The sequence below is a fragment of the Cynocephalus volans genome, chromosome 4 (genome assembly GCF_027409185.1).
Source record: "Cynocephalus volans isolate mCynVol1 chromosome 4, mCynVol1.pri, whole genome shotgun sequence".
NCBI lineage: Eukaryota > Metazoa > Chordata > Mammalia > Dermoptera > Cynocephalidae > Cynocephalus > Cynocephalus volans.
Window position 1 is genome coordinate 76,218,568 of NC_084463.1, and position 72,089 is coordinate 76,290,656.

At 34.8% G+C, this 72,089-nt stretch overlaps 1 long non-coding RNA gene across 1 annotated transcript; it reads right to left on the reverse strand.

Annotated features, from left to right (window-relative positions):
* Positions 1-16,063: 16,063 nt before the first annotated feature.
* LOC134374630 (uncharacterized) lies at positions 16,064-43,959 on the reverse strand. Its single transcript, XR_010023333.1, has 4 exons — positions 43,896-43,959; positions 24,987-25,107; positions 22,305-22,366; positions 16,064-16,337 (listed from the first exon to the last, which is right to left on the reverse strand). It is a non-coding gene; the product is annotated as an uncharacterized LOC134374630 (long non-coding RNA).
* Positions 43,960-72,089: the final 28,130 nt, after the last annotated feature.

Genomic DNA, 72,089 nt, shown 5'->3' on the forward strand with positions numbered 1-72,089 from the left:
TGATTTTCACAACAATGTTTATGGAAAATTGGAGCTCTTAGAGTTATTGTATTTCCTCTTTAGCCAAGCAAACTTGACATCTCCAACTGACTGGGAAACAGTGATTAGGAAGTTGCATTTTAAAGAATTAGAGAAGAAATTAAGATGTAAGCAAGGAAAAGTATAGTATCTGCTAGAAAGAATTTCTCTAGGAAGCACAAATTAAATCAACAAAGGATATTGTGTGAAGATAGAATAACTTAAAATATATTTTAAAATGTGAACATGACCTTTGGTTTAAAATCTCCATTTTATCCCTGATTGTATAAATGTGAATTTGAATTATGTTTAGAAATTAATAAACAAGGTAAGATCAGCAGAAGATCAAAAAATCTTGAAGAGTTCCAACTGTAAGAGTATAATTTACCACAAGAAGTCATGCCCGCCAGGAAGAGTGAAGGCCACTAGTACCCTTGAGAATATCTATTAATGACAGTCTGAAAATTTTTCAAATGTGTAGCAAGTGTTTTACCCTCTTTACTGGATAGACCAATTGAGATCTTTCTACAGATTGCTTGTCCCCAATACCACGGCACACATTTTTCTAGGCCCAAGAATGATATTAGGACTCTGTATTCTCTATGTGGGTGGATTGTGCATGCTTAAAAAGGTAATGTGATATGTTCTCTGAAAATAGATCCACCATACTGCATTAGTGAGAGATAAAGGTACAGCTTCTATTTTAACTTCTATGATAAAGTGAACTCTAATCAATAATCAAAATGCAACATGGCAATATATACCTTTTTGTAATGAACGAAAATAAGAATATTAGAATTCAATTACTTTGCAACAGTGTGGTGTTCTAGAAGCAAGTGATATAGGTTTGAGATCAAGTGATAATTTTCAAGGATGTGCAGCTACGGAGATTTGTTTCTCAGCCAATGATATAGTTACTAAAACTTTAGGAAGTATCTCTGTTAGTTTTTGTTATTTTTAGCTTTAAAGATTTTCTTCAGTATATTTTATTCTAAGAGAAAGCAAGGCAGACAAATGAAAGAAGCTGTTGTAATTCTTAGAGACCTTGACAGAAAAAGTAATAGTAGTAATGGCAGCCTCAGCAGCAATAGCAGTAGCAGGTACAGGAGTGTTTTTCTTTCTCTTTTTTTGATATTATAATAGATGATAGGTTATCAGGACCAGATATGTTCATCTGCAGGTAAATGTGTTTACTTCATTACATCTAGAAGTCTCCAGGGAGACAGAATATTGGAGTGTCTCTGCAATCTGACTGATAGAATTTCAAAATTTCATGTCTATCACCTAATAGTTTGGTATTTGTTTTTGTTTTTGTCTTGTAAACTTGGTCCTTTCACTTTTCTAAGTTTTCCTACCCATATAACAAAGGAAGAAATAATACAAACTGACTCATGAGGGTGCTATGAGAACTGAATTAGAAAATACATTTACAGTACTAAGAACATGCTGACACATATAAATCACAGGAAAAAAGTTAACTTTTATTATCTCTTCTTTTATGGTTAAGAAAACGAAAACTTAGAATGTTTTAATAATGTTTTGTATCATGTAACTAACAAGGTCCAAAGCCAGAATTTACTTCAAGTTCTCTATGATTGTAGAACGCAAAATGTAACTCATTTAGTCTGTTAATTGTAGGTATGAGAATTATGAACCATTTAAGATTCATCCAGTTTATCTATTGTTTTATAATCTGATTTAAATTAATAATTTTGGGCAATATTGAAAATGGAAATAAAGAAATTAAGAAAGTATTACTGGACCCAATATGGAATAAGAATAATGTAGCATTCACTAAGCAGTTAACTTAAACACAAGTGCACACACACACTCACAATAAGTTACAAGAATTATTCAGTATGATGCTGGCGTGAACTTAAATGACTCAGAACTCGGGCAATAGCCCACTTCAAATCAATCAGAACAAACAACTTTGGCTATCTGGATCTGTGTTAACTTTCAATCTTTTCATTTACAATTTCTCCATATAGGATCTTTTTTTAAAAAATTAAATTACGTTCTTTAGAGTTTTTAAGAGTCTATAAAAATATGTATAATATTCCTGAAAATTAATAATATGCCTGAGGCCACACAGTGAGAAATTGAAAAGTATCGTTCTTAAACCTGGGAATTTTGACTCCAAGCCCAGTACTTTTTAACTAAACTATCGTCTCTAATGGAATTATCTTTCAAAAGCCAAATTACTGACGTTGGGGAAATCAAGGATTTAACTGAGTTGGATATTGTATACAATGCACTATTTTGGCACATTTGACCTTCCCAATAAATATGTAAATAGCTGTCTTTCAATTAGCAGAACTCTGAAAATGGTTGAGATAACTTCCCAGTTGTTACTTTACATATCTTAGCTGGGCACCCCAGATCTTGCTAGCATGTTTGAGAATTAGCTACAATTTCTATGTGCTCAAGACCAGGTTTCTGTGTATGTGTGTTGTCATACTGACAAGCAATAGTGGTAAATGGGCATTTGTGAAAGATTGTGAGCTCAGCAGTGAAGAGGTATAGAGATGCGGACAGGAGGAATGAATTGATACATTATTTCATAATTATCAGTATCTGAGTCTTTAGAACTTATTTTTTTTTAAACATTAACTTCTTATATCAGTGCTTGTATTGTTTTTTTCTCAAAATTATTATTTTGAAAATAACTTATTATATATAAATTTAGAATTGGAAAAGGAGGAGAAGGTAGGCACAGAGTTGCAGGAATTTCTTTCACTATCTTTACCAGTATGGAGACCACTGACAATCTTTAGAATTCTTAAAAAAGAATTTCTTTTTTGTTTTTAATCTACCACTTTCCCCCAAAGAAACAAAAACAAAAGCGGATTGATCATGTAGAAAATGTTTCAAAGTTTCTTTTCATGCATTCACTCACTCATTCATTCATCCAGAAGACATTGTAAAAATACCACTATGTTGGTATTTTATGATAAAATTATGTAAGCAACAATGAATTGGATGAATCTGTCCTGAAGGAACTCACGGTTTGTGGTGGAGAAAAGAAAGAGTTAGACAGTTACAATAGAGTTTGTGGTAAGTGCTAAGGTTAGAACAGAGTGCTTGGGGACCACTTTAGAGGGAACTTAGATTTTGGCAAACATCACATAAACAATGTTAGGAAAAATTTACATCATAAGTAAGGCATTGTTTTTCATTCTGCTTAAGATATCTGCTATGGTTTAAATGTTTTGACCCCCCCAAACCCCAAAATGTATATATTGAAACCCTAATCCCCATATTGATGGTATTAAAAGATGGGGCTTCTGCCCCTGGGATCCCAAAAGGGTGGGAGGGTGCAGAGAGCCTCAGCCACAGTCCTCCACCCCCTACAACCAGGCCAGTGAAAGAACTGGCAGTGGGCAAGCCCTGCCCCACCCCAACCCCACCTGGGTCTCCCTACCTCTTTCCCACTCTTCCTCCCACTTCTCTGCAACAACATCTTAGAATGTCAAAATAAATAAATAAATAAATAAATAAAGATGGGACTTCTGTGAGGCAGTGGGTAATGAGGGCACAGCCTTTTAAAAGAGGACCCAGAGAGACCTTCAGCCTCTTCCACCATGTGAAGACACAGTGAGAGGTGCTACCTCTGAAACAAAATGTGGGTTCTCATCAGACAACAAATACGCTAGCACCTTGATCTTTGATTTCCCACCCTCCAGTACTCTGAGAAATAAATTTCTGCTGTCTGCCCTATTTTATTTTAGCAGCCTGAACAGAATAAGACAATACCAAATTTTCATTCTCATGCACTTAAAACAGTTTTATCAAAAATTTTCTTCCATATTTAACAGGCTAGTGCCAAAACTCAGAAGGCCTCATGTAAACAGGAAATCTAACTAATTCATGGTTCAAACTCACTGACAGTTTGAATAATTCAAATGTCCTTAGGCACAGCATCTTCTGAATCTCACTCTTCTTCTACTTGGTATTAGAAAGATTTGCAAAATTATTTAATCATTTTCAGTATTTTCTCATCTGCCAGTCACTATGCTAAAAATTTTAAATGTATTATTTCATTTTTATCTTCACAACAACACTCAGCATCAGATGTAATTGTTATTCTTGTTTTAAGTGAAGAAAATGAAGCACTGAAAAATGGAGTAACTTGCTGAATTTCACTGTTGGTAGCTAATGAAGTCAGGATTAAAATCCAGATAGGCCGACTTCTGAGCCTTTGGTCTTAAACTACTGTATAGTATTTCATTAATCATGACAGCATACCACTTTTCTTTGTACTAACATAATACTGGCCAGATTTTATCCTGTGTTCTGAAAATGCACTTGGAATGAAGTAATAGATTATTAAAGATTAACACTGTCCATTTTAATTTTTTATCCTGGCTTAATGAGGTTTAGAAGACAAAGCACCTAGTAAGCCTTAACCATTAGAAAAATCAATAAACATAGTTATAATAGTCACAATAATGGGAGACCACAACCATCATTTTTATTTAAATCTAATATTTATGTCTTACTGATGAATCTAAAGCACTGTTTATATTTATTACTTAGACTTATGAAATAATAATCTTTAAATAGTAAAAGAATTCTATCTACCCAAATATTTTCTTGCTTAAGTTTATATATTCAGCTTAAGAAATATTCTTTGCTTTATAAGTTTGTGTTGAAAGGTTTAAAGTTGACTGTAAAAGTCTTAAGAAGGAATTATTTTACGAATGAAAATGATATAACTGGCCAGTAGCCAATGTAAAGCTTATACCGTAGCTCTGTTTCTGTTAATGATCATTTGGCTCCCAAATGTGGTTAGGCTGCATTGAATCATCTATACTTTAACAGAAATGTATGTCTAAAATGCCCAGTTACATATTAGTATGTCCTGATCATCTGACAGAGATCAGATTCAAGGAGGCTGTGGCAGCTTGGATTTGTGGAGCGGAGAAATAGAGAGAAGGAAAATACACAGATAAAGAGATCCAGAAATCTGAAAAGAAGACCTTTGAGTCTGTTGGTAAATACGAAGGCATGCATGCACAGGGTGAAATTCCATAAGGCTGGGAGAGAAAGATCTGGGAGCTGTACATTGAATAATACCCACACAGGATTTGGAGTCATTCAAGTTCTAACCAGCCAGTGTGGAAAGACCTCATCAACACCAAGGACATTCAGAAGAGATACTGGAAGAGCTGTGTCTTAGTAATACGGCTAAGCTAGTTCTAAAATAAAAGCAACTCTGCCCTCAACAAAAGTTGAAAACAAGTCAAAAAAGTGTCAAGGTGATCTGCAAATAGATGAACTTCCTGCCAGAGCAAAGCCCAACGCTCATTAAAGGAAAACAACAAAATATAGCATTTAAAAATGTAGAAAACACAAACAGCTTCTGATTAAAAAATTACCAGACCTATCAAATATCAAAAAACGTGATCCACAACCAGGAGAAAAACAAGTAATCAGAAGGAGATCCAATACTAATGAGATTATGAGATTAGAAGACAAGATCTCAAAAACAGTTATTTAAATATGCTCAAAGACTCAAAGGAAAACATGAGGTGAGTAAGGAAAAAAATTTGAGACATAAAACAAAACTAAGTGAAACTTCCAGAGATGAGCATACATTGTTCTGAGAAATTCACTAGCTGGGATTAATTGCAGATTAAATATTGCAGAAGAAACTATTAATGACCTTGAAGACATAATAAAAGTACCTATTTAAACTAAAGCAGAGAGAGGAAAAATATTGAAAAAAAAAAATCAGTTGATCTCCAGTGGCCTGTGAGACAACATAAGTGGTCTAACATTCATGAATTGAAGTCACAAAATGAGAAGTGAGAACTCAGAGACAGAAAAAAGATTTGTTGAAGTCATTTCTAAAATTTTCCAAATTTGATAAGCTACAAGAAAAAAATAACCAAGCATATAGTCACCTTGAAATATTTTAACACAGTTCCCTCAGTAACTGATAGATCATCAAGATAAAATGCAAGGCTATGCAACTTCTGCCTGCTTCTCATGGGGCACTTGCTCTGGTGGAGGCCAGTCCCCATGGAAGAACTTAAACTGTCTTGAGACTGCCAACAGGAGAGTCCATGTGTAAGTATTCGCAAGCCTCAGAAGAGCTCCCAGCAGACAACCTGCGTCAACTCACATCTATATGAGTGAAACATTAGAGGTCAGCCCAATTAAATCTTCAGGTAGCTGTAACACCAGATAATATTGGGATTTTATCTATAAGTAAACTCAATGAAGTGTCAGCTAAGCTCTTCCCAAATTTCTGATCCACAAAATAAAATCATTGCATGGAGCTGCTAAATTCTGAAATATATTCTTATGCAGAAATTGATCACTGAAAACTTTCACACACATGTACACACATACATACACTTTCACAACCTCTAAGCTGAGATGGCTTCAATGGTAAATTCCACCAACATATTTGAAAAAAAAAAAAAAAATGCAAACACTTCCAGAAATCAAAATAAAGGGGTCAATTTAAATCTTATTCAATGATGTTGGCCTAACTTTGTTATAAAAGCTTGATAAAGAAATGACATGAAATTAAAAAAAATAAATAGAGATTAATCCTACTTTCGACCATGGTTGCAAAAATCCTAATCAATATGCTAACAAACTATATTCAGTGATTGATAGATAGCTAGATATCCAGATAGATAGATAAATAGATAGATAGGCAGATGGTACAAAGATAGATGTTAGATACATAGATACACCATGAGCAAACTGTTTTTTCTCCAGGAATAAAGCATTGTTTTGACATTTATAAACCAATCAGTGTCACTCGTATATTAACAGAATAAAGGATACAATATTTGATTATCACAATAGATTTTTAAAAACACATAATGAAATTTATCATTCATTGATGATAATGTTTTAGCAAAGTAATTTTCTTATACGTAATTAGTGTAGGAGTGTAATTAGATATTAGATGTAGCTACTGAGGAAAACTATTTTGACATTGTCAGATTTGCACATATGCCTACACGATGGCCTAAAATTTTTACTCCTAGTTTTACACTCAATATAAATGCACATAGGCTATAAATACATATATAAAATTTTATGATTCACCACTTAAAATAATTTCAAATTGGAAGCAATCCAAATGCTCACTAATATTTGAATAAATAAGTTGTGCTTTATTCATATAATGAAATACTAAATAATGATAAAAATAAACACATACCAGTAAGAACATGGAATAACATCACAAGCAAAATGTTGAATGAATAAAAGCCAGACACAAAAAAATATACACCAAATGGTACCATTATTTTCAAAGTTTCCAAATTGGCAAACTAATCTATAATTTTAAAATACAAGAGAGTGTTTACATTTGGGGAGGAAGGAGGTAGAAAAGATATAGAGGTGGCAGTGGGATGTGCTGATAATGAAAAATTTTTGACCTGTATTTATAATTTCTTAAGTATATTCACTTAATGACAACTGATGGTAGACGATAAAATGTCCTTCCACCCCACTGCCCCAAAGATATCCCTGGGTCCTGTGAATATGTCAGGTTACATGGTAAAAGGGAATTAAGGTTGCAGAAGGAATTAAAGTTGATAATCAGCCAACTTTGAGATGCAAAGATTACCCTGGATTATCTGGATAGGGTGGGGTGAGAGATCATAGTCCTCCTAAGTGGAAGAGCGAGGGAGAAGAGGGAAAACCAACAGCATGAAAAGAATTTGGCCCCACATTGCTGCCTTTGAATAGGGAGGAAGGGCGACCTGAACCATAGAATGTGGGTGGTTTCTAGAAGCTGGGAAAGGCAAGGGAACAGATTCTTCCTTAGACAATTCAGAACAAATACAACCTACCGACACTTTGGTTTCAGCACAGTGAGACCCATTTCTGACTTCTCACCTCTCACAAGGTAATAAACTTGTTGTGTTTTAGAGATTGTGGTAATTTGTTACAACAATAGAGAAACTAATATATAAGTCATCAAGTTATGTATTATTGGTAAGCTTTTTGTAATTATTGAACATTTTCAATAAAGATATTATACAGACGCACATACACTAAGATACTTCAAAAAGTTCATGGAAAAATAGAATTAAAAGATAATACGAATCTTTCTGTGAACTTTTTGAAGAACTCGTGTGTGTGTGTGTGTGTATGTGTGTGTTTGTATTACATATTACTTGAGAAAATTCAACTACAATTTGCATGGAAGTTCCTAGAAACCTATGTTCAACAGTAAAATGGAGTTAATATTTTTTTGAATACTCTGAATGGGAAAGATTACCAGTATCAGTGAGAAGACATCTTGCCTGGTGAATTTCCAAACTCCATGTGGAAGGCCTAATAATAATTCCCCAAAAGATATTCATATCTTAATTCCCAGAACCTGTGCATATTTTACTTTGCATGGTAAAAGAGACTTTGCAGATGTGACTAATTTAAGTATCTTGAAGTAGGGAGATTATCCTGGTTTATCCAGGTGGGTTCAATTTAACAACAAGAATCTTACATGAATGAGTCAGGTGGGTCAGAGTGGAGAGAAGAATATGTAACAATGGAAACAGCGGTCAGAGTGTTGTGAGCTCATGATCTAAGGACTGCGAGCAGCCTCCAGAAGCTGGAAAAGCCATGGAAATATAATGCATATAGCAACCAGAAGGAACACAGCTGTAGGAACACACGTTTTAGATTTAAGAATACCAGAAGTGGAAGATGATAATTTCATGTTGTTTTAAGACAAAATTTGTAGTAATTTGTTACAGCAACAGTAGAAAGTATATATATACCCACCCCTAGAATTAGGAAAAATGCCCTGTGCCAAATTAATTGCTTCATTGGAGGTGTCTTCTAATTGAGTTTAAGTCTATAGATGATGGTTTCTCTCCAAAAGTGGCTTGAAATAATTAGACTTTTTAGTCAGTTGGCGATGAGATTTTCTCCACCTACCATCCTGACCTCAGATGTTATTAAGTTTCTGCTAGGATATTTGTATAATTCAGAGTAGTGAGCATTGAAAACTCAAAGTTGTCTGGTACAACTCTATCTCCTGGGTATAAAATTGGTAGGTTAAGGCATATACATTTACACTTTTTAAAATTCTTTAGAGCTTTTTTGTGGGGGGAGTATAAGTTAGTAGAGAACTTCATAAAGGACATGTTGTTGAGCTAATGCAACTTTTGAGATATTGAAAAAATTACAGTGTTTTTAAGAAGCAGTTGATGAAAGAACTCTTGCTCTATCTAGGACATGAGGGTGGTTTATCTCTGAGACTGAGTAGAATAATAAAGTTGAGGGGGATTTTTTTAAAATTTATTTTTTTAAGTTAAGACTTCTAATTTAGGAGGACAAAAATATTTCTTTGGCTTTCAAATTCTGTGCTTGAATCTCCGTGGACTCTTACTTGCAAGATTTCTAAGAATATGATAATGTAAAAGTGCTGATATTTAAATTTCCGCATTTCTCTGAATTATTGACATTAAGCTATGTACTTAGGCACATATCATTGGAGTCATTTGTTGAACTACTTACTGATGTACTATGCTATGCAACATGGCTGAGCAAAAATGAAATGAGAAATCAAATAAAGAATTAATTTTCAGATCTGAATACAAATTGTTCTTGGAACTTATTCAAGTAACATATCAATTTGGCTCATTTCAAGGTTTTTTCTGTCTAAAATCCATTATACCTATCTGCGGTCCCCACAGAAAACTCAAAGGAACATCAATTACAGTTGAGGAAAGACTCTTGAAGATGGGAAGAGATCTGCCCCCATAGACTGCTCATCTTTTTCCAAAGGGGCCATCTATACCCAGACTAACAATGAATCATATGGTTAAACTCAACATAATAAAAGGAAAAAATGCTCAGATATATATTCGTAGAAAATGTTTTTTTCCCTCTCCTGATTTATCTTTCTGTATAGGTGGAATCCCATTAGTCATACTTCTGACCTCTCTCCAGCTCCTTTTTTATTTCTCAGATGAAATGATTTATTGGATTGATATATTTTGGAACAAGCACTAGACGTGTATAAACCTATCCTTCTTCTTCTTAGGAGCAAGCTTCCTTCAGAGACCAAGTACTTAACACTGCTGTTTCTAGGGGACAGCCTCTTGTACAGCTCTGCCTGGTGGATATCAGCAAGCCCACCTGACAAAATGAGGAAAGGTCACATTCTATCTTGGCCCTTATTATTCATGAAAGAGATGTGTACTTCCCATGAGTCATTCTTTAAAATCTTCCTCAATTTGTTCTGAAATCAGGTGGGGAAAATCGAATTTTAATAATTCCCCCAATTCCCAAAATTCCCTGCACTATGTATTGACAAGGCAAAGGAGACAAAGGAACTCTCATGAACTGCTAATGGAAAGTAAACATTACAGCAATTCTGAAAGCAACCTGAAAACACTAGCACACTTATATTTTGTCACCTAGGAACTCAAATAATGAGAATAATCTAAAGAAACTTTCATGTGTCCATAAATGGACATGTATGAAGATATTTATCACAGCATTGTTTGCATTAGTTAGTTGCTGGGTGATTTAGGTGTCTATTGCCAGGAAAATGTGCTCACATTTCCTGGTGCAATGCTCTTCAGAAGCCAGAAGCAATGAATTAGATATTTATACAGCAACATAGATAGACATAAACACAATGTTAAATGAGAATAGTAAGAAATATAACATCCATACTACCATCTCATTTATTTATATTAAAATCATATATGTACAATGACAATATGTAGCTTTTAAAGATATACCAGTATCTGTACAGGGGTTTATTTTAAACACATTAGAGTAGGCATATATGGAGAGTAGGTACATGGAAAAGTGTTAGTTTACCACAAGATCTTTGGGCCTCAAACTAGAGATTCATAGTCAGTACACTGAGACTGTAACCTAGAAATTTGCATTTTTATAAAACCCATTTCAGTAATTTCATGATTTCTAAGACTAAAAATAGTGGATAAGGAAATTGTCTTATTAATAAACTGCCTTTTTCAAATTATTCAGGATTTTCAAGCTACAACTTAATATGCCTTTCAATACTACTCACCTTCTAATATATCTTTTTCAATTTAAATATTACCCATTCTTCAAAATGAAGCTCAAAGACTGCCTTCTCCATAAATTTTCATCAGTTTCCCCAATTTGAAAGTGGTATCTCCCACTTTTCAATTCCTACTACAGTGTTAGAAAGTTATCTTATGACACACTTAAGATTTTAAATGAATTGCAATAATTGTGCTCTATATTTTCTCATTTTCTTGATAGGAAGCTTATTAAAAGGAGAAACGGTGCTTCAAATATTTATCTCCCACCATCCCTCAAACATTTCAGTTGTTCAATAAAATGTTTATTGAGCAGATCAATAATTGAATGAATTTACTCATACCTACATGTGGCATCCGCATGTATTGCCTTGGTATTTTAATCCTCTGTAGAAAATTAGTGATGGTTAGAAAGTAATTTTTTTATTTGTGTGTGTGTGTGTGTGTGTGTGTGTGTGCGTGTGTGTTTGCTAATAAGTATGTTATACTGAAAATACTTGTTTTAACTATGCATATTTTAAAATAAAATTGCTTGTTTTCAACTAAATATTGATCTAAATAGCTTTATGTATAAAACTTATTTATAATGTTTCTTGTATAGCTGTCTTAAATACGTATGAGCTGAAAAGCAAATCTGATTGTGACTAATAACAAGAAAACTTTGACATGATGAAGTAAATGGAGTACAAAAAATTAAAGTGTACATATTTCACAATCAGAATTTTGCAAGGTTAATGAAATTTGTTAGGTGGACTTATGCAGTGACAGCTAGGTGTTCTGGGATCCATATCCACTTTTCCAAGTCTTGAATCCCAGCTGCAGTTTGGTACTATCTTATGGCTGTTGACTGCTTTGGCTGTCAACATGGATGGGGAAGATTCTGTATTTAGTATCTACCTGGAACTTCCAGGAAAGTGGCAGCTATTCCAACAATCTTCCTGTTACTGGCCACCTATTTCTTCAGTGCAGTCTTGAAAGAATCAGCTCAAAGTATACTGGGAACATTGATATTCATCTTCTACCTTCCATTTCCCCAGGATGAGTTTGCTTCCCCAACCTGCATTATCTTCTCCATATAATTTCTTTCTTCTGAGATTATATAAACTTCAGCTGCCACTTTTGATAATGGAGTCCTGTTAAGGAATGGCAGTCAATCAATAATAGCTATTTGTTCATATTCACGTTACTGTGGGAATAAATTAGACAGTAAACTGGGACCTGGTGTTTATTTATTTATTTATTTATTTTTGAGGTGAGTTTTTAAAATTGCTTATGAATATTCATGAGATAATCAGGGACCTCGTGTTTATTTGTTTATTTATTTATTGAAGGTGAGTTTTTTTATTGCTTATGAATATTCATGAGACAAAGCTGATCTTTACCCCTCGTGCCCAATGTAATGTATCCATTACCACAAATTGTGTTTATACCCCATGTGGAACCTCTTGTTTAAATGATACCCTTATTAAAAACCTAACCTGACATCATGGTATAAAACAAAAAGCATGGATAAAAAAAAGACTGGTGTCCACTCCCACTTCTTACTAGCTAGCATTGTGAAATTGAGAATGACATTTAAAATCTATGTACTTTAATCTCCTTATTTGTAATAAAGGATCAAAATAAGAAAATCTCCAAGGCATTTTTAAGCACTAAAATCTTATCATTTATAATACTACTGTTATAACATTACAGATCTCCATTTCATTTTTTGCCTTAATTGCATAAGACTGCTAGATGAATTTTTTGGCGAGGTCAAATAAACAAATTTATATTTAATTTTTCTCTCTTTAGATAATCTTAAAATCCGCACTCTTGCTATTTCACACTATTTGCAATGATTTATTATTTTTTAATTGCTTTCAATAAAATAACTGTAGACCAGTCTGCCAACTTTCAAGCATCTTGGAAAAGAAAATTCAACAGTGATAGAAGTTGCATTCAAAATATCACTTTTAATTATTCCAGGACTTTTTAACATTTTTTTCCTCTGGATATTAAACTTACCAAATTTTACTCTGTCATATCACCGCCCAGAAAGAGTGATTTCCCTAGTATTTCTAACAGCTAGATATGGCCAGTGAAAGAAAAAACAAAAAATCATACAGACAACTTCTAAGAGGTTGATAAGTCTTTGATGTTACTGAAGTGTGTCCTTTTCCTCTCCTTCACCAGCTCTGCTGTATGAAACACAGAAATTCATTGGAGTTACTTAGGTCACAGGGATGAGAGTGACTCTCTAGAATAGTTGGGAAACAAAACAAATGAAGGCTGGTCTATAATGAATTAACAGAATTTCCATATTATTCTTGGGCTTACTATGTGTGAGAGAATAAAACTTAGTGTTCTAATGTCAATTGTGGTTTAAACAGCTTTTATTTATCAGGCACTGTGATTAACTCATGAGTATGGTATAATTGGAGCAAGTTAGAGATTGCATGTGACAAGTGCTGTAGGGAATTAACAAGGTGATATGATCCACAGTAAATAGAGGTGAAGGTGATGTTTAGGAATGGGGGATGGCAGCTGCCTCAATGGAGATTGTCTTACAAGGGTAGTTAGAAAATGTCAACTTTCCTTGGAGCAAATCTGACAAGGAATGTCTGTAATACAATTTTTTGTAAGTTTTTAAAAAGGATCTTTATTAGTAATAGCATTAAAACTTTCTTTAAAAAACATTTAAATAATTCCATGCTTATCCAGTTACAGGCTTTATCTTCTTGTGCATCCATTCTTTATGAGTGGAAGATTGTTTTCCCAGTTTCTGATAAATAATTAAATACTTCATTACAATGAAGCCTTACTTTAAAAATCCAGATCACTTGGTCCTCTCTTCATTCCTAGCCAGTAATAATATTTTTCCCTCAGAACAAAACATAGTTCTCACATTTTCAGTTTCTGTGTGAAATTATAATCAATTAGCATTCTTCCTTAGACGACAGGTAAATCATTTCTCTTAATTCAAGCACTGTTTTATAAAAAAGACCACATTTGACATGTCTAACCCAATGTACATGATTCCTCTGATATCATTCTTGGCTGAGAGAATGTTCTCACTACTGCACATCTTTTAATATTGAAAATCGCTTTGTCACCCATCACAGAAGCCCACCTGAGATCTCCATTTGGTTTAATCCTTCTTCCTAGGGTCATTTCAAAATACTGTTGTGGCACACCTATAACACTGCTGTTTTACATGCATATTTTGTGACAATGCTAGCAAGAGCTATATATCAGAGTTCCCTGAAGTGAAGACTGGGTGTTGTGTTTCCATGTTTCTCAGCCCCTGATGTAGAACCTGCCAACTTAAATATAAAAAATATTATTTGCTGAATGAAAGATTCTATGTCGTAGAAGATTGTTTTCCTATGTTATACTAGAAATAATATAATGTTCTTGATCTAAAGCTCTTTTCTTCTTGACATTATGATCCCAAATGTTATCCTAGTCCTGGGGCAGAGGAAAGGTCTTTTTTTCTTCGCTAAAAATTAAGACTTTGGTTGAAACTTACATTCTATTTTTCTTACACTGAAAATGCATGTATGTCAATAATACTTCTTTTCAAATTTACTAGTTTACCTTTTTTTGTAAGAAAGCATGTTTAAAACTTGAAATGTAAAAATAAATAAATAAGAAAATACATTAATTTTTAATGACAAGCCGCAAAGTACCATCATTTGTTCTCCCACATCTTAAATTAAAACACTTCTTAAATTAATTGGTGCTGAATTAATTAATTAATGTGCTGAAAAATTAATTCTTTACTCATACTATCTACTTTTTCCTTAACTACCTAAATTTTTATTTTCTTCCTACTGTTTATTCCCCCCCAAAATATACCATTAATATTCTTGTTTATCATACTTTCTTGATTCATTTCTTACTCATAAAGAATGTGTTAAGTGGCTAACATATGCCAGACACTGGAAAGGTTTGAGTACACAGTGGTACACAAACTTAAGCACTTTTTTTTTTCTTGCCTTCATGATGCTTACAGACTAGTAGCGGAAGGAACAAGGAGACATTATTAGGAAGGAACACTTTTTCCCTACCCTTCCTGTTTCCATAGAGTTGAGGTTCTTTTTCCATTCTTTATGTGCTTGTTGAATTTAGGAAAAGACCTGAGTCTGTTTGACTTGGTCCCTTTCTCTCTTCTTTCTAAGATTTTATTCCCTAAAACAACCTCAGAATTTCTGCTTCTACTTGTAGTCAGTTTCTAAGGGTAGATCCTCACTGGAGAATTCCATAATAGTCTAGTGTGGCCTATGTCTACATGAGTAGTTCTATCTAACTTAGGAACAAAATGTTAGCATGCCCTCTTGTCCATGGACCAAACTTGCTATCTCTATCTAGCATTTATCAGCTGACATTTTTATATTCATCTCTCTGTCTTCTGCACTTATCTCTCAATTGGTTCTATACTGGAAAGAGAAAAAGTTGCATCAATTATTTGTGTATTTCAACTACACATCTTCTATTGTATAAACTATGAATTTTAAGAAATATTCAAGAAGTAAAGCTTGTGGAAAAAAATAAATAGACAAGTTTGGATAGCATTGGTCATTAGGTTTTCAAAAGCAGGTGAATCATATGTGGCCTTTATAACATGAGCCTACATAGAACTTTAGTAAGAAGACAGTTGCCATTGGACTTCAAAATATGCACAGAGGTGACAAGGATTAGATAAATCCTCAATAAAGGCTCACCTTGAACCAAGTAGAACTCCAGTAATAATTTTTTTCACTCTTTTTCAGCCAGTGCTACAAACCAGCCCAGGATTTAAAAAAATTTTAAAGACAGCTGTCTTCTCTATGTGATCCAAATGCCTGGTAAGTGACTAGTTTTTAATTGTTAAAGCTTAATATGGGGTATGCAGTACAACAGCAGTGTCTTCAGAGTCTACTTTGAATGGCAGTGCCTACTCTGCTCAACTAGAAGCAGCGATTTTGTTTTTAAATTGACAAGTAAACTTACAAAGCACAGTAGGCTGCATCAGTGTCAACTTTATTTACCATCAATATAAGAAACAGGGCAGGAAACACACAATATGCATGGTGAAAGCAGAGTGAAGGTCAGAGAGCAACTTCTGAATACCCCAAGTCACTCCACATTTGGAATGTGTGTTACCAGAAAGCAGGGTGAGTGAGCATGCACCAATATCAATTCCAAGGTCTCTTTAGCTTTTATACTTTGCTAGTCATGTAGTCTCCTCAAGGGTCTCTCCCAAATTCCAGAACAGCTACATCTCACCAATTATATTTCTCATCAAAAGCAGGTTATCTGTAAACAATACTGACAAGAAACACATCTTCATTTCAAAACACAGCATTTAACTTGAATACAGTATATTTCTATAAATTTTTTGAGTTATGGTTGCAAGAAGGCTTTGAACTGAAGTTTATTAATACATAATATTTAAATATGACCTAAGATTTCAAAAATCAAAATTGTGGTTCACTGACAAATGAATTGTAGATATTTACTATTATTTGAATGAGAACAGCTGTTATAAAAATAATATGCCATCAAAGAGGCACAAATTAAAAACAAAACAACAACATCAAAAAATACTCAATGAATTATTAAATCCAAAGGGGGTGGAAGAGACAGTAATATGCTTGTGACTAGATCACTATATTTCTGGGTAACAAGTATTTTGTTGTTGTTTTTCATGGAAAAAAGAACTAGTAACTTGAAAGCGTGCTTTAGTATTACTATCAAATGAAAAGCATTGACAATATAAAAACAAAATAAAGGATGACAGTGTAGTTAAGTTGAATAAAGAAAGAGATTTCCCCAGGGGGAAGATTCAGATCTTGTAGGACAGGCTAAATATACTTGAAGGAGAAATGAAATCTAAAAACCAGATAAAGTAGATTTTTTAAAAAGTATAAAGAAATGTACCAAGTCTAATTATTCTTAAAACAGGCCTTAAAAAAGGTGGAGACACTTTAGTTATTAGATCACAGTGATGACTAACCCATATCTGACAGGGCAGATGAAGATCATAGAAAGAAAACTGGAAAGACCCTCAGAGGAAGCCAATATTCTGGAAACTTTTGAGAAATGACCTTTTAAAGCTGTGGACAGAGTCCATTCAAAGAGCAATTGAGGAGCCACTTCAGAAAGATTAAAAGAGCTATTCTAAGATGTTAATGTATAAAGTACAAACTACTCCCAAAAAGGTCTGAATAAGTTTAAAGGTGACATCGTTATTACAGACAGGGGAATATGTTCTTTGACAGAACATATCTCAAAATGTATGGATTTGAGGGTCTAATTAAAGGCAAAGCAAAGAGGAAATGAATGAAAGGGAAGATGTACAAAAGGCAATCAGATGGAAAACAAAACTGGATTTGAAGATTAATTAATGGGAAATATTGTCCAAGTGGGATTATTCAACTCCAAATGCTAAAGGTGTGAAATTTTTAAAATTTTTGAGACATACAGAATTTATTCATTTGCTAGCTCTAATTATGGGAAAAACAAGAAGACAAAAGCTAGAGATCATGTTAAAAAGGCAAATGTTTGGGTCAGAAAGCAAATAAAAACTAAAATGGAAACAAAATATACTCAATTCGAACAAATACACTAACAAACATGTTACAAAAGGAAAGTTAATTTAACTTTTAAAAGGTTGTTAAGCTATTACAAATATAACAGAACCTTCCTTAAAAAAAAAAAAGTGAAAAAAAAAACAAAACAATAATTACTAGAGTCTTATCTTATTCCACTACTGCTGTAAAAGGATGAAAGAAATTTTACTCCAACCCTACAAATTCGAAAATAAAGATGATGCCTTCAGGAGCGTTTGGTAGAACAGTTGGTCCAAAACAGAATTGAGATGTACAGGATTCAGAAACAGAACAGTAGCTCTAGTTTCCTTGAAATAAAGGTGGGGCTTCAGAGGTTGAAGAGATTTACCCTGGAGGCAACTTCATTGGTTTAAGTAATTTCATAACAAAAGGCAAAATTCCAAAGCAGCAGCTACTATGGTATAGAATTTTAAAATGTTCATTTGAGAGAGAGAGTATATAACACTAGATAGAGTCCAAACTCAAAATACCACCAAGGCACCAAAAACATAAGGTTCAAAGGGGAATGAAAATTGTAAAATTTAACTTATGATGGATGAGAAAGAAGATATTGGGCTTACCACCATTGCCTGTTCTTTGTTACCAGAGAAAACCTCATTAAAGTAACAGTTACTCTCTAAGACAAGGGGCAATACTTCTAGATGGTCCCTGTCTCTATGTGGGGAAACTGACAACATTAACCTCTTTTGGGGGCATTTCTTCCAATTTAGGTTGTGAAAGCTGGACAATTAGCAGCGACCTAACTGGTGAACTAAACAAGTACAATTTTTTTTTTCATCTAGCCTTGTCTTAGAAACCTTTGAGTTTCTGTTATATTTTCAGCAATGCTAAATATTGACTACTGATAACCATAATTTTCATTAGAGGAGACTTTTAGAGACTGGGGATTGACTTTTTTATTAATTTGTTAAATCTAAGCCTAGTGCTATGGGCATCCGGTGAGGCTCATGCACTGTTCTGAATTTTGAAAAGTAAAGCACAGTAGACTTTGTATGTGCAGATTTAACGCTCTAGCAGAAGACAGCACAGCTCTTGCAACTACTCTTATTCCTCCCAAGCATTGAGATTATCTATCACTAAAAACAAACAACAAGAAATTGGAATTTAATGTATGTAGAATCCTTTTATTTCATACTTTAGTTTATTTGGACTAGTCAAATTTTAATGTCTCCACAAGATATTAATAACAGGTATCATTTATAGTCAATTTGGGACCATCTCTGTAATAATTTTATTGGGACTTTTTGATGTTGCTATTTAATCTCATTACAAAACCTTCACTAAATCATTTTGGACAATGCATCAGGGTATAATTTGGGACTGAATGTGGACTAAGAAATGGATTTTTAGATTAAAATACTAAAACTGTGCCCCTAATAATTATTTAGGTACTGGTTGCTAACCAGTGAGAGAAATTTCGTCAGTCAGAAACAACATTGGGGGCCGAGCCCGTGGCGCACTCGGGAGAGTGTGGCGCTGGGAGCACAGCGACGCTCCTGCCGTGGGTTCGGATCCTATATAGGAATGGCCGGTGTGCTCACTGGCTGAGTGCCGGTCACGAAAAAGACAAAAAAGAAAAAAAAAAAAAAAGAAAAGAAACAACATTGGAACCACTCAAATCATACTCTATAAGTTGTCTTACACCCCAGCGAACCCCTCCTTCTAAGATGCCTTTCATTACCCTTCCCTGGTTTGTGGTGCATTTTCTCCCAGTACCTCTAATTTACATTCCTTATAAATGTTTTACATTGCAGCTGTGGGCCTAAGTTTGTTGTTTCAGAATAAAGCACATGTGAGAGGTGGATTGACTTTAAAGGTAATCATATTTTAAAATATGTTTAGGAAGAAAAGATGGAACTGAAAACAACAACTCAGGTTATTATATTATTTTCATTTTAGTTATATTCATAGAGTAAAATACATCATGACAGTATGCTGTTAACATAGTAAATAATGAAGGCATTTTATAGTAATCACCAAATTATGTGGCAGTTGTCAAAAACTCTTATAATAATTTGTTAAGCTAAGAAATTTAACTTGTTTAATCTTTTTAATCATATATTTAAGCTGTTTGGCATAATTTCTGAATTTACTCATTTTCAGAGTAGATAATTTGAAAGGTCAAAATTAAAAGGATGATATCTAATTTGTTTAAGCCACACTTACATTTTAAGTAGGTCATTTGTGTAGAGCCTTGACTATAGAAAGCATTTTCAAACAAATGTCATTAATCTCATGTATCCTTGTAAAATGGTTGGATATTTTTACCTTTTTGAAAAAAAATGAGCACATTGAGAGCCAGTGAATTTAAGGAACTTGCCAAGCCCTCCTTGTTAATCAATGGTGAAGCCAATATTAGGAATCTAATCTTATGATTTCAAAAAGCAGATTTACAGTTAGGTAAATGTGTGTGTAAGTGTCTAGTTTCTTCTTTTTATAATATTTAAGTTGTTATTGATAACGGATCATATGTATATTTGAGGTTTACATTATGTCACGGGATACACATAGATAATAAAATTGATTACTATAATGAAGTATATTAATATATCTATCATCTCACATAGTCACATTTTTGGTGACAAGAGCAGCTAAAATCTGCTTAATTTTATAAGTGATAATAAAAAATCATTAATGATATCATCTATGGGAAGATTTGAAACATAAGTTTAGGTATTTACCATGTTAGTAACTAGATATTCACACTCCAGAGACAATGACCTTCCAAAATGTGAAAGATGTTAAAGGTCAATCACCTTAAACACTCACAACAAAAATCCCTCAATAACACACCCTTTTGCTTAGAATAAAATTTAAGCCCCTTAATAATACCTCTAGAACTCTTTATTTTCAGACCTCTATTTACCTGTATGATTTAGACTTAGCTTTAGCATATAAAACAGAAAATCTCATACCAGCAGTGTCTTAACAAAAGAGAAAGTATTAATCTCTCACTTAAATATTCAGAGTGGACATGACAGACGTGAACTTATCAGCAACTCCTGCTTCTCCTAGCACACCCCTTGACATTTCTTGTCAGTGACCCTCAGCCTGAAAGAGTTGGCTGTGAGAGCTTCTTATTTTCACAAAAACAAAGTAGAATAACGTATCAAGAAAAATCTAGGAATTCTGTCACTAGAGAAAAATGAGAGCATATTTGAGGGCAACTAAGAGTTCGTGTTCCACCATCTGTCTTAAGCATCCACATCATTTCACCTCTGAATCAGTATAGTCCACCTACTCTGTCCTTTCAATTCTTTCAACACCCTCACGATCAAACGCTCTTGTTTTGGCTTTGACTTTTCCAGGTCTTCCTGAAAACACATCCCAGAGATATAAACATGTCTTGTTCTTATTCATCTTTTCAATATCAGCACAAGTACCATACGTTGATGTTTTTCATATCATTTATTTACATACACACACACACACACACACACACACACACACACACACACACACACATATATATATATATATTTTTTTTTTTTGGTGGCTGGCAGGTAGAAGAATGAATCCCTGGACCTTGGTGTTATTAGCATCACACTCTAACTAACTGAACTAACTGCCCAGCACCATTTTTGATATATTTTATTTTTGACATTTAATAATATTATGTAATATACCACCTCATCACCCTATCATTCAATTTTATGGGCACCCTCTTTGTGTTTTTTAGAGCATTTATTAATTACAGATTCAACCAATAGAAAAGATATAGGTATAGGTATGAATATATCGTGTTAGATGTAGAGATAGACACAGACATAGATACAGCTATATCTTCATTTCTCTATAAATGTAGACATGGACATAGTATAGACATAGTTACAAGTATGTTTATGGAAACATTGACTATTAGAGCTAAAGTAAATTTTGAAGATGATGTGATCCATTCTAGCTCTCTTTTGCTAAATGATTTTGAGTAAAGAAAGATAATATTCAACTGTAGTCACACAAACATACACACACACACACACACACACACACACACACACACAAACGCTTACCCACTACTTACAGTATCAGCTTTTTTCACCAGCACCTCAACCCCGATTCCCAGAGGGCAATGTAAAGAGGGCAAGATGATACCTGAACATGTGGTAAATTGTATACAGAAAGGAATCCCAAGCTTAGGGAATCTGAATCTTTTATATTAAACAGTAAGCATGGCGCCACTTTACTCTGGAGGGAGACATTTTCTTTATTATACTGTACAATTATTATGCCTTCGCTTTATTCTAGAGGGCTTTCTTCCCAGGCTGTTTGCTATACTAACATCCTTGAAAAAATAATCTGTAACAAAGAGCAATCAAAGTCTCATCTGTCTGATGTAGCAAAAATTTGAGAGACCCACTGAGGATTATCTCCCATCAGGATGCAAAGAGACTTAGTAAAACATTAAAAGACAGATATAAATATAATGCATTAAAATAAATCAAATAACTGAACCTGGAAAATATCTAAATTTAGAGACTTTACTAAAAAACTTGAAAGAGTGAAAGAAAATGTAACCAATGACATAGGATTAATGGTCAAATACTTCCTGTATAGAAACCAAAGTAGAAGACAGTTTAAAACATTAGCAGACATTCATTTATTTCTTTGCCTAAGACCCCCATTGCCCCCATTAAAAAGGGAATTTTAACCCTTTTCTTCTTACCTTTCACTGTAGCCATATGCCAATCAAGAAAGCTGCCATGTTCTTATATGACTCCTCACCACCTGTGTATAGGTAATAGCTTTGAGCATGAGAATCTAACTCAAGTTAGGACAATCATTCCTTCCAAAACCCTCTCTTTTAGCTGCACGAGGCTAACGAACAACAGAGGACTATTTATCACATAGAAGCACGCCCTGAAGTAATAATGAAGACTGACTGTGAGCATCTGGATTTGTCAGTTAGAAATTTATCAGTTCTACAGCGAAAGCTGCTTCATAGGAAATAGTGTGTGATTCCATTTTTGAATTTTGATTGCTGACAGCTTTCAGACCTCATGCCTCCTCCTTCTCCACTTGCCCCATACCTGGGCAAATCACATCTTTGCAGGCAGATAAGAAAAGTCCCATTGCCCCCTTCTTAGTGTCATAGAGAAATTTACAAACTCCAGCCCCATGCAGGAACACTGACCCCAGGACTACTGCCTTCTAACCACTAAAAACCAAAGCCACTTGGACCTCCTATCACTCGAGCCAAAGGGAGCAGCTTGGTGCTTGCTCTCCTCTGCCCAGAAAGCCTCAAAAAGTATCTTTCCAGACCCTGATGTGTATATGATGTCAGCAGTCTGGACATCTGGGTGGGGAAGTGATCTCATGCTTCTCCTGGTAACCAGGAGATACAGTAGAATATGCAAGCCATGTTACTAGGGTTTAAGGATAAATTAGGTTATGAAGAAGTAGGGACAGTAAAAAGAATTCTGGGAATATATCTTGAGGTGACAAATAGGAGAAATATTGCAGGAGAAGGAGAAGACGTTTTACAGGAGTATGTTTTAAGACAAGGGAAATTATAAGGAAATAACCTTCCTTAAAAAGTATTACAAAGGTTATTTCTGACAAGTGATATTTAATACATTATTTCTACCTAAAAATATACACAAAATGTGCAAAACAAGTGTTTTTTTCCAATAGAATTCACTGTGGTAAGACTTACTCTATTGTGCCAGAAATAATCACCTGTAAAGTTTTATATGCTAAAACCTAGCTATTTTTTTGTCACTATAGTTTTGGGTTTTTTGTTTGGTTGGTTGCTTGTTTGCCCATTTGCTTTTGTTCTATTTTTTGGCTTTTAGGCAGTGTTCAAAAATACTCCACTTCTGTGGTTTCCCTAGATATCTATTTCCAACATTTTATTTCATAAATTGAGTATTTCACAGGCATTTTGCACTCATTCAGCCGCTGCATGTCTGCAGAGCTTTTCCATAAACTGACCTCTTTTGGAAATCAGTGGGAATTAAGCATCTATAGTGCAGCTGCAGGGGTGTGAAAGTGTATAAAGTTTAGTTGATCTTAATTTTCACAATCCTTCTTTTCCATTCACAGGAGAAATTTTTCTAAATTGACTTTCATTGTAGAATCGTCATCTGAATTGACACCTGGATCAAGATCACATTAAAAGAAAATAATGAATGGGCTCATTTGTGATTGTTGGTAATAGAATCCTGTAGTCAGTTATATTTATATTCTTGAAAGAAAAGAAAAATGAACTCTTTGGTGTATTATTTTGAAATGATGATAATGATATTGTATTATGCACTTTTCAGATTAAAGAACAATCAAAATAATCTTAAATAAAAATTCTTGAAAACATAGTAAGAAACTTGTTTATGAAGCCTGTGACTTTATAGCTATAGAACAATTAAATATCAAGAATGAATTGTTTTTCTTTGTCAATTTCAGATTATGTTTCTGTCCATCCTAGACTGTTTCTAAATAGAAGAATATTAGGGAACTGAAAAGAGGCAACTGATTAAATGTGTGGTTTTACAAATCTGATAAATCAGTGACAGAGGAAATGTGATTATTGTTAAACAGAACTTGAAATCTAATGATGTAAATTATTCTCCAGAGACGATTAAATTATCTCTGGGATATAAGATTTTAAAATTAATTTGAGGTAAAAAATCCTTAAAGAAGTTTAATTGTTATAAACACATGCCAAAGTTGGTTTTTAATCACTTTTATCAGATAGGCAGGGTCTTAGGAGCAACAGATGCAAATTCAGAATGGAAAGTAACATATTTACATATACAGACATGTTTAAGGTGAGAGCAATAAGTTCCTGGAAATTTGTTATAAACTATCTTTTAAAGGATGTTCAGACATCAATTAGAGGTTTAAAGAAGATGACTTTTCTTGTCCCTCCAACTCATAGGTTATATGATTGTAAAACATGAGTGTGTTCAGTTTGTCACTTTTGGGGGTGGGGAGGCAAGAGAGGAAAAGAGAGAGAAGAAACTTACAGACAGACATAGAAAAAGAGAAAAGGACATTAATAATTTTGTTTGAATAACATGAGACAATTTGAAAATGAAAGCAATGAAAGAAAGTGTAGTATATATTGTACTTACTTTGAATGAGCCTTGATCAAGCTAGGAAATAAAATAAAACAAAACAGGACTTTTTTTTTCTTTTTGCCACTTGGGGTTTATCTATTTTCTTTGTTGTAGATTTTACCATTTGTGGGAAAGTAGAAGAGCAACATACTCCATGTAAAATGGGTACAACAGCCATTGCTCCTCCACAGGGTCTAGAGTAAACGCCCTGAGGGTTCCAGGATCCCAAACACTTTGCAGTGAACCTGAAAATAATGCTTATTAATAGCTCACATTTTATAAGCACTCACCACGTTCTAAAACTTTCAATGGTTATTGCAGTGGCCCAGCTGAAACTTTAGGGAAACAGCAAGCTGGCCCTCCCCTGAAAAAGCTGTTGGTTTCCTTCTATATATTATTGGAAGTAGGGGCCTGGGGGGAAAAAAAAGAAAACTGTAAGGAAATCGATAAATGCTTTCTGTTCTAAATTGGGACTAGGCTGCTAATGAAATTGTAGAACTCTTCAGAGAATCGGAGCATTTATTAATTTAATTCCCAATCAAAACTGTCTAAAAAATAAACCAACAGGAGCTTCAATCATAAATGGCCAAAAGAAAGTAGATTTTTTTTTTTTCAAAGTAAGATACCCTCAACCTCCCCCTTGTCTACCCCACCGGTGGAGATACAAGCACAGAGGAACAAAACAGCCAGGTTTGTACAAAGCCTGTCACTCAAATGATTCTGTTGATGTAAATAAAACACACTCTCCTGAAGAAAGCCACACCAGTGGAATGTCACTGTTGCAGACAGCTGTCTAAGTAATCCAAATGTTACAGTCCAAATGTATTTTGCTCAGGAATTCATTACTAAAATGGGGCGATAAACCAAAACACTAGGAAATCTGAACAATGCTGTAAAATAAAATGTCAGGTTTATTTTTATGTATTTCTAAACAAAAGAAGTCACGAGGAAAGACAGGGAGTGCCATTGTTGAGTCCTAGCTGGGCATGTAAACCTATCATCATCTAAAAAATGGAGGCAGAAAATTAGCTGGAATGTAAGTGATTTTCTTTCAACTCAAATAGAAGAGCAGACTAGCCCAGGGGAGTCTGATTTGAGCTGTAATATTAAAAAATAGGATTTAAATTCTCAGGATTAAGCCATTTAAAAAATTATTTAAAAAGCCAAGCCTCCAACTTCTAAACTAGAGACCTGAGATAGGATGACTAGAAAAATACCTCATTCTTCCAAAAAGTTGTAATGGAATGTGAAAGCATTGCACATTAAAGCAAACATTTAAATGTGTAATTGTCATATTTTGTTATCATCCATCTAATAAAATTCAATGAAATATTTCAGGCTTATGAATTCAAGAAATACAGTTTGTCTCTTATAGACCGGGTAGAATAAATGTATGAATATTTAGTTTTTGCATATTAGTCGATGATTCTTACGACAGGAGATTTCAATTGAGAAGTTCAAGAGTGGGTCTGAGAAGTCAGCATTTTAACGAGCCCCTGAGTAATTCTAAAGAAGTTTGTCCTCAGACTATATTTAAAGAAACACTGTTTGACCAACATCTCCCCAAATTTGCCAAGAGAATAGATGTTAAGTGTTCCCAGCACAGACACACACAAAGGTTACTATGAGGTGATTAACATGTTAATTATTTTTTGTGAGTTGTGGTGATTATTTCACAATACATAATTAAATATACACAATTTTTATTTGTCAATTATATCTCAAGCTAAAAATAAAGTAAAAAATAACAAGAATTCAACTAACAATCAGTGTTTTATAATAAAGGGACAATGCAATAGCATAAAAAATTGTAATCCACAGATATTTCAAACTTTTTTCTTTTGTAAAATCTCCCCAAATAAACTTTTTAATAAAGTAAAGAAAGTTTAAAAAAAGAAACACTTTTATAGAGTTTAAATTTTTAGACTATAGCTGTTGTTCTTTTAACTGCACAAAACAGAAAACATTATTTTTTTCTCTGGAAATATTTCAAATACACACTTGTCACATAATGGTCAACATATCACTTTAGATTTATTTATTATGCTTTTTCCATCCATTCTTTCCATAAATATATATTGAAAATCTACTGTGTTCCAAGGCACTGAGAGTTTTGTGATAAAAAAGAGAGAGGTAGTTACTTTTACACATCCTAAGTGTAAAAGATAATTTAAAAGTAATAAGATAAAAAAGATTAAAAGATAATAAATAACTATATAATTTCAGGTTTTACTAAGCATTACAAAGGCATAAAGCATAATTAGATGTGTGGGGGATATTTGAGATGGGAAAATCAGATAAGAAGCATTTGAGTAGAGAAATAATCACATATAGCCAGATTTATGAAGGTCTTAGGGGGCAATGGGTGCTAGGCAGAAGATCATGATTGGCTTGCTACAAAACCTCAAAAATGCCAGGGTGACTGGAGGGTGGTGACTGAAGGGAAGTGTGGTAGAGGTTGAGATGAGAGAGGTAAGGAGAGGCAAGATTACCTTTAAGATAAACTCCTACTCCGAGAAGTTCGTTACCGCAGGCTGGGAAAAAAGAAGTGAAGTGAAATATGACCCCCAGCTTTTTGGTCCTGAGCAACTGAGTGAGTAGCAGTGCCATTGGATAGAAATAGGTGGAAGAAAAATGTTGTCTAGGATTTGTCAATTTGGTATGTCGGGCTTTAAAATAACAAAGGCCAGATAACAAGTAAAGAGCTGAACATAGAGTCTGGAGACTGGAGGAGGTATAGGACAAGAGATTAAAAATTATAGATAAATCAGGAAACATATTGTCTAAAGCATGGACCGAATTACTTAGAGAGCTTAGAATCTAGAGAGGGAAAAAATGAGGAAGAGTAATCAACAAAGCGAATCAAGTAGTGGTCAATGAGGTAGAAAAAGCACTGGAAGCGAATCGTGTCCTCTGAGTTAACTGAAAAAATGTGCCTATGATGAAAGAGTGGTCACAGTGAAAATAGGTGCAGAAAAACATAAAAGACATTTGATAACTGTATATGGTAAGATGCAGATAGTTTCTCACATTAATAAGAGAAATTTCAATGGATGGATGTACGTACAAATGTGTTGGAATAGATTAAAAAGAGAATGAATAACTTCAGATAATATGTTACACATCATGAATTATCCTCTTGTAAAACAAAAGGACAGGCTAAATTAATACACCTCCCAAAAGTATTAATGTATAGCTTCAGCGAAAAAAACTCAAAGTGCCAGAAACAAATGGAAACACAAGGAAAATCAGAAATTATATTACCCAATAAGGATTTTGACATTTATATGTGCCCCACTCCATAGAATCAATGGTTTCAATTGCCCATAAGGGAACAGAACATGTGTGGCCCATAAGGAGAGAAAATATGTGAATCAGTATTAAAAAAAAAAAAAAAATGCCTGAGTTGGAGTGGATGGAGGGGAAAACCATAAATTCTAGACATATTTTAAGTGCATTTTACCAAACCTTTAAGCAACAGCAGTTTTTATAATGTGTCTTACAACAACAGAAAGAAAAAAAGGTAATGTCATGACACTCTTACTCCTTTTATGAGTAAGATGCTTCCATGATGCTTGGAAGTAAAGAGTCAGTGGTGCATCTATAACCATCTCCCTCCCTTTTTGGGATGTTAAAGGCACTGTCCACCTCGTCCAGGCATTCTTGCTAACACTGTTGTGGGATTTATTGGCAATCATATGGCCTAGGAAATTGTTGTCTAAGGATGTACCTGTATGTCTAGGTAAATTATTGTAAATAAATATGGAATGTACGGACTTATGGGACTCAGCTGAATAGATAATGACTGCTAGTCATATAGTTTCTCTACTTATGTGACTAGTTGTCTCAGTCTGTCATGAAAATTTAACCCTTGGTACTACTGCAATGCCAAGAATCAGAAAGACAGTATAAGATATTAAAAAATGTATTACTACTATATATGAAAAAAATTCTAAGCTGAATGTCTGAAGCCAGAAAACACATACACACACACAGTGAGTAAAAAATACTTACCTAAGAAATACAACGGTAGCATCACATGCAAAAATATATTACTATACTCTATCATTCTAAAAGATTTAGGGGAAAAAACATGATAATGTTATTAAAAGCACAAAAATATAAAAATATATTCAGTAAAATAGAATACTCCATTTATAAAAATAATACTCTTGGTAAATTAAAAATATGGAATAACTTTTATAATTTTATAAAGAATGGTTACTAGAAAACTATAGTAAGCATCACATCCAGTAATTAAAAAATAAAAATTATATATTAGATAAAGACAATAAGTAGATATAAAATGAATAAATAAAAATAAATATCAAAACAAAAAGGTTCACTCTTATGCTTCTCATGAGAATTGTTCTGAAGAGTGCAACTAATAGTAATTTTTACAAAGAATTAAAATTTATAAACATTAGGGAAGAGAACATATATAGTTTTTTCCAGAGATGAGATGATACAATGAATCCCTAATGTGGTTGTTGGATATAACATCAATATACAACAATAAATATAATTCTTATACATTCAAAATATAAATAGAATCAAATAATTAGCAATGTATTCATAATGCAAACAGAAATTTTAAGACAAAATAGTGGGATTACAAAAGGTACAAATGCACATAGTAGATTAATATTTTTTTAAATTATTGAATAAAACTAAAGGCCAAAAGTAAACAGAACTATAGCATGCTCATAGATAAATTACTCAATATAATGAGAATAAGTGAATAGAAATTACCCAGAGTAAATAATGGAATGAAAAACAAAAACACATAGGGAGATGCATAGGAGAGAGATTAAGAAGTATAAGGGATACTGTGCAGTCTAACATACACACACACACACACACACGCAGATATAATTGGAATTCCAGATGAAAAATAAAGAACATATATATATATATATATATATATATATATATATATAGTGTGTATATATATATTCCAGATGAAAATAAAAGTTATATATGATGATTTAGTAACAACATATTTCTAAAATAAATTTAGAGCTTCCTCAGATTCAAGAACAATTAACTCAAAGCAGAATAGAAATCAATCCACATCTGCACATGTCAGAATGAATTTGTAGAAAACCTGTGAAAATTTGAAAATATTAAAAGCAGCTGAGAAAAAACAAGCAAACAAAAACACAGCTCAACTTCCAAGAAGCATCAATAACTTTGACAGTTTGCTTGTCATAAGTAACAATGAAAATGATAAGATAATAAAACGGTATAAACAGTGGTTTCTGTTTTAAGCTTGGGAGTGAATAATATTCGAACTGTTTACATCCTGAGCAGAAGTCATTAGCCTCTGACAGGTTAATGAAATATTAAAATATATTCAATGTTATTTGCCATATTCATAGACTATAGAAGAAATAAAAATGATAATTTTAGTAGATACAGAAAAAAGTTATAAAATTCAACACATGATATATTATAAAAACTCTTAGCAAACTTGGAATAAATGACTTCCTTGATATCATAAATTACCTACTTGATCTGACAAAATACCTACTGAAAAAATGTAATCGTTGGTAAATAATTAAAAGTTTTTCCTTTAAGCAAATCTTTGGACAAGAACAATGAAGTAGAGTGCACAATATCCTGTATATATGCATATTTGATATTTTACAAAGACATAATTGCAAAGCCATTGGGAAAACCTGGAAAAAATGGACCACTTCACACCATAAACACACACACACACAAGCAATTCTACATAGCTAATATGACTGATAATGTTAACAGGAAAAAATAATGTACTTACAAGATAATGTAAAATGATATTTTATGATGTCTAAGTAAAGACAGGTTTCTTAAATGATACATTAAAAAAAAACTTCATGTATAAAGAAAAAGGTATGTAAACTTGGCTACATTACGGGTATAAACTTCAGCAACATAAGTAAGAAAGTTAAAAATGAGCCATGTGATGGAAGAAGATATTTGCAACACATATAACTGGTAAAAGGATCACATCCACAATATTTTTAGAGATAAAATATATTAGTAAGAAAAAGCCAATAGGAAATTTGCAGGGAAGGAAGGAAGGAAAAGGGAGGGACTAAGAAAAGAAAGAAACTTAAAAGGTCTATCTATTTAAAAAATGTGGCAAATGTAATTAGGAATTAATGAAAAGCAAAGTAAAACCACAATTAGATACCACTGTAAATCAATCATACTAAAATTTTAAAAAATACAAAGTCTGACATTACCAAGCTGGGAAGAATCTGGCGCAATCAGAACTTATTGCCTTCAGTGGAAACATAAATAGGCCAGAAGAGTTATAGTTTGATTGTGAAAGCCAAAAACAGTAACATCAGCACAAACAAACAATGGGTGCTATTTGGAATAGTTGAGAATTCATACAGTCTTAGATTCAGCAATTCTACCCTAAAATTGTATTCCTCAGAGACATGCTTATTTGCATCAAGATACATGTACAAGCATGTTTATGGTACTGTTGCTCATGATAAATAAAACTAGAGCAAAACCAAAATAAGATCAAGAGTAAAATGAACATATAATGATGCATTCATACAAAGGAATATCCCACAGCAACAAAATTTATAAGCTTTATTTACACGCAATAGCTTTGACAAATTTCTAAGTGTTATGCTGAGTAGAAGACAGAAAAAAGGTAACACATACTAAATAATTTCAGTTATATAAAAAGTCAGGTGAATCTAAAGCACAGAGTGGGATATGCTTGCTTTTACAAATCAGTAATGCTGTATATCTGTATTTTATACAAACTCTGTGATGTATTTTACTTTATATATTTTATATTTTATACTTTATGTTTGACTTTTATATTTTATTTTATGTATATTTTATATTTTAAGAAGTTTAAAAATTAAAACAAAATTTTCAGGAGAAAATGGCAAAAGATATCACAGGCAATTCATGGAAGAAGAAATCCGAATGGTGAAAAGACATATGTAAAGATATTCAGGGCCGACCCTGTGGCTCACTCCAGAGAGTGCTGCGATGGCCCGGTGCGCTCACTGGCTGAGCGCGGTGCGGATGACACCAAGCCAAGGGTTGCGATCCCCTTACCAGTCACAAAAAAGACAAAAAAAAAAAAGAAGAAATCTACACTTAAAAAATATTTTCCACAAATGGACAAGAAGGCAAGTGCATAAACATTTCCTGTAGTACTGTAAATGGTGTGAGAAAATGTGCAAGCAACACAACCATCTGTCAGCGGGAATATGGAATAACAAATACATATTTATTTATTCTGTGGAAGAGTGTATTTCAGCTAAAATCAATAAACCAACTCAATGTATATAGTTATAAATATATTTGAAAAACGTGAAATGAAAATGACTTACAAAATATTTACAATATAATAGCGAAACATATCCCTTCGAACAGTATGAGTGGGAAATTAAATGCATATAGTTACAGATCAGTAGACTGCTTTATATTCTCAATGAATTAAGAGGAGAAGATAGTTTTTCAACTCAAAATGAGGAGGAGAAGACAGCATAAAGGCTTGTTAATAAAAGAATAGGTATGAATAATCCTTTTGGGAAGTGGAAGAGTGAATTCCTCAGGGAAATGTAGCATTTTTGCCAGGTGGTACTCAGTTCCCACTTAAGGTTTATGGCAGCAATTTGAATGGAGCTCAGTCAGCAGGGTCATGTGGTTTTTCACCAGCCATGATCAGCTGCTAATGTGAAGATGCAGATAAAGTCCAAGTAGTACATAACTGGGGTTTGGAATTTTTCAAGCAAGGTGATGGTATGAGAAGAGAGGAACAAAAGAGTGAAAAGTTCATGGCCAGAAATGGTTATGGTGGGGGAGGGGAGGGACATAACATCTAAGCTGGAATGGAAGAAAATGAAAACACAAATAATTGGAGAATGGAACAATTGGAATTCCTGATGGAGCATGAGAACTTGTGCAGTCATCATATGTGTATAGGGGAACAGAAAAGACAGGAGATTTGGTAAGAGAGTTGAATGGAGAATTTCAGATGTAGTAACTGGGAATAAAAATGCCTAGACCACAAGAGGTAACTAAAGTGGAATTAAGAAATAGATTACTGGAAGTGCAGAGGCCAAAGATCTAAGAGGCCAGATAATTGAACAGATCATCAATATAAATCTGACCATGTTAAAATAATGACAGAAATGCAGATAGTAAACTAAGTGAAAGAATAAGGAGAATTTAAGAATGAGGAAGAGTGAGAAATGTTAGTACATGCCAGTATCAAAGAGATCTAGAAGAGAATAAAGTCTAATGGCATCAACTTGAATGAATCCTTGGTTCCAAGGACACAAAAGATGGTCTGGAGGCTGAAATGAGATATGAGGAGATATACCATCATCATGCCCTGCGATACGTAGATTATTGGAAGAAAAACAACAGCAACAACTTCTATTTTGAAGGCTGCATTGGCTGTCACATCTTCAGCAAAATAAGGTAAAAACAGAAGACTTCAGAGAAGAAATTGAGGTGGAGTGAGGGAGTGGGGGTTACCAATGACAGAAGGTGTTACAAAGGAAACAGTGGGAATGACAGGTAGAGGAAGAGTGAAAGATTAGGAAGTGGATGGAACACTATGGGGATGAGTTACAGTGGTGAGGGGTTTCTTGGAGTTTTAGTCTTCTGCTGGTGACAGGAGGTACACAGGAATAGTTCATGATGGGATTTTCTTTAACCTCCCATAGGGAAGATGAATCAGAATTCATATGTTGATGAATCTTCCCTCATATGTTCCTTTTTGATTAATATTAGTGTTCTATTAAAATTTGAGATATAAAAGCATTTAATTTACTTAAAAAATAAAGTTGGTGAATTTTAAAATAATTTTTAGGTACCCTAAAATATTTAATATGTGTATGCAAATAGAACTGATATTACTAAATGCCAGTCTTTCTACTCTGTTTTATGTTTAAACACTTGAGTTTGTAGAATTAAACTATTTGTTTTGCTTAATTTTACTCACTTTCATTTCTGCTACAAAAATTTAAAGTTTAGCATTATTTGTCAATGCCTTAAGAGACAAATTTCCCCAAGATGCCATGATAATTTGAAAGGGACATTTATCTTAAGGAATTGAGATTGTACTCTAGGTTTTTCATTTAATAATGATATAATTTTTTCAAGATTGCTAAATCTAGTTTTTCATTAATAAAATGAAAACAGTATAATTTATGTAGAATCCCTGGTCCTACTTGGTGCATAGAATGTCCCTCTAAATTGCCTGGAATTTGAATTAGGTTGTACCTGATGAGAGTAGTATAAAGAGGGCAATTAAACGTTAAGCTTGTTTAAAGACAAAACCAGGTTTATACTATTGAATTCAATCTCCACTTCATTCTGATTAACTACATATAGATATGTACTCACTTAGAAAACACATTATATTTTCCCATTTCTACTTAATTAACTATTAAATATCTCATCTAAGGAAAAAATTATACGAAAATAAAAACAATGAGTAAGGGAAAATTTTATTCTCTTAGCAATAAATAAGGAATTCCTCTTAGCAAAGGAAGATCTGATTCACTTGGATTGGAAAATTTCCAAGGAAGCATGCTTGGGTTAGAACCTGACCTGTAAGTGGATTTACCTGCCTTAGGTAAGATAAAAGGCAGGGGAAGGGAGGAGTGTTACTAATTTTTGCAGTGTCAGAGGAAGCCAGAAGAAGATTGAGATTGCATTGTATGTCAAAGGCTTGGACTTAGCAAAGCATGACCTTTCTTTTGACCTTTAAACTCATAAACTAACTCATGCAGTTTTGGTGTAAGAAGCTATTCTGTGAGTACAGAAAGAAAAAGATGAGTTTATGGCAGAAGAGTCAAAAGCTCTCTTTTCTGGAGCAGAGAGAAGAGATCCCTAAGCAAGAAGTAGACAGAGATCAGAAAAATTAGAAGAGAGGCTGTAAACTCAGATTAGGTTTACCCAAACCTCAAAGGGTCAGAAGCTGCATGTGATAATGGGATGGCAGGGGAACACTAACTTCCTGTTTCCTTCTCTAAACAGAAGCCTCTGTGAAAGATTGCACTACATTTTCTTCTCAACCATCTTTAGAAAGACACTTGAAGTTGTTATTTTTACTTCTGTTAGTAATTATGAATACTGAATTTCCCCAGGCATATTCTCTCCACTCTACCAGTAATTGGCCTGTGCAACTGATCTCTGGGGAATCACTGAGGCTTAGAATTCCTTTAAAAATATTTCTTATAACCAGACAATGTCTAACAGCCCTCCTAATTCACCGGTACAGATCCCTTGCCTTTGGGAGTAGCTATTTATTCAATAATTTTGAAAAATTCACAAAACTTTCTTTTAATTTTTTTTTCTTATAAAGTATAAAAAGGGTTAAAGTTAGAGCCACATTCTGATTAACTTTGCTGGACACTAGGGAGCTGACAGGACTACATACATGTGTTAAGCTGAGAGGAATCAAAATAAGATGTCTGTCATGCGCTATCACCAAGTTTTGTTCATATACTTTATCTTATCTTATTTTTGCAACAGTCCTTTGGATTATTTAGTGATGCATTTTTACTCTTATTTTACAGACAAAAATACAGAGGTTCAAAATGTAATGGGCCTTCCCAAGGTCACGGAACTACTGACTGAAAGGAAACATGACCCTTCAAGTGTGCTGTCTCCAAAGCCAGGGCTCTGTATACAAGGTGATGAATTGTCTGTTTGTACATACAAATGTCAGTTATAAAGTTTAATAACTTCTCGTAACTAGCCAGGTTTATTGACCTACCTATTGCCTTACTTTTAATTTTTATTGAGAAATAGATAAGTAGAAAAATAATGCCTAGAAGTAAAATTACAATTTTATTTATTTATTTATTTTTTAAATATGCGAGGTCCTATCAGTGACATTTAAAGTAGTGTTATGTTTAAAACGGCTTAATTATCTTGTCCTAAGCTGCACATTTGAGGACAAGGAGGAAGAAAAACACAAACAAATGACAGATTCTGAAATAAACTCTAAAATATGAAGTACTCAACTTTTGTTTGTTTTAAACAGAAAAGTAAATTTGCAAAAGAAAAGCCCATCATGTGCCAATTTGTGCTTTATTTATGGACAAAAATCCTACAGTAAAACATAACAAAACAATAGAGACCAGATGCTGAAAAGGAATAACATTGTCTAGCTTTCATTTGGCCAAGCATATATTTTTTTATCCATATTTCTGTTGTGAAAATTGTCAGATTCAAAACAGCGTCATTGTGTCAAACCCTTACAAAATGGAGTCAGGAAAGGCCAAGAAAGGCAGACTCTCATGCCTGGTTTGCCTGATAACAGGAACAATTACAAGAAACTTTTACAAACCACAGCTAACTACATGAGTCACACAGCTAGCCTGACAGTCCCTCCAGCCCAACCCAAAAAAACAATCTACTAGAGCTTTAAGACTGCAAGTCTTTCCTAGCAACTTCCACCACTCATCAGTTAGCTAATTCCAATGACCTTTCTTTCAAAACAACTTGTGCAATCTCCTTTTTCCACACTCAAAACATAATTTTTTCTTCATTCTCCAGACATACCAGAGATCACTCCTGTCTGTGCATGTGCTCTGAATTGCCTTTCAAATTGTATATTCCCAAATAAAACCTTTTGCTTAAAGATTTGTCTCTATAGTTTTATTTGAAATTGACATTATTAAGCTATAAAAATTAATATTATAAATTTTACTAAGATTATATTGTTTAAAATTTTTACTTATACTAAGAGCAAGTTCTTTGGGGTCTATTCAGTAAGGCTTAAACCATCTCTAAATTCCTAATTGTAAAACTTTGGATATAAGAATTTACTATTCTTAACTATTCTTCATTTAATACTATCTACCTTATAATATTATAGTGTGTCATGAATGAGTTAATGGCCTAAAAGTGCTGTCACAGAGGATGAGACATGGCTTGAGTTCAATAAATACTAATCCTTCTCTGTCTCTTTTTCCTTTTCCTTCTAAGAGAAGAAAAAATAATTTCAAAAAATAAATTTTCATTGGACTTTCTTTCCCTTTGTGTTCATAAACATTATTAAAAAGGACTTCTTAGCTCTGAGTTCTTTATCCAAATAATTTTTTTGAAAATAATCTTCAGAAAAGGAATATAACTTCTTATCTCAGGGTCTGCTCATTTACTGAATGTACACAAGTTAAAGTGGAACATCTTTACAACACCAACAAGGGCCCCAGGTCAATAGAAAGGAGAACATTGATTAGAATGCCACCTTAAAATGCAACTTTGCAGAGCCCATTGAAATTTGTCTTCACTGGAATCTATAAGAATATTTAATAACTATTTACAAAATCATAGTTTGAAACTGTGTTCTGATTTTTTCAAGTGAAATGTATTATTCAATTAAATATATCATGTCACATATGATTTCCCATCTCTTCTATATCAAAAACATTTTCCAATGATGTGAAAGGTCAAAATACAGTTAGCCATGGTCAATCTCCAAATAATATCTGCGCCCAAAGCATCTTAGGTATCTTTCCATCACCATTTGATCTCCAACATTAATATTTTCAATTGTATTTTTAGACAAAATGTCAATTCTGTCTCTGGCAGATATGTGGACTGTTCGATTCAGCATAGTAACTGACATGACTAGGGTAGGCCTCAGCTACACGGAGATTAAGCATTTGACTATAACATAACTCAAGAAATGTTAAATTGCTCTTCTTCTTAGCTTTACCTTGCATAATGAATTAAGAGAACAGCTTTTGGAAAATCTATTGAAAATGTAAATGATAATAGTGAGAGATAACACATTAGGCTAAAGTATTCAGTGTGACATTAACATGAACTTATTAGTATTTGGATCATTCATTCATTCATCAAATATTTTTTGATAGCTTTTAATGTTCTTGGCACTGTTGTAGGCATTGTGGATACAAAAATTAATAGAAAATTATCTGTTCTCATAAAGTTATCATTCCATTGGAGGTGGAGAATAGGAAAAAACAAACAAAAAAAATAAATCATGTATCAGGTTGTAATAAAAGCCATGAAAAAAAGTATAAAAGTGTAAAAGGAATGAGGAGTGATGGGAAGGTGCTATTTCAAACAATGAGTTCAGGGAAGGTTTCACTGATAAGGTATTTGAGGAAAAGTTTTAATGTGTGTGAATAGATCATGATAAAATAAGTGTTGATGAAGTTAAACATTATGTAAATTTTGAGACACAGAGGAAATTAACCTTAGATAAACAGGTGCTCCCTCCATAAAGGGCTTATCAAAAAGAAAAAAAAAAAAATGTCAGAATCAAGACTATTTTCCAGAGTGAGCCCTGCTGAAACATTTTCCTCCACACACGATATTGAAAGACCCTCTAAGTAGCAAATTACAGATGCTCAGGATTAGCAGCTTGCATATACTTTAAAATAAGATAGCAATTTCCAGGAGTTCAATATTCTTTCTTTAATGGACACTTTGAAACCTCGAATATATTAGCCAAGTATTTTTAAGCCTAAATTTTATCTTTTTTGAACATATATATACTATTAATTTAGGCTTGTACTGTCATGTATTATAATCATTGGGGCAATAAACTTAGAAGCTATCTTTTATTTGAATATTCACACACTAAATAGGCCAAAAAAACAGTCTTCTAACTGGTTTCTCATGTCCAAGTAGAAGGAACATGATCTCATCAGTTAGACTTTTTAACTTAACGATTTCATTAAGTTGTGAAATAAGGCACATATAGAAAATTACACAATGATGGTTTAGCACGAATCAGATTTTGGATATCAGTGATGCAGGTCCAAATAAAGTGTAGTCAGCACTCTGAGAAGACCCCTTCACACTCCCTCTTAATCACAGAGCCAAGTTCACCACACTTCTACTTTTATGATAATCGCCCTCTTGATTTGTTTTTTAGTTTTATCGGCTAAGCATGTCTTTATTATCCAGTCACTTCAATACTCAGTTATACCTATCCACTTATTTAATATTTTAGCTGTTTTTCATTCCTTCCTGAATCCCTGGCTCACTATGTGGGATAATTTTTCTCCTTCCTGGGTAATAATCTTTAATATTTTCTTTATAATGTCTTGAATGGTTAATCTTTTCAGCATTCATGTAGAATATTTTTACTGATTATAAAATATGAGCTTGATAATTATTTTATCTCATCATTTGAATAACATCATTCCACTTTCTTCAAGCTTTTGTCTTTCCTTTTTAGAAGCAGATATTATCGATGCTCTGCTTACGACTCCTAAGTGACAATTTCTGTGTACTCCAACAACTTCTTTATTCAAAATCCTGCAAATCTTGACTAAAAACTTTGTTTAGCTCCAGAAGCATATATGGCCCACATGTGATGCAGACTGATCATGCCCAGAAATTAACGATTATAGTAGCGGTCAACCAGTGTTGAGTCGGGGTGGGTAAATGAGTACAACAGCTTCCTCAGTCCTCAGGTGATGTGTGGTGTAATTCTAAGGCATATTCCACACAGACTTCTACAGATTCCCAACAAGATTAAGCTCCAGTTACTCAATGAATACAGCTCATATTAGCTTCTTTTCTCCCCTGGCTTAATTCTGATTCCCCTATGTTTCCTTCAGAACCACTCAAACTATTTGTAATCAAAATCTTACCTCAGGATCTACTTTGGAGTGGTGAAGTGTTTTGATTTTTTGAAGTACTATGTCTTTTTTCTTTGATTAATTTTTCCATTTTTATTCTCTCTTTTGGATTTTAATGGTTTTGGTCTGAAGTACTAAGGTGAAATTTTTTCTATATTGATCTGCCTTAGATTTGTGGTGGTGTTTTTTTTTTTTTTTTTAATCTGTTTGGGCAAAAAGTCAGCTATTATAACTTTCATGTACTATTTCTCCATTTTCTTTCTCTTCTCCTAAGATTCTAATTAAACACATATTAGACTCTCTCATGATATCATTCTTGTCTATTATCTTTCTTATTTTAAATTCTCCTTTAATCTTCATGCTTTATTCTAGATATCTCCTGATCTCCTCCTATTTATTTACTTTCTACTCACCTGTACATGAAGTTATAATGGCTAAAATTTTTTAATCCATCCATCGAGTTCTTAATTCTAATATACTGTTCTTTTTGAAAGTTTCTGGGCTTTTTTGCAAGTTTTTTAATCTTATATTTTACCTTCTTGAACATAGCACGCATTATTATTTTAAAGTCTCTTCCTGGTTACTTCAATTATTTGGACCTCTGAGTTCTGTTTATTTTCCATCATTTGTTCCAGTAGTCTTTTGTTACATCTAGCTGTATTATTATTGTGTACTCATCACTGTATTGATAATCATTTACAGAAATAGTTTTAAGCCTGAATGATATCATCTTCCACCAGAATGCATTTTTCTTTGTTTCCAGGGACACTGTCATTTTGTGATGTTTTGAGGTATTGTTTTATCTTGCAAACTATTATTGTTTTAGAAACTGGTGTGACTTAAAGATGAACAATGGTACTTTTAGGACTTGTCCACTCACAGTTCACCCTACTCCTAATAAGCAGCTTTTGTAGTTCCAAACACAAGGGAAAAGTTTCATGAGTATCCCTTACCTGTTAGGACCCTGTGCTCCAATACTGTCCCCTTAGCCATGAAAGAATGTCAGAATTTCCCTCAGAGCTTTCAGCCACCCTCTGGCATTGGCTGTGGAAGGGAAAGCAGCCCCTAGTTAAGAGCTTCTTTCCCAAGCCTTCAGTCATCCCTGCTTCCTGGCTCATTATCATGTTCTGTCTATCATGCTCTATCTATATTTTTTTAAAGTCAATTTTTTTAGTTGTCTTCAATGCATGGAATATTGTTCTGAGTTGCCTGCACTGCCATTGTCAGAAGCAGAAGCACCACAGCTTTAAGAAAAATCCCTAAAGTTTTCTAAAATGCATAGAAACAAATGTAAAATCTCCATTATTTCAATATCCATCCAGTTTTTCAAAACTTAGTTGATCAAATCATTTTAAATAGAGAGCAAATGCATTACTATAACAAAATTTATAGTGGTTATTAAGATCTTTTTTATTAATAAAATGATCTCAACAGAGGTCTAAATACAGTGCAGTGATAATCTTATTGATTTTGCCTAAATATTTGCCTAAATATCTACTGAACAGCTGACTTTTCCACAAGATAAATAATTTTTCTAATATCACAATTAATTTATGTTTCACTAAAGGACTAATACTTTTGTATAACTAAAAGGCTATTCTTAGGTGATTACTCTTTACATATTTTACTGATACTTTGAAATTTTACTTGGGATGATATTGTAGCAGGAAATGTGAACTGAGAGTCTATACACTCATCTATGGTACACGCTTCTGTTTTTTTTTTTTTTTTTTTTAACAAACATTAGAGTTGTATCCACTTTATTAAATGGCAAAATAGAAGATGCATTATATAGTATCCATTTTAGGTACATGCTTTAACAATATATCTATATTCGAATTATCATATAGAAGAAAATTAATTTTCTAGATTCAAAAATATTCTTTTGTTTAATTATATAAATTTTTCTTGGGATTGATATAAGCAAAGAAAATGTAGATTTTTATTCAAATGAAAGAGAATCGTTTATATTGTGATAAAACTTCTGACAATAATCAAGTAATCTGTAGAGAATGATTAGTTTTAGGTGTATAACTTTGGAAGAAATAAACCATAGCAAGTTTATATATTCATTTTGATTGTCTAAACTAGCAGTGTATGCCATGCCACTGTCAGTTGAATCTTAGATGCTGATAAAGCCATGCAAATATTTATAATATATCATTCAGCATAAATTGCCATCCAAAATTTGATTTACTGTCCATGTAGTGATCTGGAAACTCAGTTTTTTGTATGTTCTTATCTTAAAAATAATAAAACTTTTGTCCAAATAGTTTACATGAATTAAATATCTGATATATATTGTGTTTAAATATGTTACTCACATGGCTTAAAAACTCAATATATGACCCTCACAAATGATCTAACATCTCTACAAAATAACTAAGTCAATGCCAAAGCTTCATTATTTCCTAGCAAAGGGCAGTTTCCCATTAAAAACAACTTTTCCACTGCAAAACTTTACATTTAGGAAGTGTTGTTATATAATATTTTTGATACTCTTTGGTACAAAATTTTAAGTTTAAAAAACTGTTGCAACAGAAGTGCAAAAGTTTTCTGAAATTGAGAAGTTACAGTACAAGTATTTTCAAGACACTATTATTTTTATTTCTTTTATTCAGCAAAAAAAAAAAATCATCTCAAATTTGTTTTGCAAATAATGGCCCATACTTGTAAAAATTTTTTGGAATTTTTAATTGGCTGCAGATAAAAAGAACTCAAATCATTTCAATTTAACAGGCATTTATTAAACACTGAGAAAAACATGATGACTACTATGGAGGAATCAGAAGAATAAAATGAAAAGGCCTACTGTAATAGGCTTTTTCTGAAATGAAAGAAATTAGATAATTTTAAAAACTAAGAAGGACATATGCCTTATATCATATCAATTATTTAATTTATCAATCTGCTTTTTTTCTTTTCTCATTTACTGTTTCCACAAAATGCTGACCACTAAAGCTTTTGGTCATATAGTTGGATCATACCCTTCTCCAGAAACTTTAAATCAGAAAGTTATAACGTTAATTATCTGTCACCATTACTAATAATTCATTTCTAAAAATAACATGTTAAGTACCTTAATACTTGATAAATTCTTAATTAACAATATTTTTATTGCTTGCGTATAATTCAGAAGGCCATTTGGAGAAATTATGTAGATGGAGTTATGTTTCCTTCAAAAAAACTGTCTAAGTCCTTTGTCTTTCTGATTCTATGTTTTAGAAACCATTTTGATATAATCATAGATGTAATCAACTATTTATGCTGTGATAATTATGACAATTTAATTAATTTTATTAAATATTGGAAATAATCCAAATGTCAAATATTCTATTTTCGAGCTGTTATCTAGAATATCCAGCATAACCCTGTGCTTGAATATTGTAGAGTCTTTAAATTCATAGTTCAAAGATATGATTATGTATGTGAAATGCTCATTATATAATTTTAAGTGAAGAAGTAATAAAACAGATGCATACACATGCATACATTCATATACAGCTGTATGTGTGTGTGTGTTACACGAGAGACAGAGAGAAAGCCACCAAAAATTGTGGTGGACTACTTCTTTACTTCCTCAGGTTATTGAAAGGGTAACAAATAGTTTCAGTGCCCCCAATGTCAGTTTGTCCTGTTTTAGAAAGGAAAAAGAAAGGAGAAGGGGCTTCAGACAATCAGCAATAAAGATAGGTTATGACAACAAGAACAGAAAATTGCCTTCATTTTCTCTGGATGTCTGCTGTGATGTACAGGAGAGAAAAATCAGGTCTGCATTAAATCATCTGAGATCAGTCTTTCCTCCAGTTTGTTGGCTTGACAGAGGTGCATGGGTTTCCTGAATGCCCCAGAAAGTAGCTGGGTTTGAATGATCCAAGGAGCTTGGTCACAGTTCAGAAACCCAGCAGTCAAGGGTGTTGGTATGGCAGTAGGAGGAGTCAATAGTAGTTAGAAGAGGTCCAGCAGAAGCCAGACCACACACAACAGGAGAATATGCAGTGCAAAAGGCCCTCTGAAGGATTATATGTACTTTCAACATGTCTCTATCAATTTCTGAGCATTTCAACTTCTGACAGAAGAAGATGCTCCAGGCTCACCTTTGAAACTTCCTGCACAAGTCTTAAAATCAATCATTTCATCAAGAAATCTTGCTTCCTTTGATGTGAATTATATTTAGAAAGCTAGATTCGGTTGCTAGAATGATAGGGATAGTAATATGATAATGGGATATTATTGTTTCTTGGTATATTCGGCAGAGAGATCTAAGAAATTATATATATATATATATATAATTATGTATAAATTTTATATAAATACATATACATATATGTATATATACATATATATTAAAATTATGAGTTCATACTGAAACCTCCAATTCTATTCCAATACTATAAGGTTTTTCCTCATAATCCTCTCATTTCATTTTTTTATCTCTTTTTCCCACACTGTAAATTCTGGCTGCCAATGGTACCAATCTATTTACTCACTTACTCAATACTACAATACATAAAAAAATATTTATAGAATTGACACATCCATACCCCTAAAAATATCAAAACTACTAATTAACATTTATTTGATGCACACCTGCCATGCTGACTCTTGCTTGAATTCATTCCTTCATCTCACTGACCAACCTTAGGGAAAGCTGTAAAAGGAACATAAAGTTTTTAGGAGTAAATGACTTATCATAGCAGATGGCATCAGTTTTCTGAACACTAACATCATAAGACACCCCTGCCTCATGAATCACAAGATACCTGGTGAATTACATGATCAACTTATTTTTCTCATAAGATGCTTCCTTCAAGTTATTTTTAGAAACAGAAGTTTTTGCTATTTAAAGATTGTCTAACTTCAGAGACCTATGACTCTCATCCTGGGGGACTGAGAACAGCACTGGCCCAACATTGGAGAAGATGGGGTGTTCTGGAGGTGTGGACCTGATGATCAGAGTATACCTGCAATTCAGGAATCAGAGCAAATGGGCTTCATCTAGAGAGAGCACACTCTGATCTGCTAAACATGTGTGATTTTTCACTGCATGCAGCTTTCCTGTATGTAAGTCACCCCCATTAATAAATTTCCTTAATTACTGAATGGGCTTACCCACTTCCTTCTTTCATCACAAAGTACTGTCTCAGTTTGGAGTGAATTATAATTTGATCCCTCCTCACATAGCTGGCAAGCTAGGCAGGAGACTAGAGGGTGGGGAGAGGCAGTCATGAGGGGTGAAGGGAATGTGGCAGGGGCAATCCCAGGTTCTGTGGGGGAAATCCTAGGTTGGCTAGCAACCTCTGTGCAGGGAGACCTGGCCAGGTTTTTTGAACACTTTAACCCACTATGTGAGTACAGGGAAGCCCCCAAAATGCCTCAGTGCTTGTTGGACATTCTAATCAAAGTGGCCAGAAATAAGAAATAGAAAAAAGAAGAGAATAAGCCATTAATTACCTCAGTCACCTGGCCCTTCCTTTGTACTTTTAAATTCAGCATGGAGAAGGAACTGCAGCTGTGGCAGAAATTAGAACAGACTAAGGAGGCTTTAGCCCTGGAGCAAGATATCAGAATGACTTGCTGCAACAATTCAGATTTACTTTCAAAAAAGATCCTGCAATAGGAGGAACACATTGAAGTCATGACTTGCAAGGTGGCTAACATGCCAGGCAGGTACTTACCACTGGTTCACGTGAGAACCGTCACCTGAAAAGAGAATTGAGACCCCAAATGGTGGGATTATGACTCACCTGAGGGCAAGGTCATTATTATGGAGGAAAAGAAGATGTCTGGGTTAAAGGCACAAGCTTTATTGAAACTAAAACCCAGGCTACTAGAAAGCCAGGGAAAAATAGGGAAGAGATGCCTGCCAGTACTAAGACCATTGCATTGGAATACTTCTTCACTGAGCTAGTAGAGCTAAATAAAGGTACAAACAAAAAGAAGGAGTAGCTGTGTGGCTACTATGGTTATGAGACAGGAGGAGATGGCATAATGCTAAGTGGCTTTGAGATGTTGAAGATGGTGTCTATGATGGTACACTTTGCCTTGCAGCAGCTAAGTGCCACTAAGGCCAGAGAAAACCAAGGCTATTTAGCAAATCTGATAGAATGGGTGCCAGCAGTCATAAAATCAACTTGGTCAAATGAAGGGGACATGCTCTCTCCCGCATTAAGGTGGACCACTATGGAAGAACTTCAGGATGTAGTAAAAAAGAATTAGAAATGAAACATTCCATTTATATGCCACATTTTAGGAAGCCATATGAAGAATTGTTTACAGCAGAAATAAAAGAATTTTGAAATTGGCACCCAGGACTCTAGTCTCATTGCTTGTCCTGAAGATAGGCCTACATATCACAACAGTAGCAATCATAATTGCTTATTTCAGTAAAACTGAGACAATTTGCCATAAGGTAAATAGAAAGGTTTGATAGTGGTTGAAAGAAAATCACTTTTCCAACTTAGCAGGAGTGCAGCCATCTTGTAAGCACAGCCATTTTGATTCTTTGTTCTTTACTAATTTCTTTGAGCTTTGTGAAACTCCTGAGATAAACAGAGCTATTTACATAAGTAAATCAGTAACTTGTGCAATGTTACAATTCCTCTTTGAAACTGTAGAAATTCTAGGAAAAAAATAATTTCCACATTGTGATGGTTAAATCTGAGGAGTCACAAGACTAACCACAGAGGACAGAACAATCTGAAGTACTTACCGTTCTGCAGAGAAATAGCCCCTTCACCTTTTCCCACACTGTTCCTTATATAAACCCCTGTGAAAGACCTGGGACCATGAGATAGTTTTACCCTGGCTGTCTCCCAGGTTGCTGCTTCCTGAATAAAGCTTCCTAAACTCACACAAACATCTGGGACTCTCAAGTCATTTGTTTCCTAAGTGGAGAGCAGCCAAACTTGGGATGCCAGTAAAAGGTTGATAAAATTAAGGACTCTAAAAAGGGGGATACCAAAGATGGGGGCCCATAAGGTCTCTTGTAAACAATTTTGGCATAATCTGGTATTAGCAGGCATCCCAAAAGAAGATATTGATAAGAAGACATTGATAAGAAGCCAAATTCAGTTCTACTAACCTTATGAAAAGCTCTCCCACAGGACAAACAATTCACTTCCTTTAAGCCAAATACAGAAAGACTGGTGGCACAACTAGTGCCTCTCCCTTCCCTAATCCCTAGGGATTGGAGGTTAGGCCAACACTGACCTCTGGTGCATGTGAAGGGGGGCGACTGGGGGCCCTGTGTAAAATTATCCATTTATTGGTCCTGCACTAATAAACAGACGGGATTTGGCTTTAACTGACACAGGTGCTGAGTGTACTTTGATTTTTGGCAATCCAACTAAATTTAGAAGTAATATTCGATATGGGGGCCAAACAATCAGAGTGAAGCAGACAAGTTTATGCTTACAAATTGGGCAACTGCCCCTCATCTTTTCCTGGCATATATTTCTCCAATATATTTTAGGAGTAGACATATTACAAGACTTCGATCTGACAACAATCACAAGAGAATTCAGGCTACACCTTCAAGTAGTCAGGCCTGTGTGGGTGGGATGAGTAATCTGGGACCTGGTAAAACTATCCAAACCTCACTTGGTAGTCATCATTAAGCAGTACAAACTGCCTGAAGGACATGATGAGATTACAGTTACCATTTGGGAATTAGAAAAACAGGGATAATATGGCCTGCCCAAAGTCCATTTGACAGCCTTGTGTGGCAAGTTAGGAAGTCCAAGGGCACGTGGTACATCACAGTAGAGAACTGAACAAGGTAACTCCACCTACATATGCTGCTATGCCTCACATAGCTTCTTTGGTGGAAGAGATACCTACCTCCTTTAGGCCATAACACTGTACTGGATTTAGCAAATCCTTTCTTTCGCATTCCTTTAGATGAGTCATTTCAAGATCAATTTTCCTTCACTTGTGATGGGAGGCAATGAAACTTTCAGGTACTGCACTAAGGCTACTTTCACCACTTTACCAACTGTGATGGCATTGTAGCAAGGGACCTAAAAGAGTGGAAAGTGAATGCATCCTTTAGAGTGCACTACTATATTGATGGTATTATGCTAACCAGAGATGATTTGCCATCTCTTTCCCAAGCTGCAATGTCTTTGCAGGCACACTTGAAGAAACAGGGATGCAAAGTAAATAATTACAAGATACAAGGGCTGGGGCAATTGGTAAAATCCCTGGGAGTTATCTGGTCAGGTAAAACAAAAGTTAGGCTAGAGGAAGTCATAGATAAACTAAAAGCTTTTCCTGTTCCTCAAACTGTGAAAGATCCACAAACTTTCATGGGACTATTAAGTTATTGGTGCCCTTTTATTCCTTATATATCTCAAATTTTGAGACCCCTTTATGCTATGGTAAAAAAAAAAATAGGAGATGTGTGAGATTGGGGCATTCCCTGACAAGAAGTATTTGATAAGGCTAAGATAGTGGTAAAACATATGCAAGCATTAGAAGTGCTGGTGATGGACATGAGATGTAAATTAGATGTTAGTTGCTACCCAGAGGGATTTGTTTGGGACCTGTGACAGAAGCAGAATGGGAAAAGTATTCCCTTAGGATTTTGGTCACAACTATTGAAGGGTGCAGAGATCAGATATAGCCCCACTGAAAAACAAGTTTTGGTTGTATATCTGACCTTGCAGCAAACAGAAGGCTTAATCGCTGACTTGCCAGTAGGAGGAAGGATTAAGGATACATTCTTAAAACCAAAGAGCACATGCGCACAGATAAGCACTCTGAAGAAATAACATGCATATTTGCAGCAGAGAAGTTTATATAACACCAGCCCTTTATCTCAGGAGCTCCGTGCTTTACTGGGATCCAAATCCCATTCCAAAGATCATAAACATTGCTCCATATCTACCACAAGTATAGGAGGTGGTGGGCACCTCTTCCCTATCCCCCAAATACCTGGTACATGGATGGTAGAAGCAAGGGAATCCACCCCTCTAGTGTTCCTCTGCCATCTGGTTGGACTCTGATATTCCCTGCTTTGAAGAAAGAACTAAGCAGAGTAGCCAGTGGGTGGAACTATGAGTAGTGTGAATAGTAACTGACCTATGATCTGATGTTGCTCAATATAGCCACTGACAGCTGGGCTGTTTGGGAAGGCTTAACTAGCTGGATGCCACACTGTACTTTGAAAATCAAATTGAACTTGTAAAACTATTATGAGAATCTGAGCTATGGAGAGACATATGTGAAGTGTGTACACAGCTCAGGTATCTGTATGGCATGTATCAGCTCATTCCTCAACTACTTTGCCAGGCAACCATGAGGCCAACACCCTTGCCAGGTCCTGAACTATTCTACTAGAGGATCTGATGACCCTCTTCTGATGTAGCAGATTGGGTGATTATAAGTCTGGCCACTGAGGACCAAAGATAACTTGGAAACTAGCAAAAAGTTTTCATTAAAAATTCAGATTTAAAGCCTGCTGATAAGGACTGCTTATAATGCCAACTGTGGTGTTACCCATTACAACATGCACCAGGACATATCAGATGATCTGCCCTACCCCATCACCAGATGGCAGGTAGATCATGTTGAGCCTCTACTGATGTCTGAAGGGCATAAGTACATCTTAACATGAGCAGATGCCACAATTGGACTTAAGCAAGCCGTTGCATGTAAAAGGGCAAATCAGGCTGCCACTATAAAGGGACTCCCAAATTAGAAAATATGTATGAAACCCTGTATAAGCCAGGGTTCTCCAGAGAGATAAAATCAATAGGATATGTTATAAATATATGAGTGGGAATTTATTAGGGGAATTATTTCACATGATTGTGAAGAGAAGTCCCAATATAGGCCCTCTGCAAACTGGATGCTGGTAGCATGGTTCAGTTTAAGTTCAAAGGACTCAAAGCCAGGGAAGCCCAGGGTATCCTCTGTGTAAGTTCTGGAACCCAAAAGCTGAAGAGTCTTGAACTCTGATGTTCACAGACAGAGAAGAGTATATCCCAGCTCCAGCAGATAGAGAGAGAGCTTCACCTTTTTTCTCTGTCGTTTATTCTCTCTGGGCCCCCAGTGGATTGGATGGTTCCTGCCCACATTGAGGGTGGGTCTTTCCCACCCAGTCAACTCAAGCTCTCATACTAATTTCTGCTGGAAACACCCTCATGCACACACTTTAGAGGTAGCTTTAAAGATAGCTTTACCAGGTTTCTCAGCATTCCTTAATCTAATCAAGTTGACACCCAGAATTAACCTTCACAGACCCCATCCCAAATTAACAGTGACCAAGTTACTCACTTCACCAGACATGATATGGAAAAGCAGGTTGAAGCTTACAACATACTGTGGAATTTTTATCTACCTTTTAATTTTATAGTTGCAAGTCTCATCAAGAGGATGAACAGCATAATTAAAACCATCCTGAAAACTTTATTACCAAATGAGACTCTAAGTGGATGATCCTCTCACTTGACAGAAGCAATCAGACTTATAAATGATTCACCCACCCACCCATTGTGGGACACATGTCTGCTTATGACTGATTGGATGAGCGTATACCAATCACTAGAGCTTTAAAAGTGCAAATACAAGAAGGAGGATTGAGGTCACTCCAGGGAGAGAGAGGATTTGATCTGCATTTGCCACAGGACCTCCCACCTGGGAAAACTTAAGTAGATTGGAAATTAAAATGTTATCCCCCTCCCAGGTGTCTTGGTATCCTTATCCCATGGGATGTTGGCCTTACCTCTGGAATTACACTCAATTCTCCTTTTTACTTAGGAGAGGGCCTAACCTTAACCCATGTGATTTCTTTATGTCCTCCAAAATAGGAAACAGAAATGGGTCTGTTGTAATGGGTGACAACAGAAATCCTCCTTTATAACATGCCTGCACCTATGCATAGCATCAAGTGGCAAAATATGTGATATAGCTCAACAGGAAAAGTGCCAAAACCAGAGGTGGTATTGGCACATAATTATCAAACTGCAACTGTGTTATTGTTAAATGAAGATTTGCCTTATTTAATACCTTTGGAACATTTATCTTATTGCCCATAGTTTCCTCTTCATTGGATTCTTATCTGTGAAAGCTGGGAATGCCTTTCCCTTCTGGGCCACTACATATGTTGAGAACCACAACTGCTTTGACTGCTGAGTTTGTGGACTACTGCTCAGGAAAGAACCTGTGCTGTGTCTGAACTTGATTGCTGTACTTATATTCTTTAATATAAGGCAAATATAATGAATTTATTTTTTCATATGAAGCAAGCTATTAATAACATATATCGGATGTTTTTACTAGATGGCTTACTTCTCTTCCTTGGAAATGGGAAACTATAGTTCTTAGCATCTTTCTCTGCTTAATGGGTATATTATGCACCTGTTGTTTCTTGTGCTGATGCACGTAGAAATGCAGATGACCACATGATATACGGCCTTAGGGTCATCACAAAAAAATGGTGGATAAGAATGTGTGAGCCACAAAAAGGTGTTGAGTGGGTGAAGTATTAGAGAGTGAGCAAAACCAATAACATTTTGTGCCCTACCTGCCATGTTGACTCCTGCTTAACCTCATTCCTTTGTTTCATTGACCAGTTATACACCAAACTTAGGGCAAGTTGTAAAAGGAACATAGGTTTCAGGAAGTGAATGATTTATTATAGCAGGTAGCATCAGTGGTCTGAGTGCTAACATCACAAAATTCCCTGCCTAATGAATCACTAGACACCTGATGAATAATATTATTAACTTACCGTTTATAAGATGTTTTCTTGAAGTTATTTTTAGCAACAGGGGCTTTTGCTAAACAAACATCATCTATCCTCAGAGAGAGAGAGAGAGAGAGAGGGAGATGTGATCTGCTATATACATCTGATTCTTTGTAGCATGTGGCTTTCCTGTATGTAAGTCACCCCCATTAATAAATGTCCCTAATTACTGAAGGGACCTGCCTGCTTCCTTCCTTCCAAACCATCTCAATTTGGAGGGTATTATACTTTAACCCACTCCTAGCTCAGCTAGACTAACCAAGAAAAAAGAGAAAAGAGTCAAAAGATAAAATCAGAAATGGAAAAGGAGACATCACAATTGATACTACAGAAATACAAAGGGTCATTAGAGATTATTATGAACAATTATATGCCCACAAATTGAAAATCTGGAGAAAATGGAAAAATTCCTGGACACATACCACTTACTAAGATTGAGACAAGAAGAAATAGAAAACCTGAACAGACCAATTACAAGTAAGGAGACTGAATCGGCAATAAAAAATCTCCCATTAAACAAAAATCAGGACTGGATAGCTTCGGTGTCAAATTCTACCAAACATTCAAAATATAATTAATAGCAATTCTTCTAAAACCATTCCAAAAATTAAAGAGAGGGGAACCCTTCCAAACTTATTCTGAGAGGTCAGCATTACCCTGATAACAAAACCAAAGACACCACCAAAAAACCAAACTATGTGCCAATATCCCTGATAAATATTGATGCAAAAATTCTCAATGAAATATTGCAAACTGAATTCAGCAGTATATTTAAAGTATTATAAGCCATGATCAAGTGGCATTTATACCAGAAACATTGGTTCACCATATGTAAATCAATAAATGTGATACACCACATCAACAGAATGAAGGACAAAAACCATATGACTATCTCAATTGATGCAGAAAAAGCATTTGATATAATTCAACATCCTTCAACACAGATTAGGCATTGAAGGGATTTACCTCAACACAAGAGAGGCCATATATGACAAACCAATGGCTAATATCAATGAATAGGAAAAAGCAGAAAGCTCTTTGTCTAAGAACTGGAACAAGACCAGGATACCCACTCTTTCCACTCTTATTTAACATAGTACTGGAAGTCCTAGCCAGAGAAATAAAGTGAGAAAAAGAAATAAAGGACAATCAAATCAGAAAAGAAGTCAAATTGTTCGTGTTTGCAGACAACATGACCTTATATATAGAAAAATCTAAAAGCTTGCCTCCTAAAATCTTAGAACTGATAAAGTCAGTAAATTTACAGGACACAAAATCAACATACAAAAGTCACTAGCATTTCTATAATCAATTATGAGCAAGAGTTTAAAAAATCAATAGAATAATCCCATTCACTTTAGCTACCAAAAATTAAAATAACTAAGAATTAATTTATCCAAGAAGGTGAAAGATCTCTACAAGGAAAACTATAAAACATTGATGAAAAAAATTTAAGAGGACACAAATAAATAAAGACGTTCCATGTTCATGGGTTGAAAGAATTAATATTGTAAAAATTATCATACTATAAAAAAAGACCTACAGATTCAGTGTAATCTCTTCAAAAATACCAATGACATTCTTCACAGAAAATTTTTTTAAAGTCCCAAAATGTGTACAAAAATCACAAAAGACCCTGGATAGCCAAAGCAATCCTGAGAAAAAAGAGCACAGCTGGAGGCATCACACTACCTGACTTCAAAATATACTACAGAGGTATAATAACCCAAACAGCATGTTACTGACATAAAAACAGACATAGGGACCAATGGAACAGAATGGAGAACCAGAAATAAATACACATATTTACAACTGATCTTCAACAAAAGGGACAAAGAGTATTCAATGAGGAAAAGATAGTCTCTTCGATAAATGGTGCTGGGACAACTGAATAGCCACACATAGGATTGAAACTAGATCCCTATATCTCAACATGAACAAAAATCAATCAAATGTATTAAAGGCCTAAATTTAAGACTCAAAACTAAGAAAGAACTAGAAGAAAACATAGGGAAAACATTACATGAAACAGGAGTGGGCAGCACTTTTCTGACAAGACTACAAAGGAATAGGAAACTAAAGCAAAAATATACAAATGGGACTGGATCAAACTAAAAAGCTTCTGTACAGCAAAAGACACAATCAACAAACTGAAGAGACAACCAACAGAAGGGGAGGATATGTTTGCCATCTACACATCAGATAAAGAGCTAATATCCAGAATATGCAAGGAACTTAATTCCACAGCAAAAAAGGAATAACCCAATTTAGAAAGGACTAAGGACCTAACCAAACATTTCTCAAAAGAAGATATATGAACATCCAACAGGCACATGAAAAAATGTTCAACATCACTAATCATCAGAGAAATGTAAATTAAAACCACAATGAGATATCATCTCACTCCAGTTAGAATAGCTATTGTCAACAAAACAGAAAATAACAAATGCTGGTAAGAATGCAGAGAAAAAGAAATTCTCCTACAGTGTTAGTGGGAATGTAAGTCAGCACAGCCATTGTGGGAAACAGTATGGAGATTCCTCAAAGGACTAAAATTTTAACTACTCTATGACCCAGCAATTCAACTACTGGTTATATATCCAAAAGAAATGAAATTAGTATTTCAAAGAGACAACTGCACTCCCATGTTCGTTGCAAAATTATTCACAATAGCCAAGAGATGGAATCAATGTAAATGCCCATCAACTGATGAATGGATAAAAACTGTGGTATGTATATACAATGGAATACTATTCAGCTATAAAAAGTGAAATATTGTCATTTATAGCAACATGGATGGAAATAAAAACCGTTACATTAAGTGAAGTAAGCCAAGCACAGCCAGACAAATACCACATGATCTCATTCATATGTGAAAGGTTAAATTTTTTAAAAAGTGGTTCTCATAGAAGTAGGAAAGAGAATAATAGTTGCCAGAAGCTTAGAGAGAAGGGTGTCAGAGAGGAGGGAAATTAGTGGGATTAATGAGTCCAAAGCTATGCTACCTACCCTAAGTGAATCAATCTATTGTATATGCAAGTATTAAAACAGCACACTGTAACCCACAAATATGTATAAATAAATGTAAAAATATTTTTAAAAATTAAAATTTAAAAGGTACTGTATTAGATGTCACAATTTGGTAATTCTTACATCTATTTTGAATACTCATTTTAGATGATGTTTTCGACATTGAATGAAATAAAGTGTTCTATTTCTTAGATGGATTTGAACCAAGAATATAACAAATCATAGTTGAATATCTATCTCAGTCTATTACAGCCTTTGAAAGCAAGGTGGAGTTTTTATTTGACATTATAATGTAGATGACTGCATGAATTATTAGCATAATTTTTTTATACCTCACACAAAATATAGATATTTTACTTCAGAGAAAATTTGCTATATAATGAAAATGTATTCCCTTGGATGAAGTTTAGTGACTCAAGTGCAAGACTACTTGCTTCAGTTTTCATTTATTTTCCTTATACTGCCATTCATAACAGGAGGAAAAAAATCTGGTAAGCACAGGATCAATATATAAAAGCCATTTCAATGAAAACCCTGTGCTTAAAAAAAAGATTATCTGATCAACAATATGGGATTCTTCATACTATTAGATGACTAAACTCCAAATCTCAATGAAGAGACCTTTTACTAAATGCAAATAGGAATGCAAAGACATTAAAGGAAATAGAGCATTCCACAAGTCAGAAACAGAGTACAGTGAGGACTGAATATTCTTCTTTGGACCAAACATGATCATTTTTTCCTCCAAGGAAAATCAGTTTAAAATGACAAAGATTTACCATCAAAAATATATTCATCCATTTATTTATCAAAAACTGCATTTAACATCCAGGATGTACAGAACAGTCAGTCAATTGAGATGATGGGTACATACCAGATTCCTTTCAGCAAAACAAGTGTTAAAATTTTTCTATCAGTTGCCTGTATCTTCAGTATGTCATCCTAAAGCAGTGGCAATATTAAAGGTTGTACTAGAGTATAGTTTGCAACAGTAACAGGACAATCATTGCATAAGGCAAAAGGGTACTGTGATGCAATAAATTCAACTTTGGGTATGCAACCAGACTGAACTGTGTTTAACATGTTGCTCTTCAAATTACCATCTGTGTACCCTTGGGTCATCTATATAATTTCTCCCACTTTAAGTTCCTTTATATGTTACACAGAAATAAGCTCATCTACATTTCAAAAGTGAATTAGACATTGAAGATTAATAATTCTGAAATTTTATTTGATTCAATTCTCGTGACACTCTATCACATGTAAATATTGCCATCACTAATCTCATCTACCTCATCCGTCTCTATTCTCATTGATATACATCCAGACTTTTCTACTAACATCAGAGTTCCTTTTATTTTTATGATTTGTATTTTAACCCATCCTATATATGTATTTGAAAACATCTCACATTCTACATGTTTTTCATTCTTACAATATTTATAACTATAACCTGTCTTCACTTAAGACAGTAGTCAAATAACCATGAGTCAAGAAAATTAGATCAAACCTAATTACACTTGTACACCTAATTATCTGACAAAAGACTTAAAAAACATAATTTTATCTTCACATTGATTCCCACCATCACCATCTTTATCACAATCCGTTGCTACTTAAGTAAAACACAAATCTCAAATTCTAATTCCAATTGTTTTTTATATATGTAAAAACCATGCCATTCTTAATGGCATTCTTAATTTTGAGCTCCTTTAATTTTTTTTAAATTTAGGTTGTGCCTTTTTACTAGGTCAAGTCGTGAATTTTTCCACATAATTTTAATTTATATGAATCAAATAATCTACAGTGTTGGTAGCCCAACACTGTAGGTATGTATCTAATGATATTTATTGCTTAACTTCAATGTAGTAGGTATGCTGCTAGATAACAGAGCAAGGAATCATGCATCAAGTCGACAATTGAACTATGTAGATTCAAATACCTGTAGTCTGAAACATGATTTTACAGTTATTCAGAGAAGAGAGAGGATGGGCTGGAGATTTCCTGCACTCTCAAGAGCATCATGGAATCCTAAAAGATAGAGCCCAATTTCTATGTCTTTCATCTTTATTGCCTTAAAAAAATAGTCTAATTTTAACAAACTTACATGAACATATTTGTAGTAAGTTATTTCTACAAATTTTTTAATGAAAAATATCAGTTCCTCTGCTTCTCTTTGTCACTTCACCCTACCAGATGCAATCACTTTTTTTTTTTTAACCTCTTTTAAGTAATTATTTTGGTATTTTATTCATGCCTCTAAAAATACATGCTGATGTTGCTTCTTTAGATTTCTTTAGGCCTGAACTCTTCACTCCCAGTATGGACCAGAAGGGTTTAGTTACGTTGCCACAGACCCCATTCTCCATGCATGCATTTTCTCCTGATTCAAATCACCTGTCCTTGTCAGGCACAGAAAGAGAAATACCACATGTTCTCACTTATTGGTGGGAGCTAAAAATTAATATATAAATTCACACACACACACACACACACACACACACACACACACACACACACACACACACACACACACACACACACACACACAAACCGGGGGGGGGGAAGAAGATATAACAACCACAATTATTTGAAGTTGATACAACAAGCAAACAGAAAGGACATTGTTGGGGGGGAGGGGGGGAGGGAGAAGGGAGGGAGGTTTTGGTGATGGGGAGCAATAATCAGCTACAATGTATATCGACAAAATAAAATTAAAAAAAAAAAAAACACCTGTCCTTGAATCAGTCATGCTGTAATTTTAGTTAGATCAACATCTGTTATTTTGCAGTGACTCTCTAAATCCTGTTCACATTGGAGCAATTTACTTAATCATAATTTACCTTTCTTTCTACACCATGTTTTATTTTTCTGAAAGTTAATCATTTGTATATTTTTCATTGACTTTGTTTTCCACGTAGTTTTTCTTAAAACAACAACTGCAACACCAGACTATCACCAATAGTATCCCCTTGAAGTTGAGATTCACCATGTATTCCATCAATTAATATTCTTAAGTGATTCTTTTCTGAAAATTGTTACTGGAGGATGTACTCTTGGAAAAGAAGAAGGAAAAAAAAGAAGGAAATAGGACACAAAAAACAGAAGATTTAAAAAATGAAGAGAGGTAAAAGAATGCTCTAGATTTTAGAGGAGGACCATGGTACAACAGATGGAGAAGGCTGCCAAGTCTGCTTGTGAGAGTAAGGGAGACAACTTCAAAATTTTAATAGGTTTATTTATTTATTTAGTTTTTGCTTCAGAAAAATATGCTGCTCACTCTGATAGAAACAAATTATTCAAAGTAGTAGAAGGTTTAAACATATAAACAACATGCAGAAACCCTTGTCCACATTAGTGAAGTAGAATGCAAACCAAAAATCAGAACAGTACACTCAGGATCACAATATAAAGAACAAACAAACAAAAACCAAGCAAACAAATAAATAAATGCAGGTTTAAGCATTCTTTGAGATTTGCTTAACTTTCTTTTACAAAAATAAGCTGCAATTTATTTGTCTTAAGTGTTGCAAGTCACCCTTAGCCAATACAAATTCAGACACATTTAACCAACTAATCCCCAGAAACATGAAAATCCATGGGGTCTGTGAGCAAGTTCATCTAAGAGGAAGGCAGGATGGCTTCCACAGGAGGAAATTCCCAAGAAGTTTCACTTGAGACGGTGCAGTTGGGCAACATGTATCATGAAGAGTGTACAATTCCTAAATGGAGAGAAGACTAGGACAGGTATCAACTTGTGAGAGTGACTGAGAAATTCAAAATATCAGACTAAATAAAAATAGGATCAATCCTTTCATGAAACTTTGTGAAAATACTTCCCATTGATTGAAATCTGCTAATAAGTAGGGGATCTGAAAGGGAAGATAATGATGGAGAACCATCTTTAAATAGTACCATACTTATAGACTAATCTCCAAAGACTGATTAAGTCATCCTTCAGAGTCTCCAGAGAACATTTGTTTTTCCCTAGAAGAAATGCTAATGATGACAAAGAAGCCCCAAATCATCTATTTCTTGGTACCCTTAGGGCTTTACCTATCATCAGGAGATAGGTGAGGAAGCAAGGCACAGTGCTTAGTCAGGTCTGTTCTCTTAAGCTATGTAATTTTAACTAGACTCTAGACTTTCCAAAAGAAATCCAACAAGATTAAGAGAGCTGTCCTGAAAGTATAGAGATAACCTCATAAAATAATGTAGACTGTTGTGAGGAGCTGCCCGAAACCGCCATTACAAGATGGCGCTGATTTCCGGTGGAAGGCTGATCGTAAACAGGCCTGGGCACATGCGCCCGGAAGCTCCCTACCTCTGGTCTCCGCCCCTCCTGTGGCGTCAGCTGGGCAGATTGGGCAGCCACCAATAAGGTAGGAGCACGTCCTAGGCGAGGAGCAGTCTCTATATAAAGGGCGTGGGTTCCCTCGCTCGGGGTCTCCATTTTTGGCAAGCTTATGCTCTCCCTCTCAAGATGCATTAAAGCTGATCTGCAGAAGGATCCTTTGTGTGCCGCGTCGTTCTTGCTGGCGAGACGGTAGCGCGGGACATTTGGTGCCGAAACCCGGGAACTTGTGTCATCGTCAGCACCTTCGGAGACCCCCTGGAGACAGGGAGGATTCAGAACTGCAGGAGGGTAAGTTCGGAGAGGTATGCCTGTTCTTGGTCTGGGGTTAATCCGGTTGGTTTAAAAGGTTTTGAAATCGCCCGTTGGTGTGGTCAGACTGACGTAGATAAGCAGCTGCACCAGAGACCTGTGTGAGCCTCTAGTACGTAAGGGAACGGCGCGTCTCACAGCGCCTCCCACGGAGTGGGGCGCATTATGGGTTCCACTCAGTCCATGGTTACCGCGTTAGAGGCCGTGCTGAGACAACGTGATATAAAGGTAGGGGGCCGTGTGCTCAAAAATTTTGTAAAAGAGGTAGATCGTGTAGCGCCGTGGTTTGCTTGTTCCGGCTCCTTGACTTTGAGCTCTTGGAACAAACTAGGCAGAGACCTTGACCGCAAGTACGCGGAGGGAGACCTCCGTCAGGGCACCAAGACCATTTGGAAGTTTATTAAAAATTGCTTAGAAGATGAGGGCTGTAAACTGGTAGTGATAGTAGGGCAAAATACATTAGAGGAGGTCCAAGACAGCATGTCAGAAACTGAACGGAGTGAGAGGATGGGTACCCGCAGGAGGAGAGACGTCTCCCATAAGAAAAAGGGCCCTCCCGGTAAGTCTACGGACGAGGGAGAGATTCTAAAACAACAAAGTGACACTCCCGGCACATCTGCCGGTAAAGGAGGGATTTCAAAACCCAGACAAAAGTTGGAAGGGAAAGAAGGAGGCCTCTACCCTATGCAAGAGCTGGGGGCCTTAAAACAAGAATTAGAAGATTTAAATCTGGATGAGTCCGACTCCGATCCCCTCAGCCCTAGTGAGGAATCCGATTTGGAGGAGGAAGCTGCCAGGTACGAGGAGGAGAGATATCATCCCGACAGGCGGCGGAGACCACTCGGGGAGTGGAAATGCCGGCCGCCCCCAGTGGCCCCCGCACGGCCTGCGCCTTCGGCGCCTCCTCCTTACGTGCAGTCTTCTAATCCCTTCTCATTCCTCTCTGATAAAGTGAGGAAAAAGGTTCAAGCTGCCTTCCCAGTTTTTGAGGTTGAGGGCGGAGGGAGAGTTCATGCCCCCGTCGAGTACACCCAAATTAAGGATCTAGCAGAGGCGGTTAGAAAATATGGTGTAAATGCCAATTTTACTCTAGTAATGCTAGAAAGGTTTGCTGGTGTGGCTATGACACCCGCTGACTGGCAAATGTTGGCTAAGGCAGCGCTCCCTACCATGGGTCAATACATGGAATGGAAGGCGCTATGGCATGAGGCTGCACAAGCTCAAGCCAGGGCAAACGCTGCTGCACTGACCCCCGAGCAGCGAGATTGGACCTTTGATATGTTAACAGGCCAGGGCCCATTTGCCGCTGATCAGACGGCTTTCCCATGGGGTGCTTATGTTCAAGTTTCTAACACTGCCATTAAGGCTTGGAAGACACTCCCTAAGAAAGGGGAAACCCCGCCCTGGACGGGCTGCCAGTCCAAGAAGACGGGGTGGGCAGTGAAAAATCAATTTACCTTTTCGCCTTATATAGGAACCCAGTATAATGTTTCTTTTGCAGGATACAATTGGACATATCAAAACCCCACGATGGCGACCAGTTCAAACCCTTTTGATGTTTGGCTGTTATGTGGGGTGAATGGCAGCTGCACGGACCTTTCACCGTTCGCCTTTTTAAAGGGCGGTGGTTGGGGAAATGCCACTTTTCAGTGGAATACTACCGAGTGCTTTGAAACCTGTGTGTCCATATTGCAGCCGGGATATAATGTGTCTGTCTTGCCAACACCAGTTAGCCTGTATCCTCCTTTCATGTTTATTTTAAGTAATATTAGTACTGAGGGGAGTCAGGTCTCTTGCAATAATGATACTTGCTTTTATGCACAGTGCTGGAATGCTACGCTATTTGATTTGGCAATAGTTGCTCGAATGCCTAGATGGATTCCTGTCCCAATAGAAGCTCCCAATACTATGACTTTGTTCAGACAAAAGAGGGATTTTGGTCTCACTGCGGCAATAGTCGCCGCCGTATCCCTGGCGGCGGGTGCAGCCACAGCTGCTGCCGTTTCCTTGACTACCACGGTACAGACTGCCACCACGTTGAATAATTTGTCCTCCGCGGTAACACAGGCCCTAGAAACACAGACTGCGCTAAACGCTCAGCTGAAGGGAGGATTAATGGTGGTTAACCAGCGGGTGGATCTTGTGCAGGAACAAATAGACGTTTTATGGCAAATTGCTCAATTGGGGTGTCAATGGAAATATTCAGGGTTATGTGTCACCAGTATCCAATATAAAAAGTATACCAAAGCTGCAAATTTGTCTAAACAATTATCCCAGCATCTTTCAACAGGTTGGACGAGAGAATTTGACAACCTGATAAACCAGCTGCGCATGGCCATTGTGTCCGTGAATTCAACAAGAGTGGATGTCTCCTTCGCAGCCGGACTGTCCTCATGGATTAAAACGGCCGTGTCCCACTTCAAGGAGTGGGCAGGAGTGATTGGGGTTGGCATGTTCTTATGTGGGGGAACTGTGCTCCTACTATGGTTGGTCTGCAGATTAAAAGCCCAGACCCAGAGAGACAGGGTAGTCATCGCCCAGGCATTTCTAGCCCTGGAACAGGGGGCCAACCCTGACGTTTGGCTGTCCATGCTTAAGGATTAGCCTGCTCTGACTCCCCTTCCCCCTTCCTGTTGGCTGGCCTCCCTGAAGCCTGTTCAGAGGAGTTCGCCCTTGCTCAACTAAGTCGGTGTAAAACCACATGCTCCAGTGTGTCCAGAGACGGGCAACTTCCCCAGACTTGAGCCAACCTAAGACATGGTGCCCGGTGGCGATAGGGTCAACCTATGACGGGTAAGGCCAAAGTCTATAGAGGGACGACCCAAGACAGGAACGCTGGCTAAACTACCCGCGACCGCTGAGCTTGTACCAGCCGCTTTAAATAATAAGAAAGGGGGAGATGTGAGGAGCTGCCCGAAACCGCCATTACAAGATGGCGCTGATTTCCGGTGGAAGGCTGATCGTAAACAGGCCTGGGCACATGCGCCCGGAAGCTCCCTACCTCTGGTCTCCGCCCCTCCTGTGGCGTCAGCTGGGCAGATTGGGCAGCCACCAATAAGGTAGGAGCACGTCCTAGGCGAGGAGCAGTCTCTATATAAAGGGCGCGGGTTCCCTCGCTCGGGGTCTCCATTTTTGGCAAGCTTATGCTCTCCCTCTCAAGATGCATTAAAGCTGATCTGCAGAAGGATCCTTTGTGTGCCGCGTCGTTCTTGCTGGCGAGACGGTAGCGCGGGACAGACTGTTCAGAATAATCTTTATTCCAAACAAATTCCCCTTGGCCCCCATGCTGAGAAACGTGAGCAGGAGGAGCAATGCACTGGGTTTTCTCTTCTCTGGCCATACCAAGGTGGAAGGGGTCTTACTTGAAGAAACAATGTTCAGAGCAGGCTGGCTATGTGCAGATTCAGAAGTATGGCTGTAGGACATCCCCTGTGCTCTGCTTTGTCCAGTATCACTCTGTCTAATCCAGGCTATCACTTCGGTTGTCTTTCCTATGTGTAATCTTCTACATGTTTTTCCTTTCAGCTGTTTGCAGAGTTAATCTCAAATAAAATGTTTACAAATATCTAATACAATTGTGTTTCAGAGACAAAATTTCTCAAGTTCTGATATTGTGAATTGTCATGAAAGAATATTAAAGCCCTTTACAAAGAGAATAATTATCAACTTTTAGAAGTCTAACTCTATACCTTGAGAATTTTTGGCAGTCATATCACCACACTGTCATACTTTAAAAATGTGCTCTATTACAACCACCTACAACAAAGAATTGGCCCTAATATTAGCAGTCAGTATTATTTGTTGTATTTTCCATTTGTATATTACTTGCTAATATAAGAAAAAAATTGATGAGCATTTACTCATATAATATATTTAACATTTAAGGTCTTTTTTTTTCAATTTATTTTCAATTTATCCTTTTTTGGGGGTGGAGGAAGTGGTATGGAGATCTGAATCCTTGGCCTTGGTCAATTTATCTTTCTTGTTAAACAGAAACTAAACTAAGTGTCAGGTATTATTAAATTTTTTGCTAGAAAATTTAGATACATTTCCCACTTGATCCACAAAACAACTCCATGTTATCAACCCCATGTTATAGTTGAGGCAAATGAAACCTGGAGACTGGTATTCCAAAGGTCAAAGGGTAACAGTCAGCAGAAGAATCATTTCAAGTTTCATTAGTCTAAATCTTTTAAATCACTATATTTTTGTTATTTGCTTACATGTATACATAGTATAAGGTTCTTACACATAAATTATTACTCCTTAATATTTTATTTCAAAATATGAATATATTATGATACTATAATTGTCTATTATGCTATGTACCTTATATTCATATCAAATAAAATATCAGTAATTGGGGAGAAAATGACTTTCAGATTAGTTATTAAGTGCAAATTTCAAATAAAGTTAGGTTAAAGCATTTTTCGTTTGACAAAATTTTTTAATGTGGTATAATTAGCATAATTCTTTATTATGGTTTCACTTCAATGTTTTCATGACATGTAAATAGTTTAGCTATCACTCTATGCAGATGTTCATGAATTATTGATCTAATCTCTGTTTAGCCAAAATCATTACGCTCCTCTTTTTCTATAAATGGCATATATTATGTAAAAATACAAAGAACTTGATTATTCACGTATTAGAATAACGCTTTCAAAAGACACCAATATTCCTTAAAAGAATTTTGAACAATGTTCAGTTGCAGGAGCATCGTTTAACTTCTAAAAATATGTATAATAGCCATGATTATTAGATACATTTGTGAGTTAAAACAACACAATGACAACAGAACAAAAGAAGATTTGATTACTGAATTAAATAAATTATACTCAGGTTATCAGATGTGAATTTCTGTGGCCTCCCTTCCAGTTAAAGGGTACATAAATATTTAAGGTAGAATGCAATGAATTTGTATCACTTTTCTTTAAAGTAAACTATGTGAATGTTAAAGTTGGACTCCTATAAAATGTCAGCTTTGAGCCTGTGTCATAAATCTTTCGGGAAGGCAAAAATTTGATTTTCTTGTAAACTTTTGTTCCATTTGAAGTCTTCAAGAATTTTCAGGGACAAAAATGTGTCTCTTTAATTTAAAAGGGTATCTATTTTTATACGCATGTGAAATATTTCATGCAGCTTTTCTACCTAATTCAATTCCTCAGTATGCTGCAGTCAGTTGAAAACTTTCTTTTTCATATTACAACTGAAGGTTGTTTTCAAACAAAATCTCCTGAAAAGAGAATTTTCTCTCTCTCTCTCTTTTTTTGAAGGTAATTTCTCCTGAAATAGAATCCAGAAAGAGGGGGAAACACTGGTTAGTTGGTTAGATAAGAAATAAATGTGACACACTGCTCTGTCTTTTTATTTAGGTGGAAAATGATAAATATGTGATGCTTCTTTTCCTTTCAAGGCAATGTCATGTATTATCAACAATGACTTACCAGCATGTACACTGCTGCACAAAAACACACTTGGTGAGGGATCAGAAGTTCCCTCTTATTTAATGTGGTGATAAGAAAAACTTCAAAGTAATAACTCAGTTGAGAGAATCAAAGAGAATTAAGCTTGAGCCTTTGCTTTGAAAACCATAAAGTGATGAACTCAGGGAGAGACTGAGATGAGCAGAAGAAGGAGTAGGGGAAGAAGGTGGAGGGAGAAGGTATGGAAGGAGAGAGGAACTAAATACATACTATAGCAGGTTCTCCCTTCTTAAGGGGAGAAGTGTTATTGCTCTCGGAGCTATCTTTTATTAAGTACCTAATATCCACCATGTGATTCATACAAATTATCCTCATACCTACAATGTGTTCTTCATGTAGAAGAACTTATGGCCAAAAATTAAGTAATTTGCTCACGATTATGGAATCTGGATGCAAACATGATTCCTAAACTCATTCTTTTTCCGTTATATCAGTCGCTTCAGTTTTGGGTCCCGTCTCTTTGAGTAAAAATGTTGCATGCATTTGTTCTTTATATATTCAAATGTGGGGGTCCCACACACCCCTTCAAGACTCAACTCAAATGTTACCATTTCAACAAAACATTCCTTGATCTGCCAAATTAAAGAAATTCTACTTCAGAGCTCAATTCTCAGTTAAGTTTGTTATTGCAATGTCCCTTGAACCACAGTTAATTTTGAAAATATTTCTACTATGTTATAAATCATTTGAAGGCTGTATTTCTGTATGTCTCATTTCTAAACCCCTTACATCTCTACTAGTGTTAGATGCATAACAATTACTTAGAAAATGACTCATTCATGAAGGAAAAGACAAAAGAGTTGACAGCAGGATTAATATATCCGTTAATTAATTGTCCTAAAATAGTTGATCTGATCATACATCCCCCCACCCCACCCCAATCATACATTCTTTCACTTCAAAATGCAAGATTCTATTTTGCACTTCTAGGTTTTTAAAATTTACTAACAGCTTTAAATTTTGCATAAAATATATATATTTAAATAAATACTTTTTTCTTAGTATTATCAAATTTTTTGCTATACTTTAAAATCATAAGATCAAATTGTTTATGTTTGTTTGTTTTAAATGAGAATCATAAACTCATTGTGAATGTGGGTAAAACTGACAGTTTGCCTTTGTTATGATTATATTATGTTTTCAGGCAACTTCATATAAATGATAACACTAAGTAATGAGAAGGACTGTCACAGAATGACTCTAAATTAATGTGAACTTTACCCTCTGTTCTATTAACAACCAGGGAAAAATAACATTTTACAAAGAGCAGAATAAAGAATTTTAGTGGCTTACTTGTTAAAACCTGTATAAGCCTGAAGGTAAGAAGTGATGCTTTTAAAATACTGGGAGAGAAAAGGTCAACTTAGAAGTTTATACTTAGGTGCAGCCTCTATGGAAAATGGTATGGAGGTTCCTTAAACAATTGCAGATAGATCTACCATACGACCCAGCCATCCCACTGTTGGGAATATACCCAGAGGAATGGAAATCATCAAGTCGAAGGTATACCTGTTCCCCAATGTTCATCGCAGCACTCTTTACAATAGCCAAGAGTTGGAACCAGCCCAAATGCCCATCATCAGATGAGTGGATACGGAAAATGTGGTACATCTACACAATGGAATACTACTCAGCTATAAAAACGAATGAAATACTGCCATTTGCAACAACATGGATGGACCTCGAGATAATTATATTAAGTGAAACAAGTCAGGCACAGAAAGAGAAATACCACATGTTCTCACTTATTGGTGGGAGCTAAAAATTAATATATAAATTCACACACACACATACACACATACACACACAAACCGGGGGGGGGGGAAGAAGATATAACAACCACAATTATTTGAAGTTGATACAACAAACAAACAGAAAGGACATGGTTGGGGGGGAGGGGGGGAGGGAGAAGGGAGGGAGGTTTTGGTGATGGGGAGCATTAATCAGCTACAATGTATATCGACAAAATAAAATTAAAAAAAAAAAAAAAAAAAGAAGTTTATACTTAGCTAAATTATCTCATGAAATTCAGGTGATGTGAAATAAAGACATTTTAATAAAAGTAAAAGGTGGAGAAAATCATTGCCAGAACATTTGCACTAAAAAAAATTAAAAAAAAATAGTTTTTCAGGCAGATTAAATTATTAAATTTGGGTCTAAACAAAGAAATGAAGACTGATGAACATGGCAAAAACATAGGCAAACAAAATATTTTTCTCATTTTTAGTACAAATGCAGTAATTTATTTGGGGTTTTTAAAACATAAATAGAAAAGAGCTGTATGTCAACAATAGTACAAAAGATGTGAATGAGAAAATTGATGTATACACTTGCAAGGTTTTTACACTGTAAAGTGATATCTTATTTAAAGGTTGGCTATGATAAGTTAAAAATGTATGGTACAAATTCTAAAGAAAAAACTAACGAAAGAAGTGTAGCTAATAAGTAAATAGTTATTATAAAATACAAACATAATGTTAAATTAAATAAAGGATACAGAAAAAGAAGGGAAAGAACAGAAATAGATTAAACGATTAAATATCAAAATTAAAAACTTATGCCCAATCATATAGGTATTCATTTTAAATGTTCTAGGCACTCCAATTATAGACAGATTGTGAGATGGATAAAAATGTAAGTCATAAAAAACAGACAAAAATCTGTACCGTAAGACTTAAATAACACTACCAGCCATCTTAAAGTATGTATCTATAGACCATTCCACACAGTAATACAAGAGTTCATATTCTACTCAAATTCACATAGAATATTCACAAAGATAGGCTCAGTTATTGGCCACAAACACATTTTAACAAATTTAAAGTTGTTGAAATCTTAAAAAGGTATGTTCTTTAACAACAAAGGAACTAACCGAGAAATCAATAGCAAAAAGTATTTTTTTTCAGTCCACAAATATGAGGATATTAAACATAAAAAGAGGTTAAAAAAGATTAATGGAAAATAGGAAATATTTGCAACTGAAGGAAAATATACAAAAAAATCAAATTTGTGGAATGTATCTAAAACAGGGATTAGAGATAAGTTTATAAATGTACAAGAGTATATAAGAAAAGCAAAAAGGTCTAAAATTGATAATCTAAATTTTTATGAAGAAACTGGGAGAAAAGCAAGTTAAACTTATATTAAGCAGAAACAAAAAAATATTAAAGATAGGTGAAATTAATAAAACAAAATGTAAACAAACAACAGAGAAAAACAATAAAATCAAAAGCTGTTTTTTCCAAACACTAAGAAAATTTGTAAACTTTTATCCAGATCAATCAAGGAACAAAAAGAAAAAAGACAAATATTACCAATCAGAAAAAATTAAGGAGGTGATATCATTACCTTTCCTATAGAAATGAAATGTACAAGAAGTGCATATTTTAAACAACTTGCTAATCAGTATCACAGGTTGGTTCTCACTGTTTTCAAATATTACATATTGGATCAAGCAATGTGTACTTATTTGTATTCAGCTTATTTTGCTACAAGATTATGTCTAAGGTTTTCATCCACGTTGTTGGGTGAATCAATAGTTTCCTTCTTTTTAAATTTGAATCATAGTCCATTGTATGAATATACCATAAGTTTTTCATTCATTTTCTTATTGATGGATATTTGGATTGTTTCCAACCATCACACACACACACACACACACACACACACACACACACACACACACACACACGTTCACACACACAAAAGCTGCTATAAGCATATTGTTTTCTCATTATTATTTTCAAGTATAAATCTCTAGCCTGAGTTCTAGCTGAATACGTGGCCACTCAGCTGCCGACCACATTTCTAGTTTTCTTTCAAGTTAGATATTGCCATGTACCTACGTGCTGGGCAATGGGATGCAAGCAGAAGAGATAAGGGTGTCTTTTGAATACTGCATTTATAAAGACTTTGTTCTTTACTTATTATTTCTTCCTTATTTCTGGTTGCCAAAATAAGCATGATTCTGGTGAGCTAGTTTTGACCTTTGACCAGTTGGATTCCAGAAGAGAAAAGGAACCTAAGTCCTTGAACAGCCCTCCTTCAACCCTCCAACCCTGGAAATTGTCTCTGGATTTTTACGTGGGAAGAATAAAACTTCTATCTTTTTTGAGCCTCCATATTTCGTACTATATTTGGTACATCAGCTTGGTCTATATTCTAACTAACACACATGCCTTTTTTCTTATTTATTTCTTTGATGAAAATATATATACTACACTGGTTTTCTAATTTTACTGGAAGAACAATTTGGGTTTATTATTAAAAAGATTTCTAGAATCCATCCCAAGATAATCCGATTAGATAGGGCTAGAGTGGGACCCAGGAATCTATAATTTTAACATATTCTAAATGAATTTGATGCACAAGGTCTGGAGACAACAGTTTTAGATAAACTTTTCTAGTATTTGTCTGTATCTGAACTAATCATTGATTTTATTTTCATATCAAATACATGTCCAAAAATGTTCTGCATTGTTTTGTTTTGTTTTTTCCTTTTTAATAGAGGGAGTTGAACTTATTGTAAACCATTAAACATATATAGGTATAAATATTTGATAACTCTGTGTTAGAAGCTTTTTCTTCTTTCCTTTTTTTTCTTTTCTTTTATAACCAATTATATATACTTGTGGGATAGGAGATGACTATCAGTTTTTGTATACAATAAATTGATCAGATCAGGAGAGTTGGCATATTCGTCATTACAAAACATACTCATTCTTTGTGTCCTTAACCAATTTTTCCCTAGACTTCCTCCCCTTTCCTCCCTCTAATAAACATAGTTCTGTTTTCTCCTTCTGAAAATTCAATGTATTATTGTTTGTTGCTTCTCTCTCTCTCTCTCTCTCTCTCTCTCTCTCTCTCTCTCTCTCTTTCTTTCTTAGCTCCCATATATGAGTGAGAACATGTGTTATTTCTCTTTTTGTACCTGGTGTATTTTACTTAATATAATTTTCTCCATGTTCCTCCATGTTGTTGCATATGGCAGAATTTCATTCTTTTTTATAGTTGAGTAGTATTCCATTGTATGCACAAAAAGGAATACTACTCAGCCATAAAAAAAGAATAAAATTTTTTATACAGTCATCCATTGATGGACATTGAGGTTGATTCCATATCTTGCTATTGTAAAGTTGCAGTAAACATGGGACTGCAGGTGTCTCTTCAACATGTTGATTTCCATTTGGATCTATATGCCCAGTAGGGGGATTGCTGGATTATATTGTAGTTCTATCTGTAGTTGTTTGAGAAACCTCCATACTGTTTTCCATAATGCCTGCACTAATTTACAGTCTTACCAACAGTTTATAAGTTTCCCCTTTCTCCACATTCTCACTAGTATTTATCATTCTCTATCTTTTTGAAAATAGCCAATGTAACTAGGGTCAGATGATATCACAATGTGATTTTGATTTGTATTTTCCTGATGATTAGTGATGTTGAACATTTTTTCACGTGCCTATTGGCAATTTGCATGTCTTCCTTTGAGAAATGTCTATTCAGCTCCTTTGCCCATTTTTTGATTGGATTATTTGTTACTTTATGTTTAAGTTGTTTGAATTTCTTGTTCTCTCTCATTCTGTAGGCCATCTTTCCATTCTGTTGTTTTCTATGCTGTACAGAAGCTTTTTAGTTTGATATAATCCCACTTGTTTATTTTTTCTTTTGTTGCCTGCACTTTTGGGGTCTTATTCATAAAGTATTTACCCAATCCTACATCCTGTATTGTTTCCCCTGTTTTCTTCTAGGATTTTTATAGTTTCAGGCCTTATATTTAAGTCTTTCATCCATTTTGAATTGATTTGGGTATATACCAGTAGGTACAGGTCTAATGTTAGGAGTTTTTGAAAAGGTATATCCTATAAAAGAATGACTTATATATTGGTTTCCTTACGTTTTTTACTTTTTGCCAGTACACATACCACAATCATCTTAATTTTCCTAACAAAAGATGAATAGTTTTCCATATTGCCATTTCCACAAACTTGCAGAAAAGATCACATTCCAAAGATTCAGTTCTAAAGGTCCAAATATACATAAATAGTTGGGAGCTTGAATTATAGTCACCAACTTGATTCAACTCTGCCTTTGATATCTGCTCTCAAACTTCTTGACTTTGGGTTTAGAATTTTCTAATCTTCCAAATGGGGCTAATAGTAGTTTCTACCTTAAAATGTTATTGTAAGCATTAAAAAAGACATATAGAACTGTGTGTGATAAATAGAGTGAACATATAATATTTTGTTAAACCAGGATCCTTTGGGGAGTGATAGAAAGTGCTCTTCATAATGTGTATAATAATGTATAACAATACACAGTCATATATGGGTGCTATGTGGGCAAAAGTAAACATAGAAATATGTCTTGGATGTTAATTGTTTTTATTATTAATAACTGATAAGCTAGAATGTGAAAATGAACATAGTTAATGCCCTTGTAATTCCCAGTACAGCCTATAGGTTTCATTACTTCTGTATAATTTCATGACCTCTCTTGCCCATTTAGTAATATAACCATATTCATTTTAAAACTTCATTATAGTAGGCATTTGAGGATACCTTTTCTGACTACAGCCTCTCTTAAAGCTCAAATTAAATTAAATTATGACTCTACTCACTTCACTCCACAAACAAGATGTAGCTATGCGCCTAAGGGTGGAAGTCTGACCTACATGACATAATCAGGGAGTTAGATTTTCTCTCTCCCAAATATGCAAAATGTGATATAAATGTCTCAGGCAGTAGGTACTAGGCCTATAAGCTTGTCAACTCAAGGTTGATTTGCAAGATTATCCTTGTACACATAGAGAGAGTTTTATATTAGTGCTTGTGTCTTAGGTTGTTTTCTCAAGCGTGGTGATTAGTTCCATTTTACTTAGGTGGTTTATCTTGTATATTTTCCTTTATTTCAGCAAAGGAATCTCTAAAGCACTTATATAAAAACTATTTTAAAAATCAACAACTTTAACCAACATATACTGAGAATAAGCATGCATACTATAAAAGAAAGCTCAATATCTCAACACAGGAGGGTTTAACTACCACGATATAGAAGACTAGTTGCACATAAGACATTCCTGGCAATAAACCCTCAATAGAACAAATCATAGTTGCCTTTTTGTTTGTTTCTTTTTGATTTGTTACTTTAAAATTTACTTATACCTACAGAAAGCTCCCCAAATATCATTTTTTGAAGATTTTAACAGGCTTTCCTATTAAATATAATAAAGAATGCATCTTAAAATGCTTTTAAGATGTTCAGAAAGGCATGATAAATGCACAAAGAATTAACAATTCACCTTACTTTCTATTCATTGCATTAATGGTTTGTGTATTACAAAAGATTCAAGCTCATGAATGCTATGCCTCAATGTTTAGACAACTTATCCTTTCCTAAGCTGACATAAATGTAGATAAATACCATTTTTTTGACAGATCTGGATTTGCTTCAGAAATTATCTGTCAGGTGGTTGGAATGGGTCAGGTTAAAAAATATATTTATTCTTATAACAACCATCCATACCAAAATTAGACTCCCATCATTTTCAATTTTAGTGTCTGAAAAAAAATAAGCCTATAAGACCTTTTCTATATTTGCAAGTAATAACCACACAATTTAATCTCCCTTAAGTAGCCTTACTCTTATTTTTTCATAGGCACAAAATGTGTCTTCTTAGAAACTGCAATTTCAGGACTCAGAAATACAGTATTTCGTGCTGTGAGGTCTCTATTTTATGTGATTGCATTTGACATCTTCTCTAAAATTCAGATCTAGGAAAATAATTTCAGAAAACAGAAACAGTCCGTTTGGAAAACAGCTTGTCTTTTACAGAACATCTTTAAAAACTT